We start from the raw sequence: 69,040 nt of genomic DNA on the forward strand, positions 1-69,040 counted from the left end.
GCCTCCGGAAAGCAGGTGGCATAGTCCGGTACAACTAGCACAAAGCGGAAACCCTGCGGGGTCTGTGAAAGGGGTCCTATAAAGTCCATGGCGATGCAATTAAATTAATAGGAAATAATGACAATTGAAAATATAAAAAATATATAAAAATAAAATTCAATTGCTCAACAGTAATATTAGCTCATCAGAACTTAGCTACAGACCAAAAGGATTTTGTATGTGAAACCAACAGGCCAGTCAATACATCAGAACTTAGCTACAGACCAAAAGGATTTTGTACATAAAACCAACAGGGGAAACACGTTTTGGCTTGATGTGTCTTTTTCAGTGGCCTATAGTCGTCAAAACCTTTTAAACATATACAAATATAGAGGGCCAGAAGAAATGGGCTAACAGGCAATCCGTGGTTTTCTTATGGCCCTGATGGCCTGCGCAGGGATTTTCATGTGCCAGCCTGAGCAGTTGCACCTGTTGAGTCTGAGGTAGTAAGAGTTGGGACTCCTCCTTGCATGTTCCAGGGGACCAAACCTAGTACCCCTCCCCATATCTCAAACAAGGGTCGTGTTAACATGTATTGTATATAGGGTGCATCCCTATATTGCAAGAAGGGATCATTAATATAGATATCCTGGGAAAATACTCTCAGAGAAAAGAGAACACCCCCCCCCCCCAGTGTGCTCCTTGGTCCTTATTTTCCTTTTTTTCAAGTACTCTTATTACTCAGCCAGTCCCTCCCCTATAGCCTGAAAAACCCTCCTTGAGGGTTTAGAAAGGGATTCCTTTTCTCCCTCCTTTTCAGTCATAGAAGTGAAATCCTGCCTACTCCTATAGACCACCCCCCCATATTCATATTCGTTTTCAAGTCAACAACCAACTCTACCTTGAACATTATCTAAAATAACATAAATTCATTAAATTCTTAGAAATCCAGTGCCTACTTTACTTCAATTCACCATAACATTCCCTCTTCCCCTTTCTCTCCATAGCATTATAACTCAGTCCTTATTTAATTTTCCTTAATATTCTCCTGCTTCTTTTCCCTTCTCCAGTCCCTTTTCAGGATTGTGGCTTATATTAAATTTTTCAAGTAGTTTCTCTGCTTCTGAAGGGCTTTTAGCCCTCATCAATTTTTTCTCCTTGAAGATGAAGATGGTTGCTGGATACCCCCAGAATAAAATTCCATTGTTAAACAGTTCCTGAGCATACGGTCTCATCAGGCTTCTCTCTTGTATTGTCTCTGGTGATAAATCAAGAAGTGGTATTTCCCTCTCTCCTTGAAGTTGTAAATCATTAGTTTTTCTAAGGGTTTTCCACACTTTATCTTGCAGTTTTTCTCTTGAAAAAGCAATAACATCCCTAGGACCTTCTCCAGCTTTAGGTTTCGGTTTTAAACTTCTGTGGACATGTTCCAAATCATTTTCTGTAATATTTATTCTAAGCTCTTGAAACCATTCAATTAAAGTCCTTTCAAGGTCCCTAATTGGGATATTTTCCTTAATTCCCAAAAGCCTCAGATTCCTTCGGCATTGCTGGCCTGATGAGGAGGCAACCTTTCTTTTAAGTTCTTGTAATGCCTTCTCGTTACGTCTCATGTTCTCCAGAGCCTTATCAGCAGCTGACTGAACTGCTTTAACTTTCTCAGTTAAATGTTCCACTTTATTTTGAAGTTCTTTAATATAATTTCTAATTATTTTTTTCCATGTTTGTTTTAAGTTCAGTCAGTTCCTTCAGCTTTTTTTGCCGCCATTTTCTCTTTGTTTTAGCTGCAGTCTTTAGAGCGTCTTTAAGTAGATTAAACTCAAAATAACTCACCAAACCAGGTCAGTAATTGTTCTTCAAAGCTTATGCTCCTTATAGTTTCTCTTCGCTTGCTTCTCTTCCTTTAACTTCGGTTGTAATTATATTTTATCATTATTTTCTTGGAGGGATAGTGTGAGGCGTCTATCTGTCGACGCATGCACAGAACTCCCTTTGCCCTGCCCTCTGCCCTGCCCTAGATTCTTTTGCCATTTATGAACAGAATGCCCCTGCCTGCACCCCCCAGGTGGCTCACCCCCCCACTCCTCCCCAGGTAGATCTCAGCTTCCTGGAACCAGGTCAGGCAGAGAGTAGTGCCCGATGCCTCCCAGCCTTTCCTCCCTTTCCTGGAGATTGTGTTCCCCTGGTGTCAGGGCAAAGGTTAGTATGTGGAAGGGGGGGGGGAAATCACTCCAGCTGGGGTTGGGTTGGAGTTGTCTCAAATCTGGAAGCTGCAGCTGGTTTAGAATGCAGCAGCTGCATTGTTATTAGAGCTACTTGTATGGGAGCATATTTAACTTGTGTTGCAAACACTGCAATGGCTGCCTGTGGCATTCTGAATTCGTTTCAAGGTGCTGGTTTTAACCTTTAAAACCCTATATGGCCTAGGACCTGCTTACCTTCAAGACAGCCTTTCCCCACGTGCCCCAGAGAACACTGTGTTCAGGATCTCAGACTCTTTTAATGATCCTCGGGCCAAAGGAAGCCTGACTACCACCAGGAATAGGGCTTTTTCTGTGGCAGCTCCCATATGGTGGAATGCACTCCCTGATAACATCAGAGCCCTGGAGGACCTCCCACAGTTCTGCAGGGCTTTCAAGACTGAACTCTTTCATCTTGCATTTAGTGAATAATGGGAGACATCTGCCACACCACAGAACTGACAGTCTTGGCCGACACAACTGCACTAGTATCACGAGTGCCATAGCCATTGAAGATCTTGGATTATTGCTGATTATTGCTTTGTAATTTTACTGTTTTATTGTATAGTATTGTTTTAAGTTTTATATTTTGATGATGTTTTACTGGTTGTTAGCTACCCTGAGCCCGTTAAGGCAAGGGCAGGATATAAATTTAATAAAAGAAATAAATATGCTGGGGATTATTAGGAAGGGAATTGAAAACAAATCAGCCAGTATCATAATGCCACTGTATAAATTGGTGATGTGGCCTCTTTTGGAATACTATGTACAATTCTAGTCACTACACCTCAAAAAAGATACTTCAGCATTGGAAAAAGTGAAGAAAAGCAACTAGAATGTTTAAAGAGTTGGAACACACTTTCCCTATGAAGAAAGCGCTTGGGGCTCTTTAGCTTGGAGAAATGATAACTTATGGGTGACATGGTAAGAGGTTTACAAGAGGTTTTCTCCCTTTCTCACAAAACAAGAACTCATGGACGTTCAATGAAATTGCTGAGCAGACTGCTTAGAACAGATAAAAAGAAGTACTTCTTTACCCAAAGAGTGAGTAACACATGGAATTCACTGCCACAGGAAGTAGTGGCATCTACAAGCACAGATGGTTTCAAGAGGGGGCTGGATAAACATATTAAGCAGAGGTCCATCAGTGACTATTAGCCACAAAGATATAGATGGAACTCCGCCTGGGGCTAGTGATGCTTGGTGCTTGGGGGGGGGGGGAGACAGTGGGAGGACTTTTAGTGTCCTCACTGGTGGACCTCCTGATGGTACCTGTTTTTTTGGCCACTGTGTGACAGAGTGTTGGACTCGATGGACCATTGGCCTGATCCAACATGGCTTTTCTTATGTTCTTAGGACTCTAGCATGGTTCAAGAAACAAGGACGCATCTATAGCTAGACAGAAAGGGGGTCCCCTACCTTGACTTGAGTCTATGTTAGGGAGGGAGAAGGACAATCGGTGCTGCAATCGCCTTCCCCTCCCATGACTGAGGTCTCAGGGATCACTGCTGTGGTTGAACTGGATGCCCTGGAGCCCCACCAGCCTGCAAGGATTCACTCTGGACTGTGAAAAGAAGAGAATTTCTTATTCCATTCACGTGGCCTGAAGACTTTATTCTAGTGTATAACCGCAGGCAGGGCTATAAACAGAAAATCAGGCCAGGGCCTAGGACCATCCCTTGCTTTGCTTAGGGCTATAACCTTCCTGTTAAACTGGAGGAGAGGATGGATGGATGAACACTTCCCTGCTCTGCCACTCCGTACCAGGACTGATGCTGTTGTAAGGGGCATGCTAATGGGTATGGTGTGTGTGACAGTTGTGAAGAGCTAGGGTTCTCCTTCCCATGCAACTCGACCAGCTCTTTGCTAGTAATAATAATATATTATGATATGTATGATATCATATTGAAATTCTTAAAGGCTACAGTTCACCCAAAGCACTACTATAACAGAAGACTTCGGGATCCCATGAAACAAATCTCAGCAATTGTGCATTTATTATGCGAGCAAAGAATTACGCAGAGATTCTAAACCATAGAAGAATTTCAGAATGGCAAAGGGTCATTTGACTTCTGAGAAATGAAGACTTTAATAAAAGGTGGATGCGACTGAATGGATTTTATCTCTCATTCCATAGAAACGTTCTCTGCCTCCATCTAGTACTAACTTACCGCAACATACAAAAATAGTGAAACATTTCCTTTCAAGCTCAAACCATACCAATGTCCAGGATAGCAGCATTTTTTTTAAAACACAGGTATAAAGCTAATGGTGTGGTCCAGGTTTTCCCCCTTTGTGGTCTACACATGGCACCAGAGACAAGAAGATCATCTGAAATCATGCAAGACAGAGCTAAGCCACTGCATCACTTTAGGTAAGCCAGTGCCCTCACGTGCACTTGTCTCCACAATGGTGATGGGCTGTTTGGCACAGGAAACAATGTCTTGGATTCGGAATAATGATTTCATCTCCACCAGGGACATGTAGCAAGGTAGGTCACTAGAGCCAAAGAAAAGAGAGAAAACAATGATGGACAAATGTCAGATGGTAGCTATATTAGGTTGCCACAAGTCTATTTGGATATGCTGTTGAAGAATTGTGCACTTCTTTCGTCCTCCAAAAAACAGCACCCCTGGATTCTGCTGATCAAAGTACAAATTCTTTGAAGACTACCATTTCCCAACCTGGTAGCTGTAGGTTTTCTTCCGCTCCCTCCCCGAGATTATTGCAGCCAAGTCAATCCATTAAATTCATTAAACTCCTTTCCCATTGAATCTTAGCTCTATCCTCATTCCTCTGGCCTGAAAACTGAAATTCAAAATTCCTTACATCTTATTGAAAATGATGAGGACAGGGACTGATGTTAGCTCTTCAGCGGAGAGGAGCGACAGGAGCTGAACGCAGGAAGAGGCAATCTGGGTGGGTCTGGCAGCATCAATCACGTACTGTAGAGGACATCCAGAAAACACAGCTGAAAGAACAGGGAGCTGCTTTCTGCAGAACTTTTACATAAAATGCTAGCAGAAAGGTTAAAAAATGAATGTGCACCCTTTAAATTGCAACGCAGCTGTACAAAGACTGCTTGGACCAGATTTCCCTAAGATTATCACTGTAGATAGGTAATGAGACCTGTACCCCAAAAACCTGGGCAGATCAGGTCCTGACCTAATGGCCACCTATCAAGAGATTTGCCAAGCTTGCAAATCTCTGGTGAAAAACTACAACCTTTAACGTCATAAGCATGCCTTCTGTTTCCTCTTCCTCTGACAATGTTACTTTGAGAAACAACAACCGAACTATTGTGAACTCTTGCTGACTAAAGCAAGATGTTATCTCCTACACCAAGATCTTCCTGTGATGCTATATGGCATGGTATTGTGAGATAAGAATGTTTTTGACTAACTGACGAACATGTATAAAATAAAGATGGCTTGCCCAGCAAGCAGAACGCATTTTCTCCTCAAGCGCTCATGTCAGGGTCGTCATTTGCAACATATCACAAGAGTTTTTTTTTTTAAGTGGAAACACTGCGGTTTTGTAGTGTCAGCATGACAAAACAAAAGCATAATCGACAGCCAACTCACGCCGAGACCATTTTCTCTGTACACATAAGAGTTATGTACACAATTAAATGTGGTCATGGAACTTCAATGCCACAGACATGGGATCAAACAGCCAAAGGGATGAGACTGGAAAATATTACTTTGCCCTAGGCTTCCCAACCCCCCCCCCCCCCGCCCTGGCGGGGGACCCCCGAAATTGCGTCCTCCTCCCCCGCTCTCAAAGAATCTGGGGGCGGGGGGGAGGGGAGAGAGAGAGAACATACCTTTAGGCATCGTGTTGTAAAGCTTCTGATCCGTTTTAAAATGTGTCCCTTTAAGGCTGCACAGGAAACAGGAAGGGCTTCATGGGAAAGTAACAGTTTCCATGGAGAACGGCCCCTCCCTTTCTTTTCCTGTGCTGCCTTGCTTTCGTTTTCCCAGCAAGCAAGTTCTGCTGGAAGAAGACCAAGTACGGTAAGTGTTTGTGTGTGTGTGTGTGTGGGAGAGAGGGAGGGGACAGGGAGGGGGGATTCCCTGGTATGAAGGCCCTCCCCCCCTTTAGAAAGCGTGAGGGGGAGGGAAATGTCTACTCTATTATTCCCTATGGAGAACGATTCCCATAGGGAATAATAGGGAATTGATCCGTGGGTATTGGGGGCTCTGGGGGGGCTATTTTTTGAGGTAGAGGCACCAGATTTTCAGTATAGCATCTAGTGCCTCTCCCCAAAATACCCCCCAAGTTTCAAAACGATTGGACCAGAGGGTCCAATTCTATGAGCCCCAAAGATGGTGCCCCTATCCTTAATTATTTCCTATGGAAGAAAGGCATTTAAAAAGGCGTGCTGTCCCTTTATATGTGATGGCCAGAACTCCCTTGGAGTTCAATTATGCTTGTCACATCCTTGTTCCTGGCTCCACCCCCAAAGTCTCCTGGCTCTACCCCCAAAGTCTCCTGGCTCCGCCCCCAAAGTCCCCAGATTTTTCTTTAATTGGACTTGGCAACCCTACTTTGCCCTATGACACACTGAATTACACCCAGATTATGACTCAAGGCACTCACCAAAACACAGCAGCAGTCACTGTAGTAGCTGGACCAAATGGGCCCCATGCATCCTCCCAGTTCCCGAACTGTGATCCTTTTTCCAATCACAAGATCAGTAAGGTTCGTGCCCACCTGCAAAATGACAACAGTTTATCAGACTTTTAAACTAGTGTGCTGCTGAAGCTGCTAAAGCAGTGCTAAAGTGAGCACTGCTGACCCTGCCTGCTGCTTTTGTTGAGGATGTGGCAAGCCTCAAAAAGAGTGCAGAATCCCATGGCAAGCTCCTCCCTACATCCAAGATGGAAAAGGCTTAGAGAAGTGCATCTACTTATGAATATACAAAGCTACCTCTATGGCAGGGGTGTCAAACTCATTTATTAGGAGGACCAGATCTGACACAAATGGGACTTTGTTGGGCCAGGTCATGTGTGTCATAAATGTAATGTAACGTAGCAGAGATATAAACGTTATAAAGGACACAGACAAACACAATTAAAGATATTATGTTTTAACTTAAACAAGACAGAAAGAGCAGGGAACTTCAGCAGCCTCAGAGCTTCAAAGGGCACGGACAGGAGGGGGTGGGGGAAGAAAAGAACCCGGGGGGGGGCCTGATTAAAGCCCTGGGTGGGCCAGTTCTGGCCCACAGGCCAGACATTTGACATTCTTGCTCTATGGCATTCAGCTCAGTATTAACTACTCTGGCTAATATTAAGCATCCAAGGTCTCATACAGAATTTTTACCCAACCTGTAATCTAAGATGTTTTCAAATGCCAAGGTTAGAACTTGGAACCTTCCGCTATGATGATCTCCAGGACAGAGATGAAGCCCTGAGGACACTGGACAAAACATTCATACAAATGCAGCACATACTTTCAGATAAACATATAACAAACCTTTGCTTTCTTTCAGTCTTCATCAGGCTTACTAGTAGCCATTTGGTATTCACAATTAGGGAAGCGAACAGGTATTTTCTTATATTTTTAGACACCCAAAATATACCAATGAGTGTATCTGAACATTGTTCTGGGTAAGGGTTAACGCAGAATATAGGCAGCTGAAAGCAGGATGCGGAAGTGATAGATTTCAAGGGCAACAATGATAACGGAGTACTTTATAGTTGTCCTTTAATTATACCAGAGAACATCTGCCATGGTAGCTTTTATGAGCTTTTGTGAGTCACTGCTCACTTCTTCAGATACAGCTAGAATGTATCTGAAGAAATGAGCAGTCACTCATAAAAGCTCATACCCTACCACAACTTTTGTTACTTTAAGGTGCTACTGGATTCTTACTATTTTCCCCTCTACATATAGTTCCCCACTTTGTAACGACATGCACTTTTCTTGAGATCTGATAAAGGGTATGGAATGTCTTGGGGGATGGGGGGGGGGAAGTGTGAGCAACATTACATCCCTGAACTGATCAGTTCTCAAAAAAAGGCTAATAGGGAAGGAATAGTTTTTCAATATGCAACAGATACTGTAATTAGGTCAACACCTTACTGCAGAGTTAGACCACGTACACTATCCATGTATACTCACAAGGAAAAATAAGGAACAGCAGCCAGTAATCAGCATATAGACACAGGCATAAGCATCTCAACATAGCTGGTCTCCATCAAAAGGCAATTCTCCAAAATAAATTAATCCACACAAACACAGGCATGACTAGCAATGTTGTTTGATTTCTATGGGTCTAAACTGTTATTTACACAAACTAAGACTTCAGCAACATTTCTTATACCTTGCTTTAGATTTAACAATAAACTCAGAAAGGCCAGATTAATTTGGGTACTGAGGCCATCCTGCACAAGTCAGAACCACTCAGTCTGACACTGAAGGGCCATACCGTAGGCAGCGTGGGGGGTGGCTCTCCAAGGTCCTTGGCACCATCCCTGGAGCTCAGCTGTTAAAAGAGTTTGTTAAGGAAGATAGGAAAAGGATGACTCGATTCAGTAGACAGCAAAGGTAGGCACTGGCCAGATTTTTCAGACAAGAATAAACTGTGAACAAGAATGTATTGCGGCATAAACATAAGCGCATTAGAGGTGTCCTGTTAGATTAGGCTAGTGGTTCATCTAATCCAGTATCCTCTTTTAGGTAGTGGCCGAATAGCTTTCAACAACAAACAGGCCACAGAGGACAAGGTCTCTGCCTGATGTTGTATACCAGCACTGCTGTTCAATAACGTGAACTGGCTCCGGATTCAAGTTCAGTAGGAAGTTAGAAACCAACAAGGTTTTCGGGGCATGAGCTTTGGAGAGCCAAAGTTCCCTTCGTCAGTTGGATGTGGGCGGTAGGCTTTCCAATCTCCAGGTCCCAGCGGGGGATCCCCCGGTTTTACAGGCTTCCCCCCTTCCCCAGCCAGCTGGTCGGTGGGGGAAGCCCCTCCCCCACAGTCATTATGCACCTCCATGAACGATTCCCATAGGGAATGATGGGGAATTGATCCGTGCGTATCGGGGGCTCTGGGGGGGGGCTGTTTTTTGAGCTAGAGGTGCCACATTTTCAGTATAGCATCTAGTGCCTCTCCCCAAAATACCTCCTAAGTTTCAAAAGGATTGGACCAGGGGGTCCAATTCTATGAGCCCCAAAAGAAGGTGCCCCTATCCTTCATTATTTTCTATGGAAGGAAGGCATTTTAAAATGTGTGCTGTCCCTTTAAATGTGATGGCAAGAACTCCCTTTGAAGCAGTTCAATTCTGCTTGTCACACCCTTGCTCCTGGCTCCACCCCCAACGTCTCCTGGCTCCACCCCCAAAGTCCCCAGATATTTCTTGAATTGGACTTGGCAACCCTAGTGGGCGGGCGCCTTAATTATCACGACGAGTAACCACCGACGGAGCAAATCTCCCACGAATCGCCCTAGTGGCATTTTAAGCACCAGCCGCGGCAAACCTGCTTGCATACCGCGTGTCTGTTGTGACAGACTCTCCTCCAATTTGACAAGCCTGGTTAACGACGACAACCGACACAAGGGTTCAAGCCATTCCCTCCTACCACCCGCAGCCACCCAACAGAGCAGATCAGCCAGCCTTGGCTTAAACGACCCTTCATTCACACACCCAATTCAGCCCCCCGCTTTCTTCCCCCGGGGAGGATATTCTGCAGCCGCTTGACCAGCAGAGTCTTGCCAGCGCCCGAACAGCCCAGCAGGAGGAACGTGGAACCACCGCGGCCAGCCGTTGCCATGACAACTCCGCGCACTCCTTCTCCTTTCCCAAAACCAATAAGCCACGAAAAAGACCGGAAGGACGTCAAGGCCGCTCCAATGACAAGCCGGCCAATCGTCAGTCACCGGCACGTGGAAACCCGCCTCCCTGCTAAGCGGAAGCCGGAAGTAGGGCCTAGGCTGCGGAAACGGATCCGAAGCGAAACATCAATCTGCGGTCTGTCCAGTCTGGTTTTGAGAAGAGGAGCACAATGGGGCGAGGCGGAGGAACTTTCGAGCGGCTTCTAGGTACTGGATAAGAGGGAGGGAGGGAGCGGACGAGTAAGCCCCAGATGGAGACCCTCTTGATCCGCCCCTTAACCTGTGACCTTTGTTTTAATTCCCCAGTGAGGAAGGAAAGCAATTGAGATCTCATTCCCACCCCCGATCCTGCCTTTATTAAGACAGTTACTGCATGAGAAAGATCCACGCCCATAACCCCTATGTGCTCCAGCATATGTGTTTTTTCGCAAGCTGCTCTGTTTAAATGCCCTCGCCCTATTGAATGGAGGGCTCGACTCTGATTCAGGGCTGTTGTTTCTTTTGTTTTGCATGGGGAAAACTGTCAGACTTCAATAACTTAGCCTGTGGAGTAGAGGAAAGTAACGAGATGGAGAGGGGGAATCTTTTTTTGCCAACATATAGGAGCTTATTCAGTGTTGTTGACTTTGCTGTCACGCTAACGTCCAAGCTCTGTAAGGTGACTAACAACTAGAAAGTCACAAGGGTAGATGCTGAAATCAAGACTGAGTCAAGAGGAAACATGATAATGCATTAAGGTAAATGTTGGATAGTAAAATATAGGAGATCTGCAGTGAAGTGCAAACTGCTTGTTATTTTATGAAAGGGGACAAATATGGGACGAATGGGTTTGGTTACTATTACATAACACTATCAACAAGCAGGAACCTGCAAGGGCTTGTAGGGGTGAATTTCCCTTTCCCACACTATTTTCTCTTTCTCTTCCTTGAAACCCCTCATAACTAGTCCCTTTTTCCTGTTTCCTGTCCTTTCCATCCTCCAGTCAGCTTATCTCTAATTTATCCCTAACTTGTTTTCTGCCCTTCTATACCCTTTACCTGGGAAAACTATGATCCACTTTTATGGTACTGGTTTCCAGGGTGGGTCCAGTTACAGAGTGGCAAATCAACAAGATCTTGCAAAGAGCACCCATTTTGCCCAGTTTCAACTTTCCATACTATTTTGTTTTTCTCACCACTTGGCAACCTCTGTATCCTCAACCTTCTCGGCTTCCCCTCCATTTTTATCTGCTCCTCCATCTTCAGTTATTTTTATTGTTTATTTACTTCAGTTACAGCTCATCTTTCACTACAGTGGGGATTCAAAGCATCTTGCTGCATTTTCCTCTCCACCATTTTATCCTGAAAACGACCTTATGAGCAGGAGCAGATTGGGAACAAAAAGCCCTGGGAAAGGGCCCTTCTCCCAGCCTGTCTCAGCCGTACACCAAAGAAGGAGGAGGTTGTCTGTCTGACCATGGTGTCCCCTCCCAAAAGAGGAGGGGTGGAGCAAAGAAAAGATACAAGCTGTGTGGTATCAAGTCATTGAGTGGTTCCTGCTCGGTCTGGCTCCAGTGAATCCTCTGCAAAGGCCAAAACGACCCTGGAAAGGTCCCTGTCACCTCCCCTGCCCTTTTACTGAAAGAAACCAAGCTTCTCATGGTTGCTTAGCAACAGCCACCAAGGGCATCTGTTTCTTAAAGTTACAGATGTTCCCTTTATCATTTTGTGTTTTTTTAAACACCCCAGTATTTTGTTTAGATTTCATTTTTTTCTGCAAAACTGGGACACTGTTCAGGTTCATAAAAAGATCTGTCTTGTCCATTTATTGGTCCAAATTTAAGTATATTCAGATTTGGCTGACTTTGCTATTAGAATATACAAGTTGGGAACACGCAACAACTTGCAGTGGTATGTATGTCTCATTACCTTTTCTCAGCTGTTTCCTCTTTACCTTCCCTGAAAGCCCCTATAGCCTCTCCTCTTTTCCTGCCTCCTTCTCACCTAACAGGCAACCTACCTCTATCTGCTCCTCTTTCTTCACCTCCTCCCACCCTCAGTGGTCTCTACCTAGAAAACTGTGGGCCAGTTATGTGGTGCTGGCCACTGGGCCAGGCCCTCTTGCATTGTAGGAAACTCATAAGAACCTGTGGGGAGGCACATCATTTCCACCTGTATCCCTCTTCCCACACTATTTCCCCTTTCCCTCTTCTTGGCAATTCCTATATATTATCTCCTTTCCCTGCCTCATTTTCTCCTTCTCAGCCATTTACCAACCTTCTTATCAAGTGAACCAGTGGCTGTTGCCAGACCCATGCCTGACCTCTATGAGTCTTTTCTCAGATGCCAAAACAGCCCTTGAAAAGGTCCTGCCCCCTCCCCTTGCCTTTTACTGACAAACTAAACCTAGAATGCTCTAGTTGCCTAGCAGCATCCATGGAAGGCTTCCATTTCTTAAAGCCACAGGTGATCCTTTTATAATGTGGGGTTTTTTTAGCCCCCAGTGTAATTTTTTTTTTTTTTTTAAGATTTCAGATTTTTCTGCCAGTCTGAGGCATTTTTTAGATTTGTAGAAAGACCTGCCTTGTCCATTCACGGGGCTAGTTGCTGGATTTAAGCATCCCCAGATTTGGTCAGTTTCACTATTAGACAATACAAGAAACTTTCAGGAGCAGCTATCCCATTCCACCCATCTTTGCTTCCTCCCTCAGCCATATTTTTTTTCAGTCTCTCCCTCTTTCTTCCTCCTGCCACCTTTTTCATACCTTTTCATTCCCTGATGTCTGTCACTTTCTTTTTCTGCTCCCCCACCTCAGCACACTCTTTCTCTTTCTACCTCCCCACTTCATCACTCTTTCACTCTCTTTCTGCCCCCACCTCATCACTCTTTCTCTTTCTTTTTGGCCCCATGCATGCTATCACTCTTTCTTACTTGCCCCATCACACTCTTGGCCATCTGCCTACTGTCCTTCCACAGCAGCAACAGTGGGGGCTCTCAGAGACACCCATCTGCTTCTCCTCCCCTCAAGCAACAGCAGCAGCTCTCCAAGGCACTTGCTGACTTCTTCCTGCCCCCAAAGCAGTGTTGGCAAGAACCCCTGGGAGCCTCTGCACCAGTTGCAGGCCCCCTTCCAGTAAGTTCCCTGTGTGTGCGCAGATAATGTTTTTGTTGGGGGGGGATTTAATCCCCCCAGAGTATTTTAAAATGTTTTTTCTGCAAACGTGGGTTTCCCCCCAAATTTGGAGGAAAATATTTTTCTCAGTCTGAACCCAATCCACAGATTTAGATATCTATAGATCTGCCCACACTTGAGAAATAGGTATATAGATGGATGATGATGATGTCCTTGCTGCTCTAGAGGAATGTAAAGAAAAAAGAGGTGTTCCAAGGTGTGTATAATCCATGTTTCTCCAGTGTGTGGGTCACTTGAGGGAAAAGGAGAGGCTAGGATAACAGGATGAATAAGCACAAATACGGTTTCTAGTAATGACCCTTTGTTTCAGTTATGGATGAAGAAAATGGAGCTAAGCCAAAGGCTCTATGGGTGCTTGGGGAAAGGGCATTCTGGGAGTGGAGCCATTTGAGGTTGTAGATGATTGTTGAACAGCAGAGAGACTACAGCACTGCAGGAATACTGTTTGAGGGACATAGAGCTGCTAAACTGCTAAAGCTTGGGAGACTCATACAGGCAGCTGATCACATAGCAAAATGGACTTAGTTCTGAATAATTACTATGGAGAACTGCAAGTAAATTTCAAACAGGCCAAGTCATAGCTGTCCTGAACTCTTAGCAGCAAATGGTTTGATCATTTCTAGAAGTCCTAATGATTATTTCTATGTCTTGCAGATAAAGCTACTAGTCAGCTTCTGCTGGAGACAGACTGGGAGTCCATCCTGCAGATCTGTGATATGATTCGCCAGGGCGACACTCAGTAAGTGCCGTAATCTACGCCAACCTTTGTGTTCTTCACTCTCAGCCCATCAAGAACACCTTGTGGTCATAGTTGTATCCGGGCCAAAAGGCTAGGAAGGTGTATCTCATTTTTTCTTGACAACCAAACTGTCCAATAGGTTAGCCTAAGGGGCTGTGGTGATTATCCATGAATTAAGAATCTGAATTTGTTTTGTTTTAAATCCACTTCTTCAGCCATTGTATCACAGTGGCACTCTATAAAACTAGGCATCCAAGGATGCCCTGCAGTTAGTGAAACACTAGTGTTAACAGAAAAACTGTCACTACCAAGTGCTAATGCTAACGATAACGTCTATTCTTGGTAGTTTGCTTTGCATATGGAATTGTAGGGTTTTCAGAAACTCGTTACAAGGTGTTAGCAAATAGGATTCACTCTAGGCATTTCCCACAGCTCCTAAGAGTAGAAAGCCTTAATAGGATATGAAGCATATTTTTCTTAACTACATAGCAGTTCCTGCATTTGAATACAACATCCATATGTGCAGAATATGTTCAGTAATGCAGTGTGGCTAATTTTGACTAGTTCACTGATTCTTTTAGCCTAGAGCAATGATAGGTCTGCAAACTTAAAATATGGCACCTGTCTTTCTTGCCTCCTCCACAAAGTTTGCGTGCATTGTGAATGTTCATGATCTCTTCACTGGTACAGGGATTCTGGAATGGCTTACAAATAACTGGCTTTCATTGCAGGCTCATTTTAGGCTAAGCTAGTATTCTGTCTGCTTTTTATTGTGCAGGGCTAAATATGCTGTGGGTGCAGTAAAGAAGAAGGTCAATGACAAGAATCCTCATGTGGCTCTGTATGCACTAGAGGTAACCTGAAGGGAATACTTTCTCTGATTGTTGTCACTCTCCCTTGGTATCTGGGGAAATTGCCCTCCCCCATTCTTCTAACAGGTGAAGCCAGCACACTTAAAGAAGAACTAGGCCTTATGTTGCTATCATTCTTTTAAATAAATTCCTTGAATTGCAGTCAGGGACTGTACATATTCTTGCATATTTTCATTGTAGGTTTTGGAATCTGTGGTAAAGAACTGTGGTCAGACGGTCCACGATGAAGTGGCTAACAAACAGACCATGGAGGAACTGAAGGAATTGCTAAAGGTAGTAATATTTGGCCATGTCTCTTTTGATGGTTGTCAGGGAAAGCCTCAGGAGAATAGAAAACATCAGGCACCAGCGTGTAGTTTAAAAAATCCAAACGGGGTCATCTGTGAATTTCCAGGCCATCTCTATCACATTTCCAGCCATCTGATAGATGGAGCTTCAAAATGAAAATGCATCTATCATCTGGCTGAGGGGGGAGCAATTTGGGGTAGTAAGCATATCCATTTGTGTTGCTTCCCCCCACTTTTTATACTGTTAAAAATGAAGTATGTTGCCTGATAACATTCTCATCTAGGGTAAATTCCAGCTTCTTCAGATGACTTGAAAATGGCTGATCCTGGTCTATGCAAAAGGAATGTCATCTCATTCATGTGAATGCTATTCCTCACATCTGACTTGTAATAATAATAATAATAATAATTTTATTCTTATATCCCGCCCTCCCCCGCCAAGGCAGGCTATAGCTATACTTTTTAAAAAATTGTTTTGCTATTAATATTTTAACTGCCTGAGTAAATCTGGTATGACTCTCAATAATCTCATCCATGTGTTCTCTCAGTAATCTCCAAAGAATTGCTGCCTGGAAAAAAAGTTCTGCATCAAGTGATTATGTATATATTATCCATCATTTTTACCCTGCACATTGAAATCTTGGTCTCCCACCACCAAATAGTTTGCACTGTGTTCAGCCTAATTGGAACTTTATACCAAGAACTTTATGTATATTTATTTACATACGGCTCTTAGGAAGACAAAAACCACCAGTTTGCACTGCTTTCATTCCGTTTTCCACTAATATTAGAGTGCTGTTTTGTGTAGCTTAACTGATACTTGATACAAGAAATCATCTCTTGATGTACTGCTCCTATGAAAACAAAAACATTCATTGTTAGTAATGTTATATACACCTTCTTCCCATGGTTTTAGTTCTTGACCCATCTAAAGGTGAAGTCAGTGTTTGAGCCCACTATGCAGAAGTCACTTGAGAGAAAGTCAGGGGAAGGAGATACTCTTCCATCCCTCATCAGTAACTCAAAGAGATGCTAATTGGCAATGAAAGTTCTTTAAATAAAAATAAGCCAGTGCCTTGACTAGCATATCTTTGATATTCTTTTTGTGTGCTACATTTGACTATTTATGTAGTCTGATGAGGTAAGGACAGTGTTTTCGGTCACTGAAATACCTCTTAGGTCAAACTTCAAGTTCCTTCCCAGTGAAAGTAGATTTGAGTAGAAAAACTTGTCTTTGTTACTTGTAAAATATTTAATATAGAGGTGTTGAGGAGGGGAAGTCTAGTACAAGATAGAATGGGAGACAATTCTGAATGTTATTTCCCAAATAGATATTTTATGTGGTCATCTTTGCTCCCATTGGGCCTAGTGCATGATCCTGATTGTTCCCATTTCTACAGAAACAAGTTGAGGCCAATGTTCGTAATAAAATCCTCTACCTGATCCAAGCCTGGGCTCATGCCTTCCGCAATGAGCCCAAGTACAAGGTGGTACAAGACACCTATCAAATCATGAAGGTGGAAGGTAAGGAATGATGGGTCCCTCTGTTGTGTGGGTGGGGCACATAGTAGGCTGCAGATGTCTGGCTAGGGATTATGAAGAACCAGAGGGGGTTCTCCATAGAGTTGTTGATGCTGGGGGTAGTCTTAGTGGCTACATTTCCCAGTCTCAGTGGTAGCAGCTGCCTCACTTCTTGGGCCTTCAGCTGAGGTTGCAAATTAGCAGCCAGTCCCTTAATGACATCCTGACCTGGATAGCCCTCTCTCATAAGAACTTGGAAGCTAAGCAGGGTGGTAGTATTTGGATGGGAAAACTTCAAGGAAGTCCAGGCTCGTGACACAGAAGCAAGCAATATGTAATCTCTGTAAGTGTCTCTTGCCTTGAATACACAGGGTTGTCATAAGTCAGTTGCGACTTGTACTAGTTTAAAATTTTTGTTAGGTTTCAGTATAAAGGGAAAGGAGTAATGCAGGGATACAGAAGCAAAAAATGAGAAGGGTTAGGGGAGGGACAAAACAGAAAAAAAACCCAAAGAGAAGCAGCAAATATAGCACTTACTTTTCTACCTCCAAACATAGCACCAAATTCTTTCTACCTGCAAGTTTTAAATTTTAACCCAGTATAACCATTAAAATCCTACAGTCTTATTATTTTATTATATACTTTTTACTATTCTATTACTTATGATATAAATCTAAATTGTTGACCAATTACATGAAAGAGCAACAGTTTATAATCCCTTCTTTCTGAAAGCTTTCCGAGTCTTGATCTTCTTGAAGTAGTCTTTAATCCATACAAATGAGAAAAGCGAAGAAACCAACCACAAAACAAAACCCACCGGTTAATTTGAACAGTATTAGAGATAAGCACTAACTTTAACAATATTGACAATAGGCATAAGCAGAGAAGATGAATATCATTTCTTTATCCTTAATACTACCTTAATTGCTTCCAACAGAGAAAAAAGGGGAAAAATTAAAAACAAAACAAAATAAAACCTAGCAATACTTTATCTATTTCAATATAAATAGATTCTAATGCTAAAAAACAACAACCAGGAGTAGATCTTTAAAATTTTCAAATACCTGTGTTGTATACCTTGTTATAAATTGACCCAAATTAATTGTTTGTCTAGGTTGAATGTTTAAGTTTCATTAAACTTTTTGGAGACTATATCTATTTTCATATTACTCTAAGAAGCATAAGTTTAATAAACAGTGACAGCCTCATTTCCCATACTAATTATTTTTACCTAAGTAAGAAATCATACAATCTCTATAAATTGCTCTATTTAACTTATTTTAAAAAGTAGGATCCCTAGATGAAAACGGCCCCCTCTCTCACACTTATTTATTTTTGCCTATGGAAAAAAATCATCTACCTCTATAACCCACTCTCTATTAAATTGCTTTATATAGCTTTGAAAATGTATGATCATAGATAAAAATAACAAACAGAAGAGAAGCATTCAGATTCTAAAAGTCTCATTTGCCATTTCAAAGCCACATGCCTCTAGAAGTCTCGCTTGCCATTTCAAAGCCGTTTCAAGGCCGCACACCAGTTTCCTTTTATTAATTCCATGTTGACCAATTACGTGAAAGAGCAACAGTTTATAATCCCTTCTTTCTGAAAGCTTTCCAAATCTTGATCTTCTTGAAGTAGTCTGCCTTTTCTCCCTTTAGCACATAGATCCGTTTTATTAAAAGTGGTGAGGCCTCCACGCCGTCGCTTCCTCCTGTAAATAATCAGGCTTGATTTCCACCTCCTTTTTGTAACTGCGCACAATGTCTCCATTTTGATTTCTTTCAATTCCTTTCCCACCGGATCTTTACCCACTTTTCTCGATTCCATAGTAGGCTTCCCAAGCCTCCCACTCTGCCGGGGGCCCTCCGGAGTAGTCCCATCCTCCCCCGGTCTCCAAATATCTGGAAGCGGGGGGGAGGGGGACCGGCGCGTCTCTTTTCCTGCCTGTCTCCCTGGAAGGCTTCAGCCTCCTCCCTTCCTCTGGGTCACAAAGACCCACCCACTGCCGGCCTGCTATTTGCTGCAATCTGGCCTCCCTTCGCGAGATGCATGCTGGGACTCGTAGTCCTTGCGTCCTCTTTGGCTGCCTGGTGGCATCTCCTCCTCGGGGAATCTGGGGGGGGAGGGCTCCGCCCCCAGAGGACCATGTGCGTTTCTACCTCGGGAGGCTTCAGTCGCTGATTGAAAGGCTTCCTCTTGGGATGGTGTGTCTGTGTTACTTTGAAGAAGTTGGCAGCAACTCGTGAGTAGAGAGGCCCAGCCCCCTTCAGAATCGCCAGAAATGGGGGGGGGGAGAGTCTGCTGAGCACTTCATTATTCCCTATGTGGAGATTCTCATAGGGTATAATGGGAAATTGATCTGGAGGTTTCGGGGGCTCTGGGGGAGCTGTTTTTGAGGTAGAGGCACCAGATTTTTAGTATAGTATCTAGTGACTCTCCCCAAAGTATCCCCCAAGTTTCAAAACGATTGGACCAGGGGGTCCAATTCTATGAGCCCCAAAAGAAGGTGCCCCTATCCTTCATTATTTCCTATGGAAGGAAGACATTTAAAAAGGTGTGCGGTCCCTTTAAATGTGAAGGCCAGAACTCCCTTTGGAGTTCAATTATGCTTGCCACAACCTTGTTCCTGGCTCTGCCCCGATGTCTCCTGGCTCCACCCCCAAAGTCTCCTGGCTCCACCCCCAAAGTCCCCAGATATTTCTTGGACTTGGCAACCCTATTCCATAGACATCACTGGGATCTCTTCACCACTCTGCTCATGTAAATTTTCAGTTTCGCTGTATTTTAAAATAAAGATTTCCACCTTGTCTTGTATCAACTCTGTCAACATACCAATTTCCTGCTTTAAGGAGAATATGGTAATGATAATGTCTTTTTTATCAAGCACTTCAAGTTGAATCACCATCTCCACAGTATAACTCAGTCTGATAATCAAAGTTAAAAAGTATCTCAAAGTCCCAGATAGTCTATCTTTCTAAATCTCCTCCAGCCATGTGCTTTCCTCTTACATTCTTGTTGTAATCGTTTCAGTCCCGATCAGGTATCAAAAACATTTCTCTTAAAGATATATCCAACTTTTATTCAGACCGTATTGTAATAAAATAATGTTCTCATTATAGCTTGCTTAACTGTAAGCCAAATCCATTCGAATATCTATGTTCAATCCAATTTAAGTTACTGAGAGTTCTTGAGTTTGTTCTTTTTCTTTTTGAAGCCTCCCTTGGGGGAAAAAAGGGGGGAATTCCTCCTCTTCCCCTTTTTTTTTTTTGAACAGTCCCAATTGGTGTTATAGTAAAAGATCCATTAATTGGTAGTAGTAAAAAGAAAGATTTACGTGCACGATAGCATTTCAGTGATTAAGGTAGAAATATGGTGTGATAGAAGCTTGTTAAAAGAAGAAAGCAGTCGGGGTTCATCTCTTGCTGCCATCATGGCGACCGCAACGGTGGAGCATCAGGGCAGACAGGAGGAACAGGGACCAGCCACCTCTGTTTCCCTGGCTCCTATAAAGACCCTTGCTGTCAGAAGGCCCCTCCCTGCCTCACTCCGGCTGTTCATCTGATGGTGTCTCACCACGGATCCTAGACGTGGCTGCCGCTGCACCCGGCGTATAAGACGACCCCCCCACTTGGAGGCATGTTTTTCTGGGCAAAAAAATCGTCTTATACGCCGGCAAATACGGTAAATTCTTTGCTTTTTGTTTCAAGGACTGTGATTACTTGCGAAGGAATAAGCCCCAAAGGAACAATGGTTGCCCCCTGATTAGAAAGAAGCCACATGCAACTTTACAGCATCACATATTATGTCAAAAGTCCCATAAGATTGCATTCTAGAAGGCGCTCTCGGCCAGGGGTGTCAAACTCATTTGTTATGAGGGCTGGATCTAACCTAAATGAGACCTTGTCGGGACGGGCCGTGTGTGTCATAAAATGTAATGCCAAGTAGCAGAGATATAAACTTTATAAAGGACACAGACAAACACAAAGATTTTTTAAAAGCTTAAAATAAAACATGCTTGAAACATTAACACTTGTTGGTCTTAATGGTGCTTTCTTTGTATCTCTCCCGTGTGATCCAGGGAACTGGGCAAAGGATGCTCTGGCTCTTTCTTTCCAGGGGAAAAGGAGGGGGAGGACCTTCAGTCACTTAAAAGAAAAGAGGCTTGGCTGAGTAGCTCTGCTGTGCAAATGAGAGAGCCTGGCAAAGCAAGCTATCCCCTCCCCCCCTTCCTCTCAGAGGGAGGAGCTTCAGCCAATGGAGAAAATAGAGGCTTTTGCTCTGTAGCTGCTGAGTGATTGAGCAAGCCTGGCAAGGCAAGATGTGATGCAGAAGGAAGCAAGAGAGAGGGAGAAGGAAGCAGACGGCAGCCTGTTGCTTGGGAGCCTGATAGGAGCCCTCTGGGGGCCTGATTTGGTCCCCGGGCCGCATGTTTGACACCCCTGCTCTAGGCTATGTCAGGCGTCTTAATCCCATCTCGCTGATATAACATGATGTCACACTGAATTTGGTTAGAAAAAAGAGAGAGTGGGATAGGTTAATAGTTTGCATTTATTTGACAGTAGAAGCAGAGCTAAGGATTGAACTTGTGCGATCCATCAGATCTGTTGTGCAAGTACCCAGGCTACAGTGGTTGCACTCAGAATGACAATGTTAATCTTGCAGGTCATGTTTTCCCAGAATTCAAGGAGAGCGATGCAATGTTTGCAGCAGAAAGGGTGAGTGTTTGGAGTGGGGGAGGGGGAGAGTCTGTAAAGGGAAATTGCTTTGATTTTTCTAGTAGCAGTTTTGATCTGTCAGTACTGTTACTACGGTAATACCGTATTTCTCTGAGAGCTGTGAGTATTCCAGCTGGACCATCCCCCACTGAGATGCATTGACTGCAGCTGCAGACAGCAAAAAATATCGAGTATCATACTGTATTTGTGACATTGGGACTGTGAAGTCGGGCATGAGAACAGCTCATTTCCCTTCCAACTCCTTTCTCCCTCTCCACCACCAATTACTTTGTAGTGCTCATGGGGTATTCTGCTCCTGCAGTTGTTATTTATTGGCACCCAGCAGAATACCCCACCTACTCCCTTCGCCAGCGCCTACAATTTTGGGGATAAAAACTGCAGATCGGGAAGAACTTTCTCTTTTTAACCGCCTCTTAAACAATATACATTGAGCTAATATGTGCAGTTCTCCTCTATCTGTGACCTATACATCGCTATGTTTTATGATGGTTGTTTCGTTGCCTCAAATCACTTTTGGTTTCTTTATGATAGGCTCCAGACTGGGTGGATGCAGAGGAGTGTCACCGGTGCCGAGTCCAGTTTGGAGTGGTGACTCGCAAGGTGGGTGGTGTAGCTCCCTGGCCTGGGCACCCTTTGCTGTGGTGACGTGACAAAGGCCACGTTGTGGCGGCAGGAGGGTCCGGGAGCCATAAGGTGGTGTTTCTGTAGCATGATCTGCTGCCGCTTTGACCTGTCTGCTGTGTTCACAGCATCACTGCCGGGCGTGTGGGCAGATCTTTTGTGGAAAGTGCTCATCCAAGTACTCTACCATTCCCAAGTTTGGCATAGAGAAGGAGGTGCGGGTGTGTGAGCCCTGCTACGAGCATCTCAACAAGTGAGTATTGGGGCTTGGCTACAACAACAACAACAACTTTTATTTGTATCCCGCCCTCCCCGCCGAAGCAGGCTCAGGGCGGCTAACAACATAATTCATACATTAATTAGACAAATGGAATAAAACTACATTTAACAATTTAATTAAAATTCTGATTAAATTTAAAACTAATAAAAGTGCTAATAGGGAGCAATCTTGGTATAGAACTTGTGAGAAGAGTGACATGCTGGCATTCTTCTTTTGTGCTTATGTGTTATTGTGTAGTCCACCCTTCCTCAGAGAACATGGCTTATAACAAATCATCAAATGCCACAGTTTAGTTTATTTGATTTATATCCCGCCCTCCCCGCCGAAGCAGGCTCAGGCCGGCTCACAAACACAATAGAATAACAATAAAAACGGTTAAATTAAATATTAAAATAAACAATTTAAAACAGTTTAAACAATTTGGTGCTAATTCCGTATGATTTAGGATGTTTAGGAGCTGTTGACCATTTTTCTCCCACACATCCCCACACAAGCGCCCTCTGCGTTCCCACCCGAAGACGTCGCCCTGGTTCAACCAGGGGCTGCGGCAACAAAAGCGGGGACTCAGAAGGCTAGAGAGGCAATGGCGGCGTACTCGAGACGAAGTGACCCGAACATCTTATAGAGAGAGTTTGAAGGCCTATGAGATGGCAATCAAAGCCGCAAAGAAAGCGTTCTTTGCGGCTAAGATTGCGTCCGCAACTTCGCGCCCGGCCCAATTGTTCGACATAATTAGAGGACTTACAACACTGCCGCAAGGCAGACCAAATTCTATTGAATTGGAAATAGGCTGTGAGGCTTTTGCGAAATTTTTTGTGGATAAAATCGCGTCACTCCGCCCCGACTCCTCTGCCAATTTTGAGACAGTTAGCGAACTCGAGGCTCCGAGCCTGTCTTCGGATTATATGCTGGATGACTTCGACCCCCTCAGCCTGGAGGAAGTTGACAGGATCCTCTTAGCTGCTCGCCCAACTACCTGTAAATTGGACCCATGCCCTTCCTGGCTTATTAAATCTTGCCAGGGTGACCTTAGATATCCTATACGGGATATCATAAATAGATCCCTGAGGGAAGGGCACTTTCCAACGCCGCTCAAAGAGGCTGTGGTCCGTCCCCTCTTAAAGAAACCATCTTTAGACCCGGCCCAATTGGCACACTATCGGCCGGTCTCAAATTTGCCCTTTTTGGGCAAACTTATTGAGAGGGCAGTGGCGATGCAGCTGCAGACTTTCCTGGAGGATGCTTCCATCCTTGACCCATTTCAGTCCGGCTTTCGCCCGGGACATGGGACGGAGACGGTGCTGGTCGCCCTAGTGGATGACCTTCAACGGCATCTGGATCGGGGCGGCTCGGCGGTGCTGATGCTGTTAGACCTGTCGGCTGCGTTCGACACGGTCGACCATCGGCTACTGAAGGGTCGCCTCGCCGACGCAGGGATTCAGGGGTTGGCTTTACAGTGTCTTTCCTCTTTCCTTGAAGGTCGGGGACAAAGGGTCGCAGTTGGGGGGGAGCTGTCCCGGAGGTGCACACTTGACTGTGGTGTGCCCCAAGGGGCGGTTCTCTCCCCGATGTTATTTAACATCTATATGCGACCTCTTGCCCAGATTGCCCGAAGGTACGGGCTAGGGTGTCATCAGTATGCTGATGACACCCAGCTCTATCTACTGATGGACGACCAGCCGACCTGCGTCCCGGAAAATCTAGATCGGGCACTATATGCCGTGGCTGAATGGCTCAGACTGAGCGGACTGAAGCTTAACCCTGCGAAGACAGAGGTCCTTTGCTTGGGTCGCCGCGGTCCGAAAAGGGGAATCCCCCTACCAGCCTTTGACGGTGCGCTGCTGATAGCGGCGGACAGGGTCAGGAGCTTGGGGGTGCTTTTGGAGCCTTCCTTAAAGATGGAGGCTCAGATAGCAGCCGCTGCCAAGTCCGCGTTTTTTCATCTTAGGCGGGCAAGGCAGTTGGCCCCCTTTTTGGAGCGCGACGACCTAGCAACAGTGATCCATGCCACGGTCACCTCGAGGTTAGACTACTGTAATGCCCTCTACATGGGGCTGCCCCTGTCCCGAATTCGGAAATTGCAGCTGGTGCAGAATGCCGCGGCCCGGCTGTTATTGGGTCTCCCAAAGTGGGAACACATTCAGCCGGGTCTTCGGACCCTGCACTGGCTTCCAGTAATATACCGAGTCCGGTACAAGGTGCTGGTTATCACCTTTAAAGCCCTATATGGCTTGGGACCTGTCTACCTGAAGGACCGCCTTTCCCCGCACGTTCCCCAGAGAGTACTGAGGTCGGGAACACAAAATCTCCTTACTATCCCTGGGCCGAAGGAAGCCCGTTTGAAATCCACCAGAGAAAGGGCTTTCTCTGTTATGGCCCCTACATGGTGGAATCAGCTGCCGGAAGAGGTGAGGGCCCTGCGGGACCTTGTACAGTTCCGCAGGGCCTGTAAGACAACCCTCTTCCGGCTAGCCTATACCTAGCTTGAGAATTTTAATGTAACTTGCCGGATTTCTTTTATATACAGTTGAAATATTTATTATTATTTATTGATAACCATGGTTTTATCTGTTTTTATCTGTTTTAAATGCTGATCCCTTTATATGTTTAAATACTGTAATTTTGTTGGATCTATCACTGGAAGCCGCCCTGAGCCACTTGTGGGAAGGGCGGGATATAAATCCCAAATAAATAAATAAAAATAAATAAATAAATGGTGGGATTAGGAAGCCAGCCGCTGTGCTCTGGTCACAACCTTGGTGCCCCTCCCCCCCCCTCTCTCCCTCCCATGCAGAAAAACAGAAGGGAAAGGAACTGGCACCACAGAGCTCCCCCCTGAGTACTTGACCAGCCCTCTTTCCCAGCAGTCTCAGGTAAGCACTTGGCTATGTCAGAGAGATAGGGGGTTCCTTGATGTACCAGTCAATTCCTCTTTCTGGTTTACACTGATTACTGCCTGTTCTGGCCACAGCTGCCCCCAAAGCGTGATGAAACAGCACTGCAGGAGGAGGAGGAACTCCAGCTGGCAATTGCACTATCCCAGTCAGAAGCAGAGGAGAAGGAGAGGATGGTTTGTTTCGGGAGAACAGTGGGAGGATTCCATGGCATGATTGCTCTTGAATCTTTTTGGCTGCTTAGAACATTTCTGGGGCTGGGTATTGTGTCATGTTCTGTAAACTATGACCCATTGCTTGTAACTGACCCAGAAACCCAACTCAGAATTGGGACTGTGAAGTGGGGTGTTAAAATAATTTAAAAGTTATACTGGTTTTTACATGTGGTAGCCTAATTAAAAATAATAGACCATATGAAATCATGATGAACCAATTTCAGCTCTAATTGCAAACTTGCCTGCCACATATTATATTGAGATGCAGAATAGTGTGGCTGCGGATATAATGAGGCCTGGCTGAATGCCCATACCCACTCCTTCCATGTTCCTGTCTAGCTGTGGCAGGCTGGGGATCAAAATCCAGTCCCATACTCTCTTGTGGTTTCCTCTTCAGAGGCAGAAAACTACATTTTCCACATACCCTAAGGCTGAGCCAACCCCTGTCACTTCATCTGCTCCTCCGGTCAATACCCTGTATTCCTCACCTGTGGTAAGTATCCACCTAACTGGCGAGATTCACCAGAAAGGAAATGTTTTTTATCTCCATAAGCTCCAAAAAGGATATTATAGCATTGGAGAAAGTTCAGAAAAGGGCAACTAGAATGATTAAAGGGCTGGAACACCTTCCTTATGAAGAAAGGTTGAAACGCTTAGGGCTCTTTAGCTTGGAGAAACGTCGACTGAGGGGTGACATGATGGAGGTTTACAAGATAATGCATGGGATGGAGAAAGTAGAGAAAGAAGTACTTTTCTCCCTTTCTCACAATACGAGAACTCGTGGGCATTCGATGAAATTGCTGAGCAGACAGGTTAAAACGGATAAAAGGAAGTACTTCTTCACCCAAAGGGTGATTAACATGTGGAATTCACTGCCACAGGAGGTGGTGGCGGCCACAAGCATGGCCACCTTCAAGAGGGGGTTAGATAAAAATATGGAGCAGAGGTCCATCAGTGGCTATTAGCCACAGTGTGTATGTGTGTGTGTGTGTGTGTGTATATATATATATATATATATATATATATATATATATATATATATATATATATATATATATATATATATATATATATATATATATATATATATATATATATATATATATATACCTGGAACCAACTGAGATCAGAATTCTCCCTGCTATGGTTCAAACAGTTTTGCCATCACTCATAAAAATTCTGTGGTGCTTTGGCAAATCTTGTCTCAGGCCACTTAAAGGATGGGGGGGGGCGGTGTTCCCATTGCTTTCACCCCACAAGTGAAGCCAATCTGGCTTCCCATGCCTTCAGGTTCAGAAAAATAAATCGTGTTCTCTCCCATTGCCACTGTTTCTAATGGCTCCTAATGAAGCAGGGGTGGGGGTGCTCTTGATTTTTGCAATTGTGATGAATTCCATGTGTGTCATTTCAGAATTCCTCTGCACCTCTGGCTGAGGACATTGATCCAGAGGTAAGGTCCTAGCTCCCTAAACCATTTTGTAACTAGCCTTAGTGAAATGCCAACATCTCAGTTGTTTTCTGTTTCCCAATGCTTTCTGATAGTTGGCTCGTTACCTGAACCGCAATTACTGGGAAAAGAAGCAGGAGGAAGTCCGCAAGAGCCCCACTCCATCAGCCCCGCTGTCCATGGGAGAACCAGCTGCCCAGACCACAGAGATCCAAACTGCTCCAATCACTGTGGTGGAAGTAAATATCAGCTTTCTCTCTTACTATATGAATGGATGTTGCTCAGTAAAGAGAAAGTAGTTCTGTCTGCTTCTTTTTTTGAAGTAGCGCCTCTTGTTTATTGTATCCCAAAATAGCTCCCAAAGTTTTAGACATACCAAGTCCATTGTTCTGTTCTTACAGGGGTAGGATTTCAGACTTTAAAGGAGACACGTCCACTGAACAGTCAAGGCAAGGGTGACATTGGCTAGGCAAAATCCACTTTGGAGACGTTCTATACTAGAATGGCAGGCATAGTTGAACTAGGAACTGAGGCTTCCAGTTGATCATCTCCCATCTCTCCACAGCAGCAATATCAAAATGGTGAGACGGATGAGAGCCACGAGCAGTTTCTTAAGGCCCTCCAGAATGCTGTCACCACCTTTGTCAACCGCATGAAAAGCAACCACCTGCGGGGCCGGAGCATCACCAACGACTCGGCAGTGCTCTCGCTCTTTCAGTCCATCAACAGCATGCATCCCCAGCTCCTGGAGCTGCTCAACCAGCTGGATGAGCGTCGCTGTATGTCACAGGGCCCCAGTTGACACTACAGGCGGGAGGGTTGTGGCAGGGCTGGGATCCTCTGTCTCTCCCCCTCCTCCTTGTAGAATCATGGGAGCAGCTTTCACGTGTGCTTCCAAGGGCAATGTCTAGTAATGTGGTTTTTTAGGTTTTGGATGGGGAGATAGTCCAAGGCCTTTGGCCTTTGCCAGCCTTTCTGTCTGTTCCTGTAACAGCTACAAATTTGTGGGCCCAAATTTGAACTTAAATCCTAAGGGAAATGTGGGTACACATGGGTCATGAATAGGAACTCTGACAGTGGTCTTCCCATCAGTGTACTATGAGGGACTTCAGGATAAACTTGCTCAGATCCGGGATGCACGGGGAGCCCTGAACGCTCTGCGGGAGGAGCACAGAGAGAAGCTGCGCCGTGCTGCTGAAGAGGCGGAGCGTCAGCGGCAGATTCAGCTCGCCCAGAAGCTGGAGATCATGCGGCAGAAGAAACAGGTGAGGCTCATTGTCGGCGCATGCTCCGAGGAAAACTAGTGTCAAGATTGAGCTTGCCATTCCTCGTGACTGGTTGGCAAGTGGTGGTGCCTAGAAGAGCTTCTGAGACCAGAGGGCTGTGGTGGCTGATTCTGTGTGTCCTTTCCATCATGTATAGGAATACCTGGAGATGCAACGGCAGCTGGCCATCCAGCGCCTTCAGGAGCAAGAAAAGGAGCGCCAGTTACGGCTGGAGCAACAAAAGCAAACAATCCAGATGAGGGCACAGATGCCTGCTTTCTCTCTGCCTTATGCTCAGGTTTGAGAGGTGGAGAGGCCGGGGATTACACTCTTCCCCTCCTTATTATACTGATGCAATAACGTGTGTGTGTGGGGGGGGGGAACTGCAGTGATTTAATGAAAACTGCAGTTTGGGTGGGATGTATTGGACAGAGAATGGAAATTCTCCCAGATGTATCTTCTGCAAGCCATCTTGGGAACCCTTTCAGATCACATGGTGAGATAGAAATGAAGCAGCTGTGTTGGCGCCCCTCTAACACTGCTCAATATCACTTTTAGCTCCAGGCCATGCCTGCTGCTGGCGGGGTGATCTACCAGCCATCGGGCCCCACCAGCTTCCCAGGCACTTTCAGCCCCGCAGGCTCCGTGGAAGGGTCTCCTATGCACACAGTGTACATGAGCCAGCCAGCCCAGGGCAACACCGGCCCCTACACTGCCATGCCTGTGGCAGGAACAGGTGAGACGGTTGGGAGGAAGTGCTATGCAAGTTCAACTAAAGCCTCTGAAACCTATGAACATATGAAGCTGCCTTATACTGAATCAGACCCTCGGTCCATCAAAGTCAGTATTGTCTTCTCAGACTGGCAGCAGCTCTCCAGGGTCTCAAGCGGAGGTTTTTCACACCTATTTGCCTGGACCCTTTTTTGGAGATGCCGGGGATTGAACCTGGGACCTTCTGCTTCCCAAGCAGATGCTCTACCACTAAGCCACCATCCCTCCCTATGAACATATGAAGCTGCCTTATACTGAATCAGACCCTTGGTCCATCAAAGTCAGTATTGTCTTCTCAGACTGGCAGCGGCTCTCCAGGGTCTCAAGCGGAGGCTTTTCACACCTATTTGCCTGGACCCTTTTTTGGAGATGCTGGGGATTGAACCTGGGACCTTCTGCTTCCCAAGCAGATGCTCTACCACTGAGCCACCGTCCCTCTAGTAGAGCAGTTGTTGAGCCAACACCCCCCTCCCCAAGCTGTTCTTGTGTCACTCTATGCTCTTTTTTCAGATCCCAACATGGTGAACACCTACATGTACCCAGCAGGCACTAATAGTGCTCAAACAGCTGCACAGGGGCAGGCTGTGCCCACCACTAATCCTGCCTATTCCTCTTACCAGCCTACACCAACGCAGGGCTATCAGGCAAGTTGGTTCACTTCTGCCCCAGAGCAGGAACGTATACCCCAGCACTGGGTAAGCTGTTGTGGAAGGCAATGGTGGGGTGGGGAGTGCTAACTTTGCTGGCTTTTGAGAAGCCAAAGATCCCACCCTGACGCATTGTCTGGCTTGTGAGTTAAGTCATGTCCACAGTGTCCTGGGAAATTGGAGTCACATGCCATTTCTCTGCTGCCCAGCTGCTGTGTGCACAGGGATTCCGCCTCCTTACCTATGCCTGTCTTCTCTACCGTGCAGAATGCAGCTGCCCCCTCACAGACCCAGGCTATCCCTGCCATGACACAGGCTCCACAGTCTGGGGGCACAATTGGTTACATGGGCAGTCAGTCTGTCTCTATGGGCTACCAGCCCTACAACATGCAGGTAAGGAAGCACTTCGTATCGCTGTGGACATGAGGGTGACTGGCAAGAAGGGGTTAGGGGGTAAATTTCTTGCCAGGCTTGTACAGAGGCAAGGGGATCTCGCCTGGGATTAAAACTGGAGAGGGCTGGAGAGCGAGGAGTGTGGTGGGGGGAGTGCTTTTGTGCTGATGCCAGCTCTGCTTCTGCTCCCCTCTCTTCCCGACAGAACCTCATGTCAACCCTCCCTGGTCAGGATCCCGCTTTGAGTAGTCTGCCACCCCAGCAGCCTTACCTATCAGGACAGCAGCCCATGTATCAGCAGGTTAGTCTGGACACTGAGGAAATGGCTCCTTACTCCATTCAGCCCTGCTGATTTCTGTTTTTGCTGCAGTCGCGTTAAGGGTGGGGTGCTCTGAATTTCTGTATAGTTCCTGTCCGCCAGCTCTGAGGGCTGAGAGATCGGGCAGGAACCCTTTGCTTACAGTGATTTTGTGTAGACCGGGAACGTTTATTGAGTGTGGCCTATTTGCTAACCTTTGCGGTTGTCTCCTTGCAGATGGCACCCCCAGGAGGACCTCCCCAGCAGCAGCCCCCTCCCCAGCAGACTCCAGCCCAGGTGCAACAGGCACAGGGGGGCAGCGGAGAGGCTCAGCTAATTTCCTTTGACTAATCTCTCATCTTAAAAGGAGAGGGAGGGGTGGGTTTCTAAGACATTGAACACTACTATCTCTTGGTCACTGCTGTATTTGCGACACCGTGGCTGTTACCCTGCACCATCCCCTTAGGGGAATGGAGAACTGAGCCTCTGTTGTTAGGTAGTCTCCCACCGGCTACCTACTCCCCCCCCCCCTTTCTCCCTCCATCCCTGTCTGAAATGCTATTTAAGAGCCTTCTTGGCAGGGCAGAAGCTAGGGCTAGCGGTATTCAAATTTCGTTTGAGCTTCTCTTTGGCTGGGAAGCGATGGTGACCCCTAGCTTCGCTGGAGCTGGGTAGCAGACCAGAGAGCTTTTAAGCCACTCACTCCTGTGTGCACTACTACGGAGCAAGAGACCTTCCATCTCTTCTGGAATTACAGCATTTAAGCATGCTCCAAAGCCTAAGTAAATGGGGTCCAACTTGCAGCATGGCCCGAGTCCGCATCTCTCCCCCACCCTCTTACTGCCCTGTATGGTTGTATCCTGCCAATCAAGTGGCCTTCACTCTAACTATCCCTTCCCACCCCACACACACACTTGGAACCCTTCACGTTTCCCATAATACTTTTAACAACCAATTCAGCCTCCTCCAGGACCATTATTTCTTCTGTTCCCTGTGTTCTCTCCCAAGCCCTTCTCGACCCTCTCCGCTTTTGAAGACTCGTCTCTCGTATTTAGTGCTGCCATAGACAGAATGGAATCAGTGACAATAAAGTATTTAAAACCTTTTCGGTCTGTGCTTTCTCGTGAGCTCTGTATGAAGTTTTAGTTCCGCCTGTCGAGAGAGGCGTTCGACAGAGCCAGCTGCCGTGATGTGTGACTGTGGCACTTCGCATGGGATATGAAAGAAGGAGCCCTTCGGCAAGTTTGGGCTGGGGGAGCAGTTCCCCCCAAACCATTAACAGAACCCCATCTGTGAATAAACAGCAGGAACATCCTTTTTGTGTGTGTGTTTAATTTTTTATATTCTTCCTGTAAATATTGTTATATTTTCTTCTGCTCCTGCTATCCAATATCTAGCCAGATAACTGCCTCCGGCGAAAGATCAGGCATTTGGTATATTCAGGCATCTCCTCCTGAAGAAGAAAAATAACCTGTTCAGCTGTAGAAGAGGGGATTAGTGCAAGCAAGACAGGGGGGAAAAGCATCACAGAGACCATCAAGTACAAGGCATGGGGTTCTTTGCCGTTGTAGCGCATCGTTTCTGTGACAGTCTGGGCTGGCTTCTGCCTCTTACCATCCGTTCAAGCCATAATGCATTGGTGTTGGCCATCTGACGAAGTTCCTCCACATCTCTCAGCCCCCACTCAGGGTTCCTGCCATTGAAAAAAGTACAGTGAGCAGAGCTTCCTTCCTTGAATCCAGTCCTTAGGCCTTATTCCTAAGGAGAGGGAAAACCAGACCTGATGGTTGAATAAATTCTCATTTTCTATCACCTCTGCTGTTATGTTACGAGTCGAATGTTTGGCTTCTAAACAACGAAACATTGCACGTAGTCTTTGCGCTCCCCTCCTGGCTGGTCTCGCTAGGGGTTTGGTGGTTCTAAAGAGGTAAGATCCAGTCCTTCAGCTCTAATTTACCTGGCTTGAAGCATTTTGTCTAGCTGCACGTTGCATTCTGGTAGGATGATCCCATTGGTGGCAAAAGGCTGTGGAGTGGAAACAATCAGAATTACGTCGGCTGCTACAGACAGGAGTGACCTGCGGTGTTCTTAGGCCAGTGGTGTAGTATGAAGGCACGTCAAGATGAGGGCTAACTAACAGCTTTTGAAAATGGTTAAATTTCTTGACATTTGCAAGTGGAATTCAACTTTTCTGCCTTACTCCATGCTCCGGTGCCTCTGGGGTACAACCTGACCTGGATAGCCCGGGCAACCCAGATCTCAGAAGCTAAGCAGGGCCAACCCTGGCAAGTGCTTGAAGGGGAGACCTCCTTGGAATACCAGGAGCAGAAGGCAGAGGAAGGCTGTATCAAGCCACTTCTCTGAACATCCTCCATGCCCCAGTAAGGGTTGCCAGAAGTTGCCATGACTTACACATATGACTACAAGCCCCTCCCCCTGCAATGGCATTAAATGCAACGTGGGGCTCTACAATGATCGAATTAAACTGGACAGACCCATCGCCACTGGGAAGTACCTTTTTGTATACAGATATAGACCACCAATTCTAGTCTCTTGGAATAGTGCTGAATCATACTGTTTCCTTGACAGTGGAATAGAAATGGCCTCCCTTGTTTTTGAGCAAGAAAGCTTGAAGTGATGTCAGTTTTTTAGATCTTTATAGGCACAGAAAATTCTGGATATTAAGTCCCTGAGGTGTTTTACTGGTTTAGTTTGTTATTGCTACATGCTCCCCCCCTCCTTTAACAACGCATGCAGATTATATACTTCTTGATATATAAATAAACGGTGTAGAAGGATCACTGGAAATAAATACATGGTTCAGAGCGACGGATTCTATTGTAACTGTTGGTAACGGATGTTTTTATAAGAAAGGTTTTCTATACTCACCCCATAGGCCAGGCAAATGCCTCCAGGTTTCAGTAGTTGTCCTATACCTTTAAACATCCCCTATAACATAAAACACGGAGTCAGAAAAAGCTCTGCCCTGTTCCTCTGATTCTAGGCAATCCACAGCGTCCCAATTAGTAACCCTGTCGAGAGGGTCAGTTCCCACCATTGTTTCCCACTTCCCCGTCGCACCTCCAGGCCTTGTTCAGTCACGTGTAGTAGATTGATGATCACAACAAAGTCACAGCAGCCCTTCCCCAGGCCAGCCCACTCATTCCACGGCTGTAACACATCTATTGTCAGCGGTTCTCGGACATTGGTCACTTTGGTGGCATGGATGTAAGCACGGATGCTGTAGACAAATGCGAAAGTCATACATTTCTCTAGCATGCTGCTACCAAATGGTTTTTCCCAGTCTCCCAAAAAGGCTTCAGATACCGTAAGACAATATAATAGGATAGCAAGAATCCCTCCGATAGTGGGTTTTTGTCTTTTTTTTAACTTCCTTGTCCTACATTGACAGGAGTTGGGACTAGAAACATAAGTTGGTACTTACATTGGTTGGCTGTCTGAAAAAATCCTTATGGCTTGCCCCCAAATTAAAACCGACCATCGGTCCTTATTTCACACTGAATGCAATATAGTCAATCTCCCTTTGTTCCTATATCACAAACTGCTGCTAATGGTTTGTATTCTAGTCTGACCCACAACACCCATGTTTTAACAGTATGCAGAACCGGACTAAATAGTCTTAGCGATACTAGGTATGGAAGCCCAAAGTGCATCTCCCTGAATTGCCCTCTGTGTTATGCTACAAGGAGGGCTCATTCCTCTGGACATATAGCAACAGGCACCCCCTTCAACAACATACCACTTCCTTTTGCTTGCCCAAAAGATATGCCAAGTTGGACTCTAGTCATCACAGAACAGAATGACCTAGCTGTTTTTCCAAGTCAGAACACCAGTATTTTACACAGTTCTTAATTTTTTTCTTTCTGCTCTGCTACAAACTGAGACCCAAAAGAGCCACCCCTCTCAGTTGCTACTCACCAGCGAGCTCTGAGACAGAACTAGGTAATAAAGAAAGTGAAGATTTTGTATTTAACACAATTCTATCTCATGGCAATAAGGAAAAGGGTGAAAAGAGTCCATCCCTCTTGGCAGCACCAAGCCCCACAATGTACCTCTGTTGAGAAGCTGGACTGATTTCGGAAGGTTGCCAGGTCACGCTGGGTAAAGCCTTGGCAAAGTGCACTATGTGCTGACCAGTCCCAGATCCTAGTTCCAGCCCAAAAGCTGAACTTGTTTCATCTACATAGTCAGCCAGAACCTCCAGGATAGGTTCTTTGTTCCTCTCTGCCACAGGAGAAACCAGCATCTTGGCAACAGCTGCTGCAGGAGATGGGCCGCCTCCTATTCTGCCTGGGCTGCCGTCTACTTTCGGATGTCCTCCAGCCCTGCACAAATGGACTAAGCTAGATTTATTAAAGCAAAGGAGATTATGCTGAGATACTCTGGTCTGGAGAAGGCATGTGCTGTATCCGCAATTCAGACCCTTCCTGCTAACCACATTTATTCTCACGAGAGCATCCTACTATATTCTGATCAGCTGACTGTCGTCTTCCTACTTCTGATGTAATAGGGTCATATACAAAAACTCATACCACAATAAAAGTTGTTGTTGGCCTTTAAATGCCACCTCAACTTTTTAAAATTCAATTTTCTGATGTCTTTGGAATCTTGGCTGGGATTTCCCTAAAATGAAAAGACTCTGCAAATTCATAATTCTGTAATTATTTAATGTTGGGACTGGTATGGTATAGTGTATGTCTCCACTGTCTATTGAAGAACAAGTGAAGGAAATTAGTAGGTTAAAAAAAAATCCCATTTTCTTTTGTCGCGAACTATCGCATTAAACATTTGAGCACTTTCTGACTTGTTACAGTTGGAATCAATGAGCCGTGCCAATTAACAGGGAAAATTGAAAATGGCAACATTTTAAATGTATCCAAATTAAACCTAAAGAATGTTATGTATTAGTGGTGCCATTGTATGCATTTTAGAATTGATACTTGACCTTAATAATTCAATCAGAAGAATGTATGCTAGGACTAAAAGATCAGGTTAATGTAATTACTTGCTTTATGGCTGTGCCATGTTGGTGTACCACACGGCACAACAAAGTCTGGCATATTATCGTATCGTTGATGAAGTCTGCAGGTGCTCACTAAGGTCTCTGGTAAAGTGGGGCTAATCTCAGATATTCAACATTCCACAGAAGCTTTGTTGGGTTCCTGTGTGGTGTTTAAACTGCATCTCCCTCCCCATTTATTTCTTATTAGCAGCTAATGCAGACCAAGCACAAGGTGATCCAAGCTTCTGGTTGTGGACCTAGTGGAAGAAATCCTTTGTTAAGGAGAAGGCAGATCAGATCAGCCTATAAACAGAGCACTAGAAAGCTATTTCTGTCATCGGGCCGGATTAGACTGTAGCTAAAAAGGGCATCACTTATGTGCTCTGTACAGATGCTAGCTTGCTCACAGTGCTAAACACTAGGGTTGCCAATCCCCAGGTGGGGGCAGGGGATCCCCCAGTTTGGACACCCTCCCCTCCGCTTCAGGGTTGTCAGAGAACGGGGGGGGGGGGGAGGGAAATGTCTGCTGGGAACTCTGTTATTCCCTATGGAGATTTATTCCCATATAAAATCATGAATTGATCCGTGGGTATCTGGGGCTCTGGAGGGGCTGTTTTTTGGGGTAGAGGGACCAAATTTTCAGTATAGCATCTAGTACCTCTCCCCAAAACACTCCCCAAGTTTAAAAAAGCTTGGACCAGGGGGTCCAATTCTATGAGCCCCAAAAGAAGGTGTCCCTTTCCCTCATTATTTCCTATGGAAGGAAGGAATTGAAAAGGTGTGCGGTCCCTTTAAATGTGATGGCCAGAACTCCCTTTGGAGCTCAGTTATGCTTGTCACAGCCTTGATCTTCTGGCTCCACCCCCAAAGTCTCCTTGCTCCACCCCCAAAGTCCCCAGGTATTTCTTGAATTGGACTTGGCAACCCTACTAAACACATCAAACATCAATAATCATAAAGGTCACCACTAACCTTGAACATGGACAAAAAATCCTTTCAGAAAAATTTAATGTGGTTTCATTTCCTGAGAGTTTGCTAGGTGGCAACAGTAAGGCTGCGATCACACACACTAAAGAATGCACTTTCCAACTGGATTTTGCCAGTTCACACAGTAAAACCCAGCTGGAAAGTGCACTGAAAGTGGATTGAATTATTTGTGTGATTGCAGCCTTCTGAGGTGTAACAAATAATTTCCATGCACATTCAGTGTACTTTGAAGCACTGTTTTCAGGGCAACAAAACCACCTACACCACACTTACAGCGTCTTCATTTCAGATGCAGTCCAATCCTGTGAATGTTTTAAAAGCTATTTGACTCAAAAATTAGCCCCACTGAATCCCAAGAGATTTGTTCCCAAATAAATGGTCATAGGATTGCAGCTCCCGAGGACATTAAAAAATCTTACAAGTTGATGCATTTTCCTCTTATGCCTGGATGGTTTCACGACTAGGGAACTCTGCTGAGCAGGATTTCAACATAAAACTAAATAAAGCAGGAGTATTTTGTTTCAGCAAAAGCTTCCATGGCTCAGGGCTCACTTCATCAGATGTTTACACTAGGATAAATGTAAGTCTTTAAGGCACCACCAGACAACTGTTTTATATTGCTGCTACAGACAAGTACTACTCTTGTGGAATTCACATGCAGGTACATAACCCAGCAGACAACCCATGAAGAGCTCAGTATGTTTCAAGAATACATGCAGATTTTCTCCACTCTGTAAGATTCATGTACTTTCTTCTCACAAAACACAACCATCCTATCAACCCAACCCTTGTCTATTTCCCATTACTAACATTATTTCTCTTGTTGCGAACCCCAGTGCCAGCTGCTCAGGCAACAAGTTATTTAGTTATTTGGTTAGTGCCAGCGATTAAACCATAGAGCCAGGGGAACTGGCTGGGAATGAACCCAACTGAATAGTTCTGAGTAGACCAGAGTTTATTCTAAAATCCCCCCCATTGCACAAGAAGACAGTGCTAGCATAAAATCTGCAATCCTGTGAGCGCTGGCTAATTAAAAAAAACTGGCTAATTACTAGGAAACAGAGAGTGAGCATAAATGGGCAATTTTCTCAGTGGAGGATGGTAAGCAGTGGGGTCCATACTGGGTCTGATGCTTTTTAACTTGTTCATTAATAATTTGGAGTTGGGAGTAAGGAATGAAGTGGCTAAGTTTGCGGATGACACTAAATTGTTCAGGGTGGTGAGCAGTGTTCCATCTAAGCCATGGAGTCTTGTGAGTAAAAATTCTTCTTTGTAAGCTGCTGGCATTAAAGTTGTGTGCTACTGCATAAATTAATTTTCTCTAGGGCTATTTTTCCTGAGCAAAGACAAAAATGTGTGAGCCGGAGACCAAAAATCTGTGAGCTAGGTCATGCTAACTCAGCTTAGAGGGAACACTGGTGGTGAGAACCAGAGGGGATTGTGAGGCACTCCAAAGGGATCTGTCGAGGCTGGGTGAGTTGGCATCAACATGGCAAATAAGGTTCAACCTGGCCAAGTGCAAAGTAATGCACATCAGGCCAAAAATCTTAACTATAAATACAAGTTGATGGGGTATGAACTGGCAGAGACTGACCAAGAGAGAGATCTTGGGGTCATGGTTGATAACTCACTGAAAATGTCGAGACAGTGTGCGATTGCAATAAAAAAGGCCAACGCCATGCTGGGAATTATTAGGAAGGGAACTGAAAACAAATCAGCCAGTATCGTAATGTCCCTGTACAAATGATGGTGTGGTCTCATTCGGAATATGAAGCTCACTGATGAAGCTCACAAGACGTCGCATTTGATCAGTTTTCTTGCAGCTGAGTTTCGTAAGTGCTTATATTGACTGACTCATCAGTACAAGTGTCACAGTGATGTCCATAAACAGTAACAGTCTTTGTTGAGTCAGTAAATTAATACCTCTATTTCTATCATAATATGCTGTCACTGAGTAAATGGGATCCAAGGGTATCAAAGCTTCTATGGATAAGTAGACAAGAGCACAAAATGAAAGATATGAAGCAAAAGGGCTGGTGTGGTTTAAAGGAATTTTCTAAGAGGATGGCACGCAACATTGCTCATCTCACCAAGTCCCAGGAGGTGATAATCCAATTCATCATGAAAGAAAGGAAATTTTGACATGGCATAATGAGGGGGGTTTCTTTGCTGCATTTGTATTGCTATGTAACTCTAGCATGTATAAATTACTTTTGACTAGAGTCAAGTAGTTGATCCCAATTATGTACCATTATTATGGTACGTAATAGTTGATCCCAATTATGTACCATTAAGAAGTTAAGTAAAGTTATGACTGAATTTTCTATTTCTTTATCTTTGTTCTCTCCACCTGTTTTATAATCTTGTTCCTTTTTAAAGCTCATATTGCCAACTGAACAAAAAATGATTTCCTACTGCACATTTTTTTTTTCGTATTGCTCATAATGTGTCCTCCTGTATGTTAGAATGGTTAAGATTGCTCTCTAGAGCATCATCCAGTTTGCCATTTGATTTAGAATCTTAAATTTCACGCTTTCTGAAATGCCGTGCATCTACATGAGACAGCGGAGCACGAGGCGTCTACATTCAGCGCAGCGCTACCTTTGGGTTTGGAGCGAAAACTGAGGCGGCGATGGGAACGAAGGTTTAACTAATCTGGCATCCTGCGTACTTTCGAAAAGGCAAAACAGCTACCAGTAGGAAACGATCAGAAACGCAACTTCCATTGTCAAAGCACAGTTTTGACTGTCGTACAGAAGGACAGCTTCGAAGTATCAGATGCTTATAAATTATAATTAAGCTATAATATTCTATAATACAGTACTGCTTTGTAGGGTTGTCATAGACTAACTCCGCATCAAGCCACTCTCCCCTTCGGTGCTTTGGGAATAATTCCAGACTGCAGTTAGGTTGTATGCCACTTTCAGCCCCGCCACCCATACACAAGACCCCCGCAGTATAGGGATGGTAACAGAGCTTATGTGTCTAGGCTTCCCAATCCCCAGGTCCCAGCGGGGGATCCCCTGGTTTTACAGACTTCCCCCCTCCCCCAGCCAGCTGGCTGGTGGGGGAAGCCCCCTCCCCCACAGCCATCATGCACCTCCATGAACGATTCCCATAGAGAATGATGGGGAATTGATCCATGGGCATCGGGGGCTCTGGAGGGGGGCTGTTTTTTGAGGTAGAGGTGCCAAATTTTCAGTATAGCATCTAGTACCTCTCCCCAAAATACCTTCCAAGTTTCAAAAGGATTGGACCAGGGGGTCCAATTCTATGAGCCCCAAAAGAAGGTGCCCCTATCCATTATTTCCTATGGAAGGAAGGCATTTAAAAAGGTGTGCTGTCCCTTTAAATGTGATGGCCAGAACTCCCTTGGAGTTCAATTATGCTTGTTACACCCTTGTTCCTGGCTCCGCCCCAATGTCTCCTGGCTCCACCCCCAAAGTCCCCAGATATTTCTTGATTTGGACTTGGCAACCCTATATGTGTGTATTTTTAAATCGAATAAAAGCCACATATTTTGCTGAGAAATAAGAGCAGAGAGCGCAGACTTCTGCCATTGTTTCTGGCTACTGAGGGAACAAAAGACAATCAATTCTATATTTAAGTACTGCATTCCTCCCCTCCCGCATAAACAATTGCCACTCTCAACCCCGGAAGTATGCAAAAGTACAGCACCAAAAGCAACCTAGAAAAAAAAAATAATCACATCCAAACAATGGCCATGTCGGTCTAGGACTTGGAAATTTAAATCTATGGATTCAGCCCTCGGTCAAACCCACCGCCGCAAAGTTCCAAGGCTCGAGACGTCACGTCCGTCAAGACCGGCGCCGCGACGGTTATCGGCGGTGATTGGACGGCTTCGAGAAACCACCGAGATGCTACGGCTAGAGCGCTCTCTTGGCGCCCGCGGCGGCTCGCATGCTTGAGAGAGACTGGAGGCCGCCGGTGTCTCCTTCGTGCCGCCTCTTGCAGCTCCCGCCATGGCCATGTTGCCCACGGGGCGGCTAGGGATTGCAATCCGCCTTCTCCTGCGGTATGAGGAGCGGGAGGGAAGGGGGGACGTTGCGGGGCGCAAAGACCCAAAGGAGGGCTAGAGGTCACCCTGGTTGGGGATCCTCTCGTGAGCCATAGGCCGAGCGAAATCCCCACAACCCGTGCAGTGTTATCGCAGGAGCGCCCATCTCCGCGGTGGTTTGGGCGGTAGCATCCTATGGAAGAGCAGTGGTTTGGCCAAGCTCCAGGACAGCGTACTGTGCTTGACTTCGGGAAATCCCTGCGGGCTGAGGAATTGTCGCTGAGATGCTCGAGGCGATGCTTGCCTTTTCTGAGGCACGCGTGGCCTTCTGATTTGCTTTTAGTAAAAAAGCACCTCTGCGTATTGTTTTAGTATTCGAAAAATTTGTATGTATGGCTAGCTCTTATATTTCAAAGTGGGAGGTAGTTGTGGAAAGGTAGGTGCATGGTTAGCGCCACCTACTAATTTCATGGCTAAAGTGACCTTTCCGTTGGAAACTTCCTGGTCATGCCTCACAAATGCTGTTTCAGGAATTAGCAGAGGAGTGAATGTAGTCTACTGGTTAGCCAATGAGCAGTTTCTGATGGACTACCTAAGCCCTTCTGTTTGTTGGGGGTGGTGTAAAAAAAAGGCAGTGTTGCACATTTTAAAATTTAATTTATACCGTGCTTTTTTCTACAATGAGGACCCAAAATGGCTTACAACATTCTTCCTTTCTCCATTCTGATCCAACAGCTCTGCGGGGTAGATTAGTCTGAGTGTATAACTGGCCCAAGATCACTGAGCAAGTTTCCACAAGAGAGTGTGGATTTGACTGTTATTGTCCTAGTCTCTCTAACCCAGGGGTGCCAAGCGTGCAGCCCAAGGGCCAAATCGGCCCCTGGAGGGCTCTTATCAGGCCTGCGAGCAACTCACTGGCATCTGCTTTCTCTCTCGCTTTTTTCTGCATCACTGCTCGCTATGCCAGGCTTGCCCAATCACACAGGAGCTACACAGCAACGTCTCTGTTTTCTCCATTGGCTGACCAGCACATGAAGCGACACGTACAAAAGCTTGCAATATCCAGCCATTTCATGTTTTCCCCTGGGTCTTCGGCTCAAAGCATTGACCATGAGATTTCTGTAATGAATGTCAGTAAATCAAAAGTAGGTTTGCAACTTACAGATATACACCTGAGCAACACCTGAATAGGATACTCAAGATTGCTGCAGCGCAGACGTTGCTAGATTTTGATGCAGTAATTCAGAACTAAATAAACAAAATAAACAAAATATTGCAAAAGTGCTAATCTTTTAAGCATGTTTTATTTTTAAGGGTTTTTTTTTTAAAAAAACCCTTTAATTGTGTTTGTCTGTGTCCTCTATAATGTTTACATCTCCGCTACCTGGCATTACAATCTATGACACACATGGCCCGGCCCAACAAGGTCTCATTTATGTCAGATCCGGCCCTCATAACAAATGAGTTCAACACCCCCTGCTCTAACCGTTGGACCTGACTGGTTCTGCTAGAATTTGCTCTGATCCAGGGTACTTCTTTGCTCTTAAATTTATGTTATTTTATTTATATCCCATCCTCCCCACCGAAGCAGGCTCAGGGCGGCTTACAGCATAAAAGCACTACAGTTAAAACAATACATATTGCTGGACTATCCTAAGGAGTGTGTGCTTATGTTCAGCTTACACGGTCATTGTACCTACCATTGAGAGATCTCAACTGTCTACTTTTGCTTTGCATTTTTAAAATGTATAGGTGGAGGTGGAGTACAGTAAAAAAAAAAAGCACTTAATGCAATGCATGAATGAAGTCATTCCTCCTCTCTTTGTCATCACATTCTCATTCTTTACTTCCTTTTGTGACCAGGACAACATATATGATTCTATCCCCCATTTGGCTACCCCCTAACACTTCATTGAGTGTTTATCCCAGTGTGTATCTACTAGCGTGAAGCAAATCCCTATCTGCCTCATGCTAGGATAGTTTCTAGCCATCTAAAAATGCCTTCTAGTTCTATGTGGGTAATTTGTCAAACTGGATGTTAAAACTGCAGCCTTACCTCTCTTGGGAGTTGAATCCCCTGCTCCTTCGATAACATTTGCTGTTACTTATGTTGTCCAAAGGTGAGAGGCCTGTCCTGGTTCAGTGTTTCCCCTTAAGGCAGTAGTCTATGGCCATCTGAACTTGTATGTATTTGCTGCACAAATATTTTTGTCTTGGGATGTGTAATGCTCCATTTTTCCCCGTTTGTGTAGGCAGCATCAACCACGAGCCTGTGCTGTAAGGATGCTGAAGACTACATGCTCCTGGCAAAGTGGAGCCTTGGCCAACCCTCCTCTGGACAATGCTCCCAAAGAATACTCACCCAAGATTCATCAGCTAGTTCAGGATATTGCTAGCTTGACGCTGCTGGAGATCTCTGACCTCAATGAGCTGTTGAAGGTACAGTATTTGCGCACTGAGCAGAGTAGCTTCCTTACCAAGGAAAGACAATATACATAGAGAGCAGAGGCAGGAAGGGCACAGTTCACACTATTGATTTGTAAGAAGGGGGGGGGGGTATATAGGTGGGGGGTGGGGGGTGGGGTGCAGTGGCTTTCCCGGCTTCTTGGGTATAAGGAACACATGAAGAATGGTCTGTTCATATTTCCTATGCCTTCTTTTTCAGAAAACCTTGAAGATACAAGATATGGGACTCATGCCAATGGCAGGGATGATGCCATCAGCGCAACCTGCAGCTCCGGTAAGGGACCAGCCTTGTAACTTGCCATTCCCTTGGGCTGAATAGCAATTACCTCAGGCCAGTAACTTGCATTTAATCCACCAAAGGAACATGCCAGAAGTGTATTTGGCTTGAAATTTGCCTGCATACCCCACAGCACTGTATTGTATAAACACAGTGCTATGACAACTGCTCATTGACCCTACAGGAGGAAGCAGCAGAGCCAAAGATGCTCATTGTTTCCTAGTGATTAACACAGACAGTAGCAAGTGAGTTTTTTTATGGGAGAAGTGGAGCTAAAGTGATGGCAGTGTTAGGGACAGATGATTCTCCCTCCACCCTCAAGCTAACATGATGGCCCAGAAAAAATCATGGTGGAAAAAACACGTTTTTTCCTCTTGTGAGGCCTTTTATTCAGTTTTTCCAATGGAAAATGGGGAACTTCTGGACAGCACTGCCAACACCCTTCTGTTAAATATTTTCTCTTTTAGATTAAACAAAATGCTTCTTAAGGCAAGGTTTTTTACACTAATAATGTATAGCTTGAAAAAGCCTAAAGACTCTATCAGTTTTTCCAGTGGAAAACTGGGAAATTTTGAGGCGTGCTAGAGGAAAAAACACATTTATGCTACTTAAATATATATTCAAAAATTTTATATCCGTATAATAGACTATCTTTTGTTTACTATAGAATTTATTTTCGGCTTTCAACTTACTATTTTTTCCTACCTCTCAGAAGGCAGAAAGCAAAGATACATTTGTCAGAGTAGCAGTTAGCTAGTATTCGGAGCCTAAGTATAACATATATTTCAGTTTTTCCTGAAAATACATGGGGGCTTTCTGTGGCTTCAGAAGTTCCAGAAATTTTACATATCTGCTCTAAACAGTTATTGGGAAATGCAACAGATATATGGTTGAAAACAGCTGCTCAGACAGAATTAAAAAGGCCATTTTGTCTCTGGAGGACGATGGTCACTTAAATGAGACATGCCAAACACTTTATGGAACCATATTTTCAACAACTTGCTCAGTTGGAAAACACCAGACTTTATCAGGTGTCAGGAAAGTCGGGGGTAAGGATGGGGGGGCCTATGATTGAGGAACAGGAGACAGATGTGGCTGTCTGGACAAGCACTTTAAATCCATTGAGAAGCAGTGACAACAGATCAAAGTGCTCATCTGATCACAGCCATATAACAGCTAACAGTTGAGTAATTCGTATACATAAGGAACAAAACTACTGATAAAACCAATCCTAGAAGTTACACCAATCCCTTAAAACTTTTCTTTTAAAATGTGTTTTAAAAATGTTTGGGTCAATATTAACAAATTCTTGTAGTGGGTTCCAGTGGGCTCAGTGTCAGGGTGCTTTAACATAGTGAACCATCCATAATTAAGCCAAAATATAATGCATGGATACAAGGCTGATGGAGAAGAAAACTGCTTTACTGCAGTGGCATAGTCTTTTTAATGGGCTGGCTGGCATGTTCAGTCAGCTTGCTCCTTCTGCTCCTTGAATTTTTGACGCATACTACCTCAGAGTCTTAAGCTCCTTAGTGAGTCCAGAAAGCAAGCCTTTGACAAAGAAGTGCAAGAAACACCAACCTTTCAGTCCAGGGATCCCAGTTGTTTGCATAGCCTTAGATCAGCAACCACATTATGCGGAAAGTGCCTGCAGAAACTACATTCAGGAGAACATCCAGTCTTATCCCAAAGTCCCCAAATTTATGAGGGCACCGGTGAGAGAGCAGTTGCCTGTGACCCATCACCTTAAAGCCCAAACCAGCAGTTTTGTGCCTGAACATTAACGGAACCTTACACATTTTTATTTTATTTATTCATTTATTTATTGATTTGATTTGATTTATACCCTGCCCTACCCCACCGAAGCGGGCTCAGGGCGGCTCACAACACAAAAGTTCTAACAATAAAATTTGAAATTATAAATACAATAACAATTTACATAATTAAAACATTAAAAACATTAAAAAACATTAAAATAAGTACATCAATCCAACAGTGTGCTATCTATAAGCTTCCCTCAGTATTTTGGTAGTTTGGTGACGGTCAGTTATAGGCCAACCGGAAGGGGACTGTCTTACAGGCCCTGCGGAACTGTCCAATATCCCGCAGGGCCCTGACCTCTTCCGGTAGCTGGTTCTACCAGCAAGGGGCTGTTATTGAGAAGGCCCTGTCCCTGGTTGACTTCAACCGGGCCTCCTTTAGCCCGGGGATTACGAGCAGATTTTGGGAGCCAGATCGCAGTACTCTCTGGGGAACATATGGGAACAGACGGTCCCTAAGGTAGGCAGGTCCTAGACCATACCACACAACTACAGTATATCCCACCTTGGTCATAGTGTGATCAAAACAAGCCAGTCAGTACTGTCCATCTAGGTTGTGTGTGTGTGTAAAGTGCCATCAAGTCACAACAGACTTATGGTGACCTCGTAGGTTTTTCAAGGCAAGAGGCATTCAGAGGTGGTTTGCCATTGCCTGCCTCTGTGTAATTCTTTAGTGGTCTCCCATCCAAATACTGACCAGGGCTGACCCTGCTTAGCTTCCAAGAGCTGATTAGATTAGACTAGCCTTTGAGAAAGCGCAAGAAACATCAACCTTTCAGTCCAGGGATCCCGGTTGTTTGCATAGCCCCAGATCCAGGACAGGGCTTTATCTCAAGACTGATGCTGCATTTAGAACCAAGCTGAAATCAGTGTGGTCAAAACAAGCCAATCTACGCTGTCCAGCTATGCCTTAGTATATGAAAGTGAGATATCTCATCCAGAATTAGATTATAGGTGTCTGGTTTTTTGATCACTTTGTTTCTGCAAAGATCTTCATCGCCCAGACTGGTGAGAGAGCAGGTTGGAGCAAGAGTTGCTTGTGAGCCACAACCCTGATTGAGCTTCTCTACCCAGCATTACATTGTCCAGCAATTCCACACACATACAGGGGAGGCAGTAATGGAAAGGCAGGCCAAAATCTAAGTCTGGCTGTTATTTGGCTCCAACTTGAGTGAAAGTGCCCCTCCTTTGGCTACCAAAACTCTATGAAACCTCTGGGATGGGAAGGGAGGTTATACCCAAAGATGATGAATGAATTTCGCCCCCCCCCCCCCCCAGGCAGCAGACGAGGAAGATGTCCCTAAGAAACCAGAGAAGGTCATTTTTACTGTCAAGTTGACCGATGTGAAGGCTGCGGAGAAAGTGAAGCTCATCAAGGAGGTGAAGAACTGTATGCAGGGTCTGAACCTTGTCCAGGTAAGAAGATAGCTCTGACCTCCGCAGGACTTGCTTATCAGATAAAGGCCTGAAGGAGGCAAGACTGTTTCTGCATGTGGTGCACACAAGATAAATAAGCATAATGCGCTCCCAAAATAGCCAGGCTCTCAAGGTGCAGTTAGTGGACCTGCAAATGCTTCTTTGCAACTTGACAAACCAGTGAGACCCAGGTTTTAATCCCCACTCTGCCATTAAGTTCACTGGGTGGCCAATCACTCTCTCAGCCCAGCGTATTGCACAGAGTTGTGATGATAAAGTGCAGTAGTGGAGATCAATGTATGGCATTCTGAGTTCCTTGGAAAAAAGGCAGGATTAAAAGAAAAGTAATGAATTCCAGCCTTGTTGTTACTACTCACTCTTGACAAATGGGGACAGCAAACTCTTAAGTAGAGGGAGAAACTGAGCTGAAAAGTTTTACTGTGAAGGAAATCTGAGGGGGTAGTTTGGCATGTGTTCTCTTCTGCCAAAGCTGGGGAAAAATGAATTAGTATTCTAGGAATAGTAACAATAAGTATAGCAAGAGCCCTCGTGAACTGTGGTACTCTAAAAGGGATTTCTGTAGTTATTTGGTTCATCAGAACTGGCTCACAGAACTTCTGGTTAGCAAAATAAATGCTGTCGTTTCAGCTCAAGAAGTGCCTGTTCTGAGGGCCAGTCTCTGGGCGTGGGATAAAGGGATGTGTGCAAACATCAGGAGCAGGCGGGGCTAGACCGTCCATTAAGCAGCCCTGGGCGGTTGCTTAGGGCATGGCCTTGTGGGGGTGCTGGGTTGGCTCCTCCCCTCCCTTGCCTCTTCAGTGAGAGAAATGGGTGAGGGTGGCAACACCTGCACCCAGAGTTCACGTGTTACCTGGCCACAGTCACTTCCAGAAGCAACAACAGCTGGGCGGTGTGTGTACTCTGAGGTGCCGCTGCCGTGGCACTCACCCTTAATGGGAGTGAGAGGAAGGGCGTGGGCAGCAGGGGGGCGGGGCCTCGCCTCAGGTACCAGATGCCCTGTGGCCAGCCCTGGGAACAGGCAGTGGCTCAAGTCCAGCATTTCCCCTTTTTGTTACTCAACTAAGTTGTTCTCCATTTTTGGCAGGCAAAGAAGTTGGTAGAATCTCTTCCTCAAGAGATCAAGGCGAACCTCTCGAAGGATGAAGCGGAGAAGATGAAAGCTGCGCTAGAGGCAGCAGGAGGGACTGTGGTTCTGGAGTAACTGCATCAGCCTCACTGTCAAAGGACTACAGCAGAGCAGAGGCTAGCCTTCTGATCTGTCTTGCCCACCCTTGGCATTTTACTGCCTGCTGGCTGGTGGGGAGTGCTGTGCGATCCCAGGAAGCTGTGCCCCACTTTGTTTCCTCTGCAATGGGGGGTTTCTGCTGGGATAGTCCAGTTTGTGGTGAATGCCTTTGGTACCACAAGGTTTGCTGTTTGTACTAGCATTGCAAAGAACTGAGTATAAAGGCTATATGAGGGAGAACACCTTGGAACAAGTGATGTGTAAGAATGCTTTTTTTCATGCACCATGCTCTCCTCCCCAGTTTGTGTGTGTTTATGTTCATAACTCACCACAGGCACATGCCAGAACAACTCTGAGAGCCAGTTTGGTGTAGTGGTTAAGTGTGCGGACTCTTATCTGGGAGAACCGGGTTTGATTCCCCACTCCTCCACTTGCACCTGCTGGAATGGCCTTGGGTCAGCCATAGCTCTGGCAGAGGTTGTCCTTGAAAGGGCAGCTGCTGTGAGAGCCCTCTCCAGCCCCACCCACCTCACAGGGTGTCTGTTGCGAGGGAGGAAGGGAAAGGAGATTGTGAGCCGCTCTGAGACTCTTCGGAGTGGAGGGCGGGATATAAATCCAATATCTTCTTCTTCTATTCAAAGTAACTGTCTTAGGCTGCCATTTCTAATAGGACTTACTAGGAGATGGATGGTTCAGGGAAAGGGGCATTGTATCAGAAAAGAGGTGTCCATGTATTGTGGTATATACCAACTGTCACCAGATTAGTTCTCCCTCCCCACAGAAGAGGGAGCTGAGATGAGTACCCCTCATCATTTTATGACGCAGACCATGCTCAAAACTTACGTTGCCTGTCCTAGAGGTGTGCAGTCTAGTCTAGAGCTTTGTGCTGAATATCAGAGGCAAGTGCCTTTGAAGTACATGGCAAAAGTGAAAATTCTCTGCCACCTTCCTCTATCGAGTTCAGAAACAGATCATCTGTATGCTGCTGTTCTTGAGAGGTGCATCTGAAAATGTAATGCCACATAGAAAATCCCCATTCTCTGCCTTCTCTCCAGTTTTGCTGCTGAGGAGGGGACCCCCCTATTGCTGTTTCTTCTTCCTTATATCTGTCTCTCCAGCTACCATTACTGCATTTGCTTCCCCGCTTCCCCACCAGCTTCCTGGTGGTGCTGAACAGGCTATCCTTCTCCTCATGTCTAGTGGCCAACATGCAGATGACACCAGACAGTATCTCTGCTTTGATCTGCCCAGGCTGGAAGGCATTGGCATGGGCAGCTTGTGCACCATTAGCACTTGACGTGGGTTGGAGCTAAGTGGGACAGAAGGGAGGAGCGGAATGAATGAGCAGTGAGTGACACTTTCCAAAGACGGGAGGAAATAGTTGCCCTCTTGAGTAGGTTTGTGGACCCTTAAATTTTTTTTAAAATTCCTTTTGGTATTTGTCTTGTGTCATGAGCCTTGCTGGCCCTGGTTAAGCCTAGGTGGGGTTAATGAATTTTGCAGGTTTCCATAACATATAATTATTTTTGCCTACCCTGATCACTGTTCCTCGACATGTCAGTCTGTTTCAGCCCGTTTTCTATCCCGTGAATCTGAGTTTTTTTAAAATACAATTTTATTGAAAGCATATGGTAACAATATCCATTAATACCTTCTTATTATCTATCCCATATGCTATTTTCTAGTCCCCCTCCCCCCGTTACTTGACTCCCGCCGAAGTTATATACTTAAAATACTAACATTTAAAGGTACCCTTAAACCATAAGAACCTATATTCATATTCTACTTTTTTCTAGTACTTGATCATTATTAAAAAAAATTGTCCAATATCCTTTTATATTCCATTCTTCTTCTACAAAACATCTAAACTTTTCCCACTCCTTTTTATACACTTCCAAATCATAGTCTCTTAAGATTCTTGTCAGTTTATCCATCTCACTCCATGTTATAACTTTTACAATCCAATCCCATTTTTCTGGTATTTTTTCTTGCTTCCGTAACTGCGCACACAATGTCCTAGCCTCTGAAAGCAAGTACCAGATCAAAGTTCTATCTTCTTTTGGAAATTTTTCCATTTGTAATCCCAATAAGAAAGTTGTGAATCTGAGTCTTGTGGGAAAGTGTCTTTGGGTTCTTTCCAGAATAATGGGCTACGCTCAACTGGAAGCAGACAGTTATGATCTTTCCTTCCCCTGAGTGAGATAATTTACAGCCTACAACTCACCTCTTCCCAGTGTTGCTTGTTGAGCTACAGCTTCTCAAAGTAGATGCCGGTTGCTGAATCTACCCAAGAGGAAGCTTTTGTTTCAATGGTGGATGGGAGCCTGTAATGAGTACCCCAAATTAGAAGAGTTAAGGAGGCCTATTTGGAAATGAAGGGTTGGTTCCAGGGAAAGGGGTCAGTGGGTTATAGTCCACTGTTTTCTCTAGCCTGGCCTGTTCGGTGCAGAAGTAATAATGTGTCCCTCTTTAGATTGCTGTGCTAAGCTGCCCACAATAAATACCCTCTGCTTGTATTTAGTAGGCCCATCAATGGAACAAGCTCAGCCAACCTCTGTAATATTGCACCTGTCCCCTTAATGTGGCTTGTGTTCATATGGGCAGATACAGTGTAGGATGGTGTCCCATGGCAGCTTTTGAGGCAAGGCTGATGGCAGGGAAGACTGTTCTGTCTTTACCTAGCTCAGAGCAGGAGGCTGCAGTGGAGAAATTTAGGGTTGGACAGTTACCCAGTGCCCTCTTGCCTGGGCAATGAAAGGCACCTGTGGCTTAAGGCAGGGCAGAGTTTCTAACCCAACTGCATTGCAGCTGCTAAGAGAGTACCTAACAGCTTGGCTTATTTCACTTCCCTCGTCATTCCTTGTCTCTGTGCAGAGGATCCAGCATCCCAGGCTTTGCAAACCCAGCTGCTGAGCTGGGGACTGAGGCAGACACAAGGCATGGATGGTACCCCAAGTGAATTTCTAGCTTTCATGGTTTGAATGTCTGTCCCTTTCCCTTACAGTATTGGAAAGAAAATGAGTAAATCAGTTTTTCTCTCTTGCCTTGCAAGTTATGGGGGAAGGGAAGCTGCAAGACTGCTCCCTAGAGCTGACTCTTGTCCTGATTTAGTTAATCACTTTACTCACCAGACTCATTCTTATATGACCGTTTCCTCCTTTACTTCCTTATTAGCTTTCTGCTGTAACGGCAGCAGTGACAAATGAGAGGGCTGAGCAGAGAGCAAGAGTGAGTTGTACGGTGTCTGGGGGTTGCTTCACCTGTTTGTGATGAGTAGGCGGGGAGACACAGAAAAATGAACATCTAGTTTCATTCAACCTGTTGCCTCTTTTGAAGCCTCAGCTGCAATCCACGTTGCTGCGGCTTGCTGGTATGAAAGAACATGTGCCGTGGTCAGCATGTGCAGAGTGCCCCTTCCTCACCTATGAATGACCACTGTTAAAAGCCTTACCTCCCCCCAGATCTGAGATTATGGCCTTAATATTCAGACTGGCTTAGAACTATAGAAACTTTTTTTTTTTGCAGAAAATCTCACTGGTGTGTAAAGTCTAGGCAATTTTAAGCTCCACCATGTCTCATGGCAGAAATGTAAGCTGCAATGTATTTTCATGCTCTTCCACAGTGGTATACCATCAAAATGCAAACAGATTTTCACAATGTGACTGTGGTCAGACAGCTATCCAGGCCTTCTTTCTGCCACACACACAGACTGCTGTGCCAGTTGCCATGATGTTAGGGCTGCATTTCATGTGCCCTGGCCTGGATAACACAGGCTAACCTGATCTCATCAGAAGCTAAGCAGGGCCTGCCCTGGTTAGTAACTGGATGGGAGACCATCAAGGAAGTCCAGGGTTGCTACCCAGAGTCAGGTGATAGCAAACCACCTCTGAAGCTCTGAGGTCACCTTGAGTCAGCTGCAACTTGACAGCACTTCCCACCTCCAAGTCTGCTGAAATTCTGTTGCGATCCTGTGTGGTCCCAGCAATAATGTAAGAAGCATGAAATGAGATGATGTAGTAGTACCACTGACCACAGCATCTCTGCCAATGGCAGCACCCATATTAGTTGTACATGGAAGATATCAGTCAACCTGTGATAGAAAATATATGTTGAATTCAAAGGCGTGGAGTGGCAATAATTGGAGTAGAGTCTTAAGCTTATCAAAAGAAACAAAGTTTACTAGAAAAGATCAGGATGGGATACTTGGGATAAAAAGAAAAAGAACTCAGCTTACCAGCTAGTCTAACGATGTCTGTCCTTTCCATGGCTACATTCTACAACAACCCTTTGTCTAACTTCTTGTTCCCCGAAAGCAGTTGCAAACAGGAAGACAGGCTATTCATTTTGCATATAAGATCAAAGCATTTCACACCTAACATCCTTTCTGACCAATGTTGTGTTTGTATGCTTCCCGGGCTTAGAAGACTCGGTTTTCTATTGGGTTTAGGTTACAATACATCATTTTCTCTTTCAGGTAAACAGTTAACTCTATAATGTCTGAAATGTGCATAGCTTGTATTCTAACAACCTGTTGTGATGGCACAAGCATTGTGGTGATGTCATAACATAAGAAGAGCCCTGCTGGATCAAACCAGTGGTCCATCTAGTCCAGCATCCTGTCTCACACAGTGGCCAACTAGTTCCTCAGAAGGCCCACCATCAGAGGCTGAGACCTTCCAGATGTTGCCTCCTGGCATTAGTATTCAGAAGATGGCTAATATTAGTCATTAGTATTCAGTCACCATGGCTAATAGACCTATCCTCGTTAATCTAATCTCTTTTTAAAGTTGCCTATGCTTGTGCCGTCACTCTGCACAAAATTTCACATTTTAATCACTTGTTTAAAGGAGTATTCTTTTGTCTGTCCTGAATCTACTGGCCATCAGCTTCATTCGTGCCCCTGAGTTCTAGTATTTTGGGAGAGGGAGACAAAGTTCTCTTGTCAACTCTGTTCACCCCCCAGGCACAGTTTTATAAACATCTATCTTGCCCCCCCCCATTAGTTGTCTCTTCCAAAGTGAAACTTACTCTTCTGTTTTCTAAACTGTCATCCTATCTGCATCTTTCCTTTCCACACTTACTGCACAAATATGCTCACAAGAAGAGTCCACAGGGCTTTTCTTATCAGATCTCATCCTTCGGAGTGCAATGACTGACAGTAACAGCCAGTGTAGTGTAGCAGTTAGAATGTTGGAGTAGGATCTGGAGAACCAAATTTGAATCTTCACTCTGCCATAGAAGTTTGCTAGGTAACCTAGGGCCAATCATTGTCAGTTTGACCTACTCCACGGGGTTGTTGTGAAGATAAAATTCCCAAGAAGAATTATGTTAGCTGTTTTGGGTTCCTGTGGTTGTGGGGAAGAAGTGTATAAATATCTAAAAATGTCTAACCAGGAATAGGCAGGTGAGAAAGGACTGTTATTCCAAACACAACTGGGTAGGTAAGGGAAAACCTGCATGTATTGCATGCTGCTCAGAAGAGCTTACAATGGGTTCAAGGGTCGTAGCATATTTGCAGTGGTGTCTGTGTACAGGAAACAAGCTTTTGACAAGGGCAAATGCTAGCAGTATCTGCAAAGCAGTTCTGGTGTACACGCTACTTTGCACAGAAGCCAGCGTAGTTTGTACTGAATCAGGAGCTTAGAAACACACAGGTAAGCTGTTTGTCAAAGCAGCATCACATTACAAACAGACTTTATCTTTTGGGTCTGCTGCTACAACAATACGTCGCAATGGAACAGAGCTGGTGTGAAAGTAACTTAAATTTACTGGTTTTGAAACATCTGTTTCAGGCTTTGAGTAGATGATGGGAGGGGAGGGCCACTTTCTTTCATTAGTTTGTATTGGCTTACTTTGTGCTCACGTCAGCAGCACATATTCCAAAACTGGAACCATACAGAGACTTTCTCCCATGGAAAAAGATGCAGGGGACTCCCATTCCTCTAACAGCTGCTTTGGCAGATGTATACTACACTCGCTTTCGTGTGGGGTTTCTTCATATGAAAGCCCAGACCCTACCTCCTCCAAGCGTCCATCCAGTACTTTCTGCTAAATGCAATGCACGTGTTTCCAAACATGTGGTTTTCTCTGATATTTTAGGAGCATTAAAAACACCTAATGCGCCAGCCTCCAGTCAAGAACCGCGTTCATGCAAATCAACGGGAGTTCCACTTCTCGCTTTAACGGGAGCCGAGGTTTGCTGACCCATCAGCGCTGAACCGGGAAGCGGCGCTCCCGGATGCCTCGCGCCGGCATTCCACCGAAAGAGAGCCGTTAAGAGCAGCAGCGATCTATGGGCGGGGCGTTCCTGGGACGATCCCTCGCTATGGGGAAAGATCTGGCTGCCGGGGCCGGCTCCTCCGTGGCGCACCTCTGCTTCCCTGCACCGTTGCTCTTTTAAGGTCTCCCTCTATCGCCGGCTGGTGTTGCCTGTTTAAGGCCTCGACGGTTCATGCGGCTCCTGCCCGGGGGTGGGAAAGCGGCCGTGAGCTTGTGCTGCTGCTGCTGCCGCCGCCGCGATCCCCAGCGCAGAGGGGCTGAAGGCCGCGCAGAGGCGAGGCGATGGCGGAGAAACGCGTGTCCCGCTGGTACTTCGGAGGCCTGGCCTCGTGCGCGGCGGCCTGCTGCACCCACCCGCTGGACCTGATCAAGGTGCGCCGCTAGGGTTGCCAATCCCCAGGTGGGGGCAGGGGATCCTGCTTCAGGGTCGTCAGAAAGCGGGGGGAGGGGAGGGAAATGTCTGCTGGGAACTCTTATTATTCCCTACGGAGATTTATTCCCATAGAAAATCATAGAGAATTGATCTGCGGGTATCTGGGGGCTCTGGGGAGCTGTTTTTGGGGGTAGAGGCACCAAATTTTCAGTATAGCATCTAGTGCCTCTCCCCAAAATGCCCACCAAGTTTCAAAAAGATTGGACCAGGGGGTCCAATTCTATGAGTCCCAAAAGAAGGGGCCCCTATCCTTCATTATTTCCTATGGAAGGAAGGAAATGAAAAGGTGTGCCGTCCCTTTAAATGCGATGGCCAGAACTCCCTTTGGAGTTCAATGATGCTTGTCACAGCCTTGATCTTGGCTCCACCCATATTGTCTCCTGGCTCCACCCCCAAAGTCTCCTGGCTCCACCCCCAAAGTCCCCAGATATTTCTTGAATTGGACTTGGCAGCCCTATGCGCCGCTAGGGAGCCTTCGGGCGGGAAAGGGCCCGGGTGGGGGGGGAGCCGGGGGTCGGTGCTCCGCGTGCGCGCCTCGCCCCCTTGCCCCGCGCGTCCCTTTGCTCTTTCACGTGCGCCTTTCAGCGAATAAACCCTTCGGGGCTGGAGGCCGCTCTTGCTCTTTGCAGCAGGTTGCTTGGCAAAGGGGCCCGGGCATATCCAGGTTCCTGCCATTTGTCTCGAAAGCAGGTGAAATAACCTGCCAGGAGTTTCTAGATCGAGGACGTGCGCATGTGGCGACTTGCCCGCTGGTGGTAGAAAACGACCCCTGTGGTTGCTAATCCCTCTCGCTGCCATGTTGGCTGTGTGTATCCTGGCCTGTCAAGCCCCGCCCCCCCTCCAGAAGAGCTTTGCTTCAGACACGTGTACAGAAGCCCCCTGTTGCCCAGGCAAGAGACATGGGCAGCGGTTGGCATTGAGCTCCTGGCACCTCCTGGTGTCTCGTTTCCTAGCAATATGCAGCTACTGCTGTACCATACAGTGGTTCCCTCCAGCCTGGAGACAGTGGCTCCTTTCCAATACACAGTGCCCGTAGGAGTCTGTGCCAGTTATTACCATAAGGCTGGGCACTAGGCAAAGAGATCAGAGCTAGCTTAACTTGTTCAGTCTGTTTTCAGGAGTTTGGCACCATTTTCTTTGTCCAAGTTAGCTAAAATTGGATTTTTTAGTTAGCTACTGATGTTCAGCAGCCTCATCTTCTGGGATTTATGTAGATTTGTAGAACCATTAACTCACGATACTGCATAAAACCGGCATAAAACTAGTCACTTTTATTGTTCTAAAGGGGAGGGACATAAAGAGATGAAGTAGTCTGCCCAAGGTCATCTGGATAAGCTTGATAATTGATTCTCAATCCTTGGTACCCAGTTCTGATCAATACAGAAGTAAGGAACAGATCCTGATAAATGGTTTTCCTGGTTTTTAAATTGTTACCCTCTTCCACCTCTCCCTAATTGATGCTGTCAGCCTCACTGCTGTTTATTTTGAAGCCAAGGATTTTCAAAAATAGTTATAGAGGGCCACCTCCAATCCAAGAAAGTAACTGCCCAAGCCTCCGCAAATGTAAGGGAAAATGAGAACTCAGCTTGCAGCCTTCTGTTTGACAAAGGAGATGACAAATAAAAGAAGCAGAGGTTGAGTAATCCACAGCAAGCTAACAGTGACTGTGCTTTAAAGTGTACCCTCCCACAGAGGTTTGCCTAGCATCAAAATGGAAAAGATATTTTTATTTTCCCAAGCTTTATAAAACTCCCTGTTATAGCAGATTCCTTTTTTTATCCATCAGGATTTTAAAGACAGTTTCATGCTGTCCTTCAGAACATTGAAAGATTTAATTTGATGTTTCAGCTATATTTTTATCTTGTGGTTTCTGCTTTTTAATATTTTATGTTATTTATTATGCTTGATGTTTTATTATTTGTATCATGAGCCATTCTGTAGTGATGCCTACTTGTTTAGCTGACTAAAAGTGGACAAATTCATGGAGAAATCCATCAATGGCTGTTAGTCATCATAACTAAATGGAATTTGCTGTTTCAGAGGCAGTAACTCTCTGAGCACCAGCACTAGAAAAAACAATAAGAGAGGCTTTTGCCCTGTTTATAGGCCTTCCAGGGGCATCTGGTTGGTCACTGTGAAACTGGATGCCAGACAATTGGCTGATTTAGCATGATTGCTTGTGTGTTCTTGTAGCTGTTCACAGATAGCAAAGTGGGGCACAAATATTGCTAATAAATGCTTCAGAGCAAGACAAAATGTATGGGGGGAAATAAATGGCTGCCTTATTGATTCCTTTCAGTGAGAGTCAACGTGTGTACTGGGATTACTTAATTGTGCCCTAGGAAGAGGTCAGTATTAGCAAGTAGTTTGGTCATTCTGTGATGGGAGCATCACAGAATGACCAAACTACTTGTTTCTGGTCTAAGCCCTTCTGCTCCCCCTTCTATTTATTTCTATTTACTTATTTATTAGTTAAATTTATATCCCATCCTTCCCACAAACAAGCTCAGGGCGCATAGTTGATACACTAAATTCTTAAAACATTTACTTCTTTGAACTTCAAGCACCAGTGATCAGAGTGGTGGAATTTGGCCTTGCTTATAATGGTTACCATGTCTCCTGAGCTCTGGCACTATCTGATTAAAGTTGAGCAACAGAGAGCCTGTTTGCTAGCTTAGAACTGGAGGGGGTGGATTGGTCAGAGTGAAGAAACCAGAAAGCCAGCTTGCGTAGAACAACAATGTACTGTTATCTGAAATTTCCAAGTTTCTAATGATGAATTGCAAGACAAAGCCTGTTCTACAATTCCCCCTCCCTTCTTCCCTAGGACATTAGGCATGTTTAGCTTAGTCCTCTGTGGGTGAAATTCCTTCCCTGTACAATATTCTGGCACATTAATGCTAGGATGAAGCTGCTAACTCCATAGACTCCTGCAGATTTCAGCCTCTGTCATTGTTCCCCCTCTGAATCCCTGGCTGCCAGTAGCATGATGAGCAAATTCTTGCCTCAGCCTCTGCAATGGATTTTTGAGCTGCCCCTGGCTGTCTGGGAATAGTGCCCATCCAAGCTACACAGCTCTCACTTCACTACTGTCTCCTGACATCCAGTACCTCTGCGCTCTTAACTAATATGCACTGTATTTTCATCAGGGCCAATTTGGACCACTTGCTTGTTAAAGGAAACGGGCGTGGACTGCCTTTTCCTCAGTTAACCAAATCTGTAGAAATCCCTGGCAGCACATTTAGGTGTCTCTTGCCTTTTACTCTCTTGGAGTCCCGCCTTTGGAAGCATTCTACACAATACAGGGCATGTTCCTGGGGGCACAAGGCTGGCATATGGGTGTGTTTTGTATCTTCCTCCTTGTGTCCATTTCAGGACCCCATATAGATTGTCGCATCCTTACAAAGATTTAGGTGGGTAGCCTGTTGGTCTGAAGGAACAGAACAAAATTTGAATCCAGTGGCACCTTTAAGACTAACAAAAGTTTTATTCAAGGTTTCATGTGCATGCATACTTCCTCAGATAGATTGTAACGGAAATTACCAGTCCATATGTATAGGTAGAGGGTGAGCAGCAAATTAGCATACAGCATAATGAAGATGTTTAACTGATGCAAAACAGGAATAACAAGCTAAGTTTATAGGGTCAGCATTTGTTTGGATTTAATTCAATAGTGAAGCAAATAAATATATCAAAATTGGAGACTGATGTGTAAATCTGCCCTTAATTATGGAATGCTGAAAGTAATTAACTGAGACCCTGTCTTCTCTCAAGCATGGCAGTAACTAACAGTATCCTTTTAAGGTAGGGTGATTGGTTGGGCTGTGTTATGTCCCCTCGGTCACCAGACCAGAGAAATACATTCTAATCTGCCATTCCAGATTGCATTACATTCTGGTATTAATTGCATTACATTACAATCAGTATTCCAATCTACTATTTCAAATAAGAAATACAATAAAATAAAGAGGGTGTATGACCCTTCTTGGTGAGAATACAGATGTAAAGACTGAATGACGTTAGCACGGTCCTCTTCATGTTATACCCTTGCCCTATTACAGGAGGAGGAATGGTTAGCTGACCAATGGCCCTAACAGTGGTTTAATTTTTTATCAGTTTGTGGGCCTTTTACCCAGATTTCCCATGCTGCTGTCTCATGAACACAAGCAGGTCCACAGAAAGGCCAGGCCATTTAGACATTTGATGGTTGTTTGGAACGACATTAGGATGAGTTTACAATCAGAACTTCAGGCATGTGGGGTAGGGAACGCAGATCTTTTGGGTCCTGCTGTGCTTTTGTTGAAGTGGAGAATAGTATTAGGGAGACAGAGCATGGGTGAAAGCGGATTGGGGAAGTGTTTGGGAATCAGGGCTTGTCTTTTCGGAAGGTTCTGTTAGGTGATCTTGTTATCTCGAAGGACAAAGGATTTCGCTGAACAAGGCAGCCTGAAGTCAAGAGGTGGGATGTGTGATAAGAAGAGGCCTAAAACCAAATAGCAAAAACTTAAAACCGTTTACAACAATCAAGGGCCAAGCGGGTTTATAGTATTTCCTGAAAATAATGGAAAATAAGTTATCATTAATCGAAAAAATAAAAAAGGATAAAGGGAGTAATAATGACTTAAAATGTGAGAGGAGGCACCACTTTAAAAAATCATGCTTGTATATAATTCTGAGCCAACCCACAAAGAAGGCGATGTCCTTCACCAGTTATTCTGTGGAAAAGAAGCCTTGCCTTCATTCAGAGTGCTCCTTAAGCCTGTTCCTGACTTCAGGGTGTGGGGTAGAAGCTACAGTAGATTCTGGAAGACTTGCTGATGTATGGGTTGTAACTTCATGGGTTTTCTGCACCAGGTATACAAGCGCTACAAATGCCAGGATAACCCCACTCCAGCCACCCTGGGCTGTCCTACAGAGCATGAAATACTCAACAAATTCTAGCCTGACCCATTTGCTATCTGCTCTTCCTGCCTAGGTCCATCTGCAAACCCAGCAGGAAGTGAAGCTGCGCATGACAGGGATGGCGCTACATGTGATTCGCTGTGATGGCTTTCTAGCACTCTACAATGGGCTTAGTGCCTCACTCTGCCGACAGGTGAATGCTGGGCCACTGCAAAGATTGCTTACAATAGCCGGTTCTCACCTAAATGATCCTGTTGTAGGGCCTTCATATGCTAGCTGCTTGGTTCATCATTCATTTTAACAGTTCTGCAGCTCCTCCCAGCATCTTCCAAAGGCCTGGACAAATTATGCACTGAAATTCTACTCAGCCTCATGACCTATATGAACTCTGTCGTTCTGCACCCTCGTAATCTGTCATGGTAGTGCCGTAGCCGCAGAACGTGGCATTTGTAGTAAAATGTAAGACCACAGGGATCCAATAACCATTGTCATTTGGGAGCATCAAGGTTCTAGGACCAGTTTTCTAGGCTGTAGCATCTCTATTCTGCAGCTTTGAGGTACACAGCCTATGTGGAGGACAAACTGGGAACAGCAACAGTCTGTTGAATTGCTTCCACCTTGCCTCTTAATATCCTGTTCGTATAGTTGCTTCCAACGGTCACAATGGCTTTTCCTTTTTTTGCACCAGCATATCTGCTGCTGCACCTCCCATAACTGCGCATGAGCATCCATGCAAGAAAAAAAGATGAAGGCTCACAACAGGATTATGCAGTTTCTGTAGCTACTATCAAGCATTCTTGAATATAATTCTTGTTTCAAAAGTTGGGCTGTGAGGAGAGGTGGGGGGGGGGAAGGAGGCTTCAATTGGGCCCGTGCCTCTTGCATTTCAGAGGCGGTGCCAGTTCACTGTTGAAGAGGAACATGCTGTGACTGTTGAGAGCATATCGTGAGCTCAATAACACAAGGACAGTGGCCACACCTGAGCAGAGGCTGGGCAGTTGCAAGGCTGGCGTTATGGCTGTGTTGTGATTGTGATGAGCAGTTGCCATGTGCTGAGGCGGCCGGGGGGGGGGGGGTGAGACACTGCTGTCATCCTCCTGTGACTCTTTCTGCTTCCTCAGATGACGTACTCCCTCACCCGCTTTGCCATCTATGAGACTGTGAGGGACCACTTGACCCAGGGTGCCCAAGGCCCAATGCCCTTCTACCAGAAGGTGTTGCTAGGTGCAGTAGGAGGTGAGCTGGAATTTGGCAAGCACAGTTGATGGGCCATATGGGCAGGTTACACAGTCCTCTTTCACCTGCTGTTATCTGGTTGCAGGTTTCGCTGGTGGGTTCGTGGGGACCCCAGCTGACATGGTAAATGTCAGGTCAGTGTTTCCTTCCCCTTTTCCCACAGCTATTCTGATCTTTCCCCTATGTTGGTTCCCCTATGTTGGAGAGCCAGTTTGGTGTAGTGGTTAAGTGTGCGGACTCTTATCTGGAAGAACCGGGTTTGATTCCCCACTCCTCCACTTGCACCTGCTGGCATGGCCTTGGGTCAGCCATAGCTCTGGCAGAGGTTGTCCTTGAAAGGGCAGCTGCTGTGAGAGCCCTCTCCAGCCCCACCCACCTCACAGGGTGTCTGTTGTGGGGGAGGAAGGTAAAGGAGATTGTGAGCCGCTCTGAGACTCTTCGGAGTGGAGGGCGGGATATAAATCCAATATCATCATCCTCATCCTCTAATCTGCCAGCTAATCTTTGCAAAAAACCACAGTACTTGGAGGGGAGGGTTATTGGTAATATCCCTAACTAAAATCCAATGAGATGGGTAAATCCCAACATCTCTTGCTCTTTCCTTCCTGTTAAGCACCTCCTGTAATATATTCTGGAGCCAATACAGGGTGGCTTTTATCTTTCCCCATTGCCCTTAATGCTGCATTGACTCTCTTCCAGGATGCAGAATGATGTGAAGCTCCCTCTACATCAGAGGCGCAAGTGAGTGTCAAGCTTCCAACGAATGGGGTTCAAGTCTGGGGGAGACAGATGAAGGGAGAGACAGCCTTTATCCTCCCAAGAGGGCTATATTGAAACTGTATGGCCTCGGGGAGGAAACATTGTTCCTGAAATACCCGGTTGTTTTTTTTAAGCTTAGTACCTATGTAAGAGTCCTGCGGAGATCAAACCCCAGAGCTGTTGGTGTGCCAGTCAGTGCCATAAGAGTGAAGGATTGTGACTGAAGCCTGTAGTGTGGGTGCCGATGTGATGAGCGAAAGCAAAGTTTGCACTAATACGGGTTCAGGCTGCTGATGGTTTCTCTTTGCTTTGCAGTTACTCACATGCTCTGGATGGGTTATATCGCGTGTTTCGTGAAGGTAAGAACTTGGTCAACGCATGATTGGGTTACATCTGAAGTTTTGAGAGGCTTCCAAGGGGTAGCCAGGATTTAAAGTTTGGTGGGGCACTTAGGCAAGTTTTTGTGTTGGGGGAGGGGGCCAGGGGATTGCCCAGATTGGTGGTCCTGGTCAGGCTCTCGGCTCTGGAACGCAGGGAGGGATGCCTTCAAGAGTGCGGCCTTCTGCCCAGGAGCCAGGGGAAGGATCCATGTCACCCTTCCCCTCCCATAGTAGACAGGCATCTCAAGCGTCCAAAATGGCATTCCCTATGCCGAAATGGGAAGAGGAGGGCACTCTGCGTGGGCCCAGAGTCTGCAGATGGTAGCACCTACCGGGGGGGGCGGTCTCCACTGGATGGAGAGGGTAAGGGACAGGGAAGTGGCGGGGGGGGGGGGCTGGCAGGGAAGTGGCACTCAGCACAAGCCCAGCGGGGACTGAGGCAGGGACTCTTGGCTACCTTGGCAGTCCTCCTCAGGAAAATGGTCCCAGATCTGCTGCTGCCTTTGGGCTCAGCCAGCAGCCTTCAGGCATCTGTATGGGCCAAGCCACGAGGTTGTGATGCCAAACTGTGCCCTGGCTGGGGGGGAAGCCTCTCCCTCCCAGCTGGCTGGCTGGCTCTCCACTGGGACTCTTGAAGGCGAGGCAGGTGCGGCTGCCCCTTTGCTGGCAGCTCTGCACTGACCCCCCCCCCCCCCCGACTGAGCTGCTCATTTGCCACCTCGGGTGGCATGCCCTGCACCTCCGCAGTCCCCGCTATCACAGTCCACCAGCTGGAGCGGCTAGGTGAGGAGAGCCCCAGGCCTGCTCGGGGGAGGACTGCAACACAGACTCACCAGCAGAGTCATTAGCTCCTGCTGCAGCCTGCAGGGCAGAGAAGGACCCCCGTTAGGCAGAGAACTGGACTCGAGGTGAAAGCAGCAGCTGCCTTGCCCGCCTGAGAAAGCAGTGGCGGCAACCATGAGAAAGTGTCAGCAGCTGTAAGTGGTGGGGCCAGATGGTTTCCAGGAGGGTATGGGTGGAGGGCTCCACCATAGCTACAGGCCTGAGTCTCCTTGACTATGGCTTGTGGAAAGTAAGGAGAATCCACGAAAAGATTTGCCTTTAGCGCATAGGTGTCGGGAGGCACTAGGTTTGGTGGCTAGTCCCGGGCTACAGACAGCAGGTGGCAACATTAGTGCCAGCAGGAATGGGCAGATCTGTCCATGGCAAGTTCCTTGAAAGTGTAGGTTGGTGTAGGTGGAGACACACAAGAATAATGAGAAAAGGCCTTCCTGAATCACCCACACTGTGATCAGTAGCTTAAGGCGTTTGCAAGCTGCTTGTACGTGTGGTCTAGGAGTGGCTACTGGACTTTGGCAGGGAGGGGGAGGAGTAAATTGTCTGGAGAAGTGAAGGAATCTATAAATCTGGCATTGTAAAATTAAAATGGTAGAAGATAGGACCACATTCTTAGATTATAGATCTTCGGAGAGAAAGAACGCACATAATATGAAAAGGGTAAAAGCGTTATTGTGCCATAGCAAAAAAGAGGAGTGAAAGGAACCTGTTACCCAGTACTAGAATGATTAATGTTAGCTTCCTCCTTCCTGATGATGCTCTGGGAAGTACTGCTGACTAAGGAGTCCATAAGACATGCAGCTCCATTTGCTGTACATGCAACATGTCTTACTACCAGGAAATGTGCATGCAAATCCAAGCTGCCCAGGACACCAGTTGCCAGTCTCACTTATGCAGACTTCTAGTCTGAGCAACCAAACCTACTGGGTAGCAAGCCACACACCCCCATGGGAATGTAATGGATGGGGAGGCCTTACTGACTGGGTAACAGTAGGGTTGGCCACCCATTAATTATATCTGACAGCGTTTCCCCCCTCCTCACAAAATTGTTGACATGTTTGGGGTCAACTGAAAGCTTAAGAAATGAGAATACTAGAGTTTCTGAAGAACATTCCTTTCTTGATACTGTTAATTGAAAGTTAGCTGTCATCTCAGCCACATTCTGTCTTTGCTGACTAACTCTAAAACTGCAGCTCTTCCACAGATATCTAAAAAGAGATCTTGACTCCGCTAGTGCTTTAATATCTGCCAACAGAGTGTGTTTTTTTCAAACACTTTATTTGATTGAGGCATCAGTCTCTCTGATCATTATGCTCTGTCAGGGTTTCTGGTCTTCTAACTGTGGCTAGATTATGAACTCTTTCAGATCTATTAAAACCAATCTGTGATTAGAATTCAGTCAGGTCATTTATTGATCTGCTTTCTCATTTTCTTCTTAAATAAGAACTTAACAGAACTTGAAAAGAGCAATGGAGAATACCTGTTCTTGAACAGTACCCTTGGGCTAGGAAAGTAGAAGCTGCAGAGATGGATTTAATGAAAATGCAGATTTTTTTTTTACTAGTCAAGCCAAGTTATATGGGTGGGAGGAGCTTGGGGAGTTGTCATTGAATGATCTGATGGGAATCCCTGCTTTAAGAACATATATATGAAGCTGCCTTATACTGAATCAGACCCTTGGTTCATCAAAGTCAGTATTGTCTACTCAGACTGGCAGCAGTTTTCCAGGGTCTCAAGCTGAGGTTTTTCATGCCTACTTGCCTGGACCCTTTTAAGTTGGAGATGCCGGGGATTGAACCTGGGACCTTCTGCTTACCAGGAAGATGCTCTACCACTGAGCCACCATCCCTCCCCTTAAGGGTATAAATCCCATCCACTAATCCCTTTTGTCATTGCAGAGGGAGTGAAGAAATTGTTCTCTGGAGCAACAATGGCATCCAGTCGAGGAGCCCTGGTTACTGTTGGACAGGTAGGAATTCAGCAGAGATTTTTAGCTGCCTGAGTATGTGCATCAATATACACATGTGTTGAACTAGGCACATCCCCATGATGTGCACCTAGATCTCATTACCTACCATCTTTTCAGCATGTAAATGCAACTTACTGATTCATAGGATACATTCACACGTATTAAAATCCAATGAACCTGTGAAGTTTCTGGTTTCCTGAGAAATTGTAGTATTTAAGTAGGACAAAAAAGCAACTCTGATTTGTTCTCTAGCATACAAATATGAAGCCCAAATCCATATTTTAACCCAGGTTTGGAGGAGAAAACAGACCACGAGTTTTCATGTCATCTAATTATGATGCCATGTCATGATTTGTCGGGAACTCCAGTACTTTGATATATGACCTCCATGTGAGAGAAAGAGGGAAAGGGATGGTTTGTGTAACTCCAAAAGGTCGAGATACTTGTTTTCATATGAAATTGGTTTTGCTTGTTATATCAGAAGGCTCAAGTATACTTGTATATAAGCACCAATTGTTTCCGACTCTGGGGTGTCGTCGCATCTCAACGTTTTCACGGCAGACTTTTTACAGGGTGGTTTGCCATTGCCTTCCCCAGTCATCTACACTTTCCCCCTAGCAAGCTGGGTACTCATTTTACCGACCTCAGAAAGATGGAAGGCTGAGTCAACCTTGAGCCGGCTGCCTGAACCCAGCTTCCGCAGGGATCGAACTCAGGTTGTGAGCAGAGAGCTTCGACTGCAGTACTGCAGCTTTACCACTCTGCGCCACGGGGCTGTACTCGTTACTTGGGGAAGAAAAATATGACTTAATGGAAATAGTGTTCTGACACCAGGAAACATAAAGAAAGAGTTATCCCTCTGCAAGAACCGTAGGGTAAGATGTAGAATCCAGGCATGATTTCCTGCAGTCCATCTGTTCAAAGCCACTGTTGGCATTTGGGTGCTATTTATTTATTTATATTGGGATTTATACCCCGCCCTTCGCACCGAAGTGTCTCAGGGCGGCTTACAACATGATAATTCAAATACTACAATTTAAAACACAAGTAAAATTAAAACCATAAATTAATAAAAGCAAGATAGATAAAAACCGGCGGTCTACAGATGCATTTTGTTCCATCCAAAAGATTTCCTTGTCAGTCAGTATTATAGGCCTGCCGGAAGAGGGCTGTCTTACAGGCCCTGCGGAACTGCCCTAGGTCCCGCAGGGCCCGCACCTCCTCCGGCAGCTGGTTCCACCAATAAGGTGCCGTTACTGAGAAGGCCCGATCCCTGGTGGATTTTAGACGGGCCTCCTTTGGCCCGGGGACTACCAACAGGTTTTGTGAACCCGAGCGTAGTACTCTCTGGGGAACGTGTGGGGAAAGACGGTCCCTAAGGTAGACAGGTCCTAGGCCATATAGGGCTATTGGTAGCTGCCTTAGGACAAGAGTGTGCAAAAGGCAGCATGTATTGCTATGGAGATATAATCTGCAGGCAGCACTTGTGAACAGAGCAAGAGAGAACACTATAGACATATTGTATGTCAGATCATTTCAGCAGTGTGTGGCGGGGTTTGCTTTTGTCTCTCTAAAGTCAGACAGTCCCAAACAGGCTGAACATTGTACCGTATCTCTCCCATGTAGCAGAGATAAGTCGGAAAGGGGGTAGGTTAGGCATTATGGCTGAGCATCTAGTGATCACTTTGTTGGGACAGGGGTCTGCATTATGATAGCACACCTCTGTAATAGTACATGAGACCAGCTATGGGGTATAGATTGCAAGCCTATCATGAAACCCTTAGCAGGTTGACTAAGGACTCATTTACCAGGTCAGGCCTCTAACTTCCTTATCTCGCTAGAAGCCCAGTAGGATCTATCTTCTTCCTAGGCTGTCTTGAGGAGACTGAGGATTAGTTGCAGTCCTGCAGCCTGTCCTTCACAGATTTGGGGCTAGTCTCACAACTTGTTTCCTTCCCCACAGCTCGCCTGCTACGATCAAGCCAAGCAGTTGGTTCTTGGGACCGGTTTGCTCTCTGACAATATTTTCACCCACTTTCTGGCCAGCTTTATTGCTGTAAGTATATATTATCTGCGGGTAGATGCAAAATTAGTGAAGAGTATGTGTGCGTATTGGAGACCAAATCTGAATGAAATTCCTTGCACGTGAATTATGAGTTTGTCAGGGAGAGAGATGAAGACCATGAAATCCTTCGCTCCTTTAAGGATCACAGTCTTCACTGCAGAATTGGGAAGGCTTGTGATTTTAAACTAGAATTGTCCGGTGTTTGAGTCTCAAGCAAAAAATAATTCTGTTTTTGCTTTGAACTTGGATTGCAAAAAATGAGGGGAAAGGTTGTGGCTGTCAGTTTACTGTACCTAGCTGTGGGGGCTGTAAATTTAGCAGTATCAAAACAAGTAAAGAACAAGCAATAAAAATGGCATAAAACTACATTGTGTGTTTGTGTGTGTTAAATGCTGTGAAGTTGCTTCTGACTTATGGCAACCCTGTGAATTAATGACCTCCAAAACGTCCTGTCGTTAAGTAGCCAAAAACGCTGTTCATAACAGCCTTCAGGTTAGAAATAGGCCATAAAAAGGCTGTTAAAAACTTGAGTAAAGATAACGCTTTGGCCTGGCGCTTTAAGGACAATAAATTAGTTGCCAGCAAGTCTCACGGAGGAGGGTATTCCAAAGGTGAAGCACCACCACTGCAAAAACTGTCTCTAATTGCCACCCACTTGCTTCAGTCCGCAGGGTCATGGAGAACAAGGCTTGGGATCTTAACTGGCAGGGTGGACAGTACAGGAGGAGCAAGACTTGTATTCAGCACCAGTTTACTCCTAGGCTAGCTATGTATTCATTGCTATAGAGAAGTGACATAGACGGTGAGGTGCCTGGATAAAGGTTTAATGGAGAAAGAAAGGATCGGAGTAAAGGGAAATGGCAAAGTTTGATAAAATAACAGCAAGGGTGGAGGAGAGGTGGAACCAGTCGCTTACGCAGCAGAAAAAGAGTTAAAGGGCTTTTCAGAAAAAAAAGACATTTGTGGAAGAGGTTGTAGGAAGATGGATGGATTGAGACGGGTTATGCCAAGTCTAGGGATCTGTGATTCTTTGGTACACTTTCTTCCAATGTGAATCAAAAACGAAATTCCTACGGCCTCTTCCCACACGCCGCCCTCCCTGGATGAATACAGATGACTGTTTGCTCTGTGCCAAGTTTAAGAAACAGCTTGATGATTCTCACCACTTGGTATTATCCAGATGTGGAAAATTATCACTTGGTAGATGGTCATCTGTATCCACCCTAAGCATATGCAATACATACTGACTGGAACTCTCTACAGCCAGATTCTCTTTTTCCCTCTGTAACACAGGGTGGGTGTGCCACATTCCTGTGTCAGCCATTGGATGTACTAAAGACACGGCTTATGAATTCCCAGGGGGAGTATCAGGTGAGTGACCAGATCTCTAGCTGCTTGATTCCATCACCAGACTACATCATATATGCACAAGGGCCTTGTGTTTCTTGCTCTGGTTTGACACAGTTCCCCTGAATTCTGGGCTTTACCCTTGTACTGCAAGTGCATGTTGATTTGACATTGAGTCTGGTAGAATGGGGTTTGAGCTCTGCACATGGAGCCCAGTGTACCTGATGAGATACTGACTTTGTCGTATTTTGTTCCAGGGTGTTATGCACTGTGCAGTCGAGACTGCCAGGCTTGGACCATTGGCTTTTTATAAGGTAATATGGATGGGATGGGAGCAGAAATGGACAATTATAGCAAGTAGATAGGCCTGGCGTGCAAATTGCCTGAATTCCAGCTTTGGTATAGCTTTTGGTGCCTCCTAGGTTCCTGTTGCACCAAGCCTCGTCGGCCGGGCTAGACTGCTTCCCTCCGACCACCCAAAATGGATGGAAAGGGGTACTGTGGCCACCCTCATTGCTTTCTGTCTCTGGCCCCAGTGCTGCAGCAACATGCCATGCTACTTAACCCATAGGCAGTGGGCACATCTGAGGATAATTGCTTCAAATCCTGGTACATGGCAGATTCCTACCCATTCCCAGGCTGGACACATGGGATTAAATGTTTCAGAAGCTGACATTGTACTTAGCTTTGGGATCCTGTACACTGCTTTCCTGTCCAGCCTACTCTTCCCAGTTCAGTGCTTCTCAGAGTAGGCATGAGCTCTGTCTCCAGATTGGCAGAAAATGACCATATTCATCTCTTCTTCTAGGGCCTTGTTCCTGCTGGCATCCGTTTGGTCCCACACACTGTGCTCACCTTCATCTTTTTGGAGCAGCTGAGAAAATACTTTGGGATTGTAGTGTTGACCTAAGGAAGGCCCATCTAGCTGGAGACATGAAAGGAAGGAAATGGGCCTGAAAATTGGGACCCTGCCATGCTCAGGCACCATACACAAGCTCTTGTCAAAATGCAGCAATCTTAACAGTGCCCTTCTTAGTGCCATAGCCAATAGCTGTCCTTTCCTAGAATGACCCCTTCTTAGTGCCTGACAGTCATGTTGGCTAATCATGAGCCAGCCCTTTAGTATTGTTTGGTGCTTAATGGTATAAGCCAGCCAGCCAACTGTAGAATTTCCTCATCCAGCACCCAGCGTCAGTCCTCAAATACCTTTCTTCCATGCCCACCAATCCATTGATGACTCTGTCTACTGCCCGCCAGTGCTACAATGCTGCCTTTAGTGCTATACCCTTGCTGATCCCTCAGTATTCTTATTTAATGCCCAACAATTTCACAGTGCTTGTTTAGCGCCCAGCATTCTCTC

At 45.6% G+C, this 69,040-nt stretch overlaps 5 protein-coding genes across 6 annotated transcripts in view; 3 read left to right on the forward strand and 2 right to left on the reverse strand.

The window, feature by feature from the left end:
* Window positions 1–4,318: 4,318 nt before the first annotated feature.
* On the reverse strand, window positions 4,319–10,033 carry ARL16 (ADP ribosylation factor like GTPase 16). Its single transcript, XM_060253076.1, has 5 exons — window positions 9,910–10,033; window positions 8,656–8,713; window positions 6,822–6,935; window positions 5,049–5,164; window positions 4,319–4,718 (listed from the first exon to the last, which is right to left on the reverse strand). Exons 1-5 carry the CDS (start codon window positions 9,996–9,998, stop codon window positions 4,547–4,549), a joined length of 549 nt encoding a protein of 182 aa, XP_060109059.1. The 5' UTR covers window positions 9,999–10,033; the 3' UTR covers window positions 4,319–4,546.
* A 74-nt stretch (window positions 10,034–10,107) lies between these two features.
* HGS (hepatocyte growth factor-regulated tyrosine kinase substrate) lies at window positions 10,108–31,325 on the forward strand. 2 transcript variants are annotated; one of them, XM_060253074.1, is made up of 21 exons: window positions 10,108–10,266; window positions 13,886–13,970; window positions 14,749–14,824; window positions 15,023–15,115; window positions 16,530–16,653; window positions 21,331–21,368; window positions 21,921–21,989; window positions 22,139–22,263; window positions 25,085–25,163; window positions 25,262–25,360; window positions 25,797–25,892; window positions 26,811–26,849; window positions 26,942–27,085; window positions 27,412–27,625; window positions 27,939–28,111; window positions 28,269–28,409; window positions 28,670–28,847; window positions 29,393–29,519; window positions 29,790–29,922; window positions 30,128–30,223; window positions 30,458–31,325. In XM_060253074.1, the coding sequence occupies exons 1-21, from the start codon at window positions 10,230–10,232 to the stop codon at window positions 30,569–30,571; spliced, it is 2,280 nt and encodes a 759-aa protein (XP_060109057.1). In that variant the 5' UTR covers window positions 10,108–10,229; the 3' UTR covers window positions 30,572–31,325. The 2 variants fall into 2 exon arrangements, with proteins under 2 accessions (XP_060109057.1, XP_060109056.1); XM_060253073.1 differs by having other exon boundaries at window positions 10,109–10,266; window positions 21,316–21,368.
* Window positions 31,326–31,535: 210 nt separating this feature from the next.
* On the reverse strand, window positions 31,536–34,539 carry LOC132581694 (methyltransferase-like 26 B). The gene is made up of 6 exons (XM_060253075.1): window positions 34,294–34,539; window positions 33,302–33,461; window positions 33,110–33,169; window positions 32,178–32,245; window positions 31,835–31,913; window positions 31,536–31,673 (listed from the first exon to the last, which is right to left on the reverse strand). The coding sequence occupies exons 1-6, from the start codon at window positions 34,485–34,487 to the stop codon at window positions 31,614–31,616; spliced, it is 621 nt and encodes a 206-aa protein (XP_060109058.1). The 5' UTR covers window positions 34,488–34,539; the 3' UTR covers window positions 31,536–31,613.
* A 5,505-nt stretch (window positions 34,540–40,044) lies between these two features.
* MRPL12 (mitochondrial ribosomal protein L12) lies at window positions 40,045–47,726 on the forward strand. The gene is made up of 5 exons (XM_060253077.1): window positions 40,045–40,266; window positions 42,501–42,687; window positions 42,914–42,988; window positions 46,090–46,227; window positions 47,333–47,726. The coding sequence occupies exons 1-5, from the start codon at window positions 40,214–40,216 to the stop codon at window positions 47,447–47,449; spliced, it is 570 nt and encodes a 189-aa protein (XP_060109060.1). The 5' UTR covers window positions 40,045–40,213; the 3' UTR covers window positions 47,450–47,726.
* A 6,128-nt stretch (window positions 47,727–53,854) lies between these two features.
* Window positions 53,855–69,040, forward strand: part of SLC25A10 (solute carrier family 25 member 10) — a 16,596-nt gene continuing 1,410 nt past the window's right edge. Inside the window, exons 1-11 of the mRNA XM_060252773.1 lie at window positions 53,855–54,124; window positions 59,161–59,280; window positions 60,209–60,323; window positions 60,409–60,457; window positions 61,023–61,064; window positions 61,398–61,441; window positions 64,198–64,268; window positions 66,232–66,324; window positions 67,627–67,704; window positions 67,938–67,994; window positions 68,489–69,040. The exon at window positions 68,489–69,040 is cut by the window's right edge and continues 1,410 nt beyond it. Coding sequence (XP_060108756.1) covers window positions 54,035–54,124; window positions 59,161–59,280; window positions 60,209–60,323; window positions 60,409–60,457; window positions 61,023–61,064; window positions 61,398–61,441; window positions 64,198–64,268; window positions 66,232–66,324; window positions 67,627–67,704; window positions 67,938–67,994; window positions 68,489–68,590 — 861 coding nt within the window. The 5' untranslated portion in view covers window positions 53,855–54,034 and the 3' untranslated portion in view covers window positions 68,591–69,040. The remainder of the gene's footprint in view (window positions 54,125–59,160; window positions 59,281–60,208; window positions 60,324–60,408; window positions 60,458–61,022; window positions 61,065–61,397; window positions 61,442–64,197; window positions 64,269–66,231; window positions 66,325–67,626; window positions 67,705–67,937; window positions 67,995–68,488) is intronic.

The sequence above is a fragment of the Heteronotia binoei genome, chromosome 13 (genome assembly GCF_032191835.1).
Source record: "Heteronotia binoei isolate CCM8104 ecotype False Entrance Well chromosome 13, APGP_CSIRO_Hbin_v1, whole genome shotgun sequence".
Lineage (NCBI taxonomy): Eukaryota > Metazoa > Chordata > Lepidosauria > Squamata > Gekkonidae > Heteronotia > Heteronotia binoei.

Excerpts from the sequence above, each read along its gene's own strand:
- MRPL12 (XM_060253077.1), top strand. The coding sequence starts at position 40,214 with ATGGCCATGTTGCCCACGGGGCGGCTAGGGATTGCAATCCGCCTTCTC. Across the intron at positions 40,267-42,500 it reads GCAATCCGCCTTCTCCTGCG|GCAGCATCAACCACGAGCCT; the intron begins GTATGAGGAGCG and ends CCGTTTGTGTAG. Across the intron at positions 42,989-46,089 it reads CAGCGCAACCTGCAGCTCCG|GCAGCAGACGAGGAAGATGT; the intron begins GTAAGGGACCAG and ends CCCCCCCCCCAG.
- HGS (XM_060253073.1), top strand. The coding sequence starts at position 10,230 with ATGGGGCGAGGCGGAGGAACTTTCGAGCGGCTTCTAG. Across the intron at positions 15,116-16,529 it reads AACTGAAGGAATTGCTAAAG|AAACAAGTTGAGGCCAATGT; the intron begins GTAGTAATATTT and ends CCATTTCTACAG. Across the intron at positions 28,112-28,268 it reads TCATGCGGCAGAAGAAACAG|GAATACCTGGAGATGCAACG; the intron begins GTGAGGCTCATT and ends CATCATGTATAG.
- ARL16 (XM_060253076.1), bottom strand. The coding sequence starts at position 9,998 with ATGGCAACGGCTGGCCGCGGTGGTTCCACGTTCCTCCTGCTGGGCTGT. Across the intron at positions 6,936-8,655 it reads CACCCCCCACGCTGCCTACG|GTGGGCACGAACCTTACTGA; the intron begins GTATGGCCCTTC and ends GTCATTTTGCAG. Across the intron at positions 4,719-5,048 it reads CTCATCATTTTCAATAAGAT|TGACCTACCTTGCTACATGT; the intron begins GTAAGGAATTTT and ends CTTTGGCTCTAG.
- LOC132581694 (XM_060253075.1), bottom strand. The coding sequence starts at position 34,487 with ATGCTGGTTTCTCCTGTGGCAGAGAGGAACAAAGAACCTATCCTGGAG. Across the intron at positions 32,246-33,109 it reads GCATTTGCCTGGCCTATGGG|CCTTTTGCCACCAATGGGAT; the intron begins GTGAGTATAGAA and ends TCCACTCCACAG. Across the intron at positions 31,674-31,834 it reads CATTATGGCTTGAACGGATG|GAGGAGATGCCTGAATATAC; the intron begins GTAAGAGGCAGA and ends TTTCTTCTTCAG.